The sequence below is a fragment of the Silene latifolia genome, chromosome Y (genome assembly GCF_048544455.1).
Source record: "Silene latifolia isolate original U9 population chromosome Y, ASM4854445v1, whole genome shotgun sequence".
Taxonomy (NCBI): domain Eukaryota; kingdom Viridiplantae; phylum Streptophyta; class Magnoliopsida; order Caryophyllales; family Caryophyllaceae; genus Silene; species Silene latifolia.
This window is the reverse complement of record NC_133538.1, coordinates 363,602,637-363,674,725: the sequence shown is the minus strand read 5'-3', so window position 1 is coordinate 363,674,725 and position 72,089 is coordinate 363,602,637. Positions and strand designations below refer to the sequence as shown.

Below are 72,089 nucleotides of genomic sequence, written 5' to 3'. Positions count from 1 at the left end.
GTTTATCAAGCTACCACCTCACATGGTCCACCCATGGAGGAGGTGGTTCAAGTTTCACCTTGTGAGCTATGTGGGGGGGAAATGGCCACACTTTTGACATGTGTGCCAACAACTACAATGGGGGGTATGAGGAGAATGTCCAAGCTGTCAATGCCTTTCAAAGCTATAACAACAATACAAGACCACCACGACCACCTTACAACAATCCCAATGTCTATAACCCAAACACCAACTTCTATCATCCGCGTTTGAAGAACCACCCCAACTTTAGCTACAAGAGTACCAATGTTCAAAACCCACAACATCTTCAACCCCAAGCCCCAAATAGTCCACCCGGATTTTCTCAACCAAGGGGTGGATACTCAAACTAAAGAAATAACCCCGGAAATCAAAACCAATGGCCCAAGAACTTTCAAAACCAAAACTTTGGGAACCAACCTCAAGGGTACCAAGATTTTGGGAGCAATCAAAACACCCAAGGGTTCTATCAAGGAAACCCAGTGAATCAAGTTAATCAAGGATTTGGGCAAGGATATGCTCAAGGGTTTCAAGATCAAGGTTAAGGACCAATCTTCAACAACAATGGCCCTAGAGGGAATTATCATGGGGGACAAGGTTCCAACACTCGGAATGACTATGGGTTTTCTTTACCCCTAGCCAACCAACCTTATCAATACCCCCAAGGTGACCCCTCTCAAAATGAACTTATGAGGTTGGTGAAGAACATGCAAATGCAACATAGCCAAGACATGGCTAATTTCATAAAGGCTACCCAACAAGAAAGTGCTAATCAACGACTTGCCCATCAAAAGTAAATGAGGGAATTGGAGGCACGATTGGCTTCTCATGCTCTTGCTAACCCTCATAAGCCACCCGGTGGTTTGTTAGCTCAAGGGCAAAGCTCCAAGGATGCCTCAACTAGCCACCAAGCACATGCGGTGGTTTTGAGAAGTGGGATAGAACTTAAAGATCCCTACAAGCATCTTGAGATAGAAGTCGATGCGGATCCCAAGAGAAAGCGGACGGACATGAATGGTGGAAGAGAAAGCCCACCAATGACACCATCGGCTCGGATGAGTGAAGCCAAGAAAGGGAAGAAGACATATGGAGAATCTTCAAGTAAGAAAACACAAGTGGAAAGGGATATTGATGGTTTGGTTGAGGATTTACCTTATGGAGAAGAAAGAGGTGAAGATGCTACCGAAGAGGTACTCCTACAACCCACTACTAAGGTAACAAAGAATGTAAATCCCCCAAAGGTATCTCCAAATTCTCAACTTGTTTCTCATATTCCATATCCCTCAAGAGCCATAAAGAGTAGGGAAAACTTCAAGTATGCCAAGTTTTGTGACATGCTTGAGAAACTTGAAGTAACCCTACCCTTTACGGAAGTGATTTTGAACATGCCAACTTACTCAAAATTTTTGAAAGATATCTTGACTAAGAAGAGGGTCTTGGGTGACCAAGAGATAGTGGCAATGGAAGAGGCATGTAGTGCTCATATCCTTAACAAGATGCCCACTAAACTTGGTGACCCGGGAAGCTTTTCAATCCCATGTATAGTTGGTGGTGTTCATATATCAAGAGCTCTTTGTGACTTGGGAGCAAGTGTGAGTGTCATTCCTTTAAAAGTTGTAAATAAAATTGGCATTCATAGTCTTTCTCCTACTACCATGACTCTCCAATTGGCGGATAGGTCCGTCAAGCGCCCTTTGGGGGTGCTTGAAGACGTACCCGTCAAAGTTGGAAAACTTTTAATCCCGGCCGATTTTGTTGTCCTTGATATCCCGGAGGATAGCCATACCCCCATTATCCTAGGTAGGCCGTTTTTTTGCTACCAAAGGAGTGCTTATTGATGTGAAGAATGGGCGGCTAACCTTCCGGATTGAGGGTAACAATGTCGAACTTAACTCCCACATTTTATGAAAGGACCCAAAGTTGAAAGGTTAAGCACTATTGAAGTGATTGATGAGGTAGTTCATGAAGTGACCCTAGAAGAGGCGGATATGGAAGAGGTTTTCCAAATCTCCCTATATGATGAAGCAATGAAAGAAGATCATGATGTGGACGATGAGCTTTTGAAGAAGGTGGAGGGCCTTCTCCCTCCAAAGGTACAACTCAAACCTTTACCCCCCTCACTCAAGTATGCTTTCCTTGGTGAGGGGGAGGCTTACCCCGTGATCATAATGTTAGATTCATTAATCTCATTAATTTACATATTCATATATGAGTTAATTTATTTAGTCATAAAATAAATCCTAGATCTTATGCATGCAAACTAAAACAAGATAAAAGAAGAAATCGTTAATCTTACATTGAGGTTTCGGATATTAGGGCATCAACAAGATCTTCTTCTTGTTAGTTCTTGAGCTTTCCTAATAATGGATGAACTAAAGGTCCAAAATAGAACCTCTCCCAAAAGTTATACCCAAGGAAACCTCTTAATAACTAATATTATTTTGTACTAGAAATAATAAAAGTCTTACTTAAAAATTGATACAAAAATAATTTGTATTGCTCTTAAATATTTCGGTCAAGAGGAATGATTTGTGAGGTTTTTATTTCTCTAAGTTTCTCCAAATTGTAGAGAGAATATTTTTCTTACACTAGAAAAATAGAATAACATGAATGAATAATGGAGGAACCTATTTGTTCCTCTTAGTGGGAAAAACCGGTGGGGGGAGGTCTAAGGGGAGCCAATGCATGGCCTTGTCCTTCTCAAGGTGAGACTAGGCATGCAAGGCTAGTCATTACGGTTAATTATCACGTTCCTATTTAAAATAAAAACACAATATTAATCCTAACCCCTTCCCTTATTTCGGTACACATAAGATAAAATGGGTAGTCCATTTTATTTTGTCATTTATCAATTGTGACATATGTGACATGTTACTTGACATGTGAATTTGTAATGTATTTTTAACATATTAAAAATCAACATACTCATAAAATATGTCATATACAAAATCTACTAGTAATTCGTAATTACTTGTACCAAAATGGTTTATATTATTATACAACACATCTACATGTGGTTATAATAAATTATTCATTCTATTTTAATTGTTTCATAAACAATAAATTAATTTAAGTAATAAAACAATTTGATTACTTAGACCGTATCTCATTTAATCGAATTACAATGAGAAACGTTAATTTTACTCACAAAATTATCCGTCAATTTTAAGCAATTTAATTAACTCGTATCGGCATACGATTAATTAAATAATCAATTAAGAGTATTTCCCTATAGGTAGGACCTAAGGGGATCAACTGATCACCAACGTCGCACGACAGTAATGTCAAACTCTAGTCAGCCAATCATTACCAATATGTGTGGACCAGTTGACTGTAAAATATTACATCTCACATGTATTCTTAAAATGAGATTTAAATATGTGATCATCATGATCGACAGTTGTGATCGCATTATTGTCGGAGGACACATATTCCAACAATCTCCCACTTGTCCTCGACAAGTGTGCGTCACCAATTCTCTTGTCCTATTACTATCTCCCACTCAATGCAAGGTGTCTTTCAGGTCGTACTTAGGGCTGTAAATGAACTGAGCCTGCTCGACAAACCCTCGGGATCGGCTCGGTCAAAGCTCGGCTCGAGATCGGTCAAACTGAGCTCGAGCTCGGGCTCGAACTAAGTTGAGCCCAAACCGAGCCGAGCTTGAGCACACTAAGGCTCGGCTCGAGAGCTCGTTTGAGCTCGTTATTTTTAAAATTACTTAATGTTTTTCAATATATTTACTTAAATTGTATCAATTTTAAAATAAATAAATTAAAATATTAGTTTATAAGATAAAATTACATAATAACTGTTATTATAAGCTAACAAAAATATAATATTCTCGTTTGAATTTGAATTTTTAATAAAAAATTACTTTATAATTAAAATAATGCTTGAAAAAATAGTACGCAAACAAAACTCGGGCTCGGGTTCGGGCTCGTAAAATATTATATGAGCCGATCCCGAGCCTTGATTTCAAGAGCTCGGGTCCGGGCCGGAACTCGACTTTTACAATATGAGCCGAGCTCGATCATAGGTAAGCTCGAGCTCGGCTCGTTTACACCCCTTTGTACTGGCAAGTGATCATATCGATAGTGGTTTCCTCGATCTGGAGAATAACTGATTGACCGGAATTATCTACCATAGATACCTTCCGGGCGTGGCCACGCATTTCCAGTTCATTACTCCTCGAGTGGCCCTGAGATATTGTTATAACCCTGACAAGGAGTGGACAATTCCTATCGCACTTATTCCCTTTGACTAGCCACATCCATCATAACCCAAAATATGCCCATTTGACCCCATTTACGAAGGTCGTAGTAACATAAATCAAAGTTAATCTGAAACTGTGCCACCTTAGGCGAACAGTCTTTAGTCAAAAGAATTGACTCATTAGAATACTATAGTAGCTATCACCACGATCAGGTTATATAAATTTGCCAGAACTCTTTAAGCGGTCATTAGCCCGATAAAGTGTTCTTAACAGTCTGCCTATGTGATCGACTAGTCATGTCACATGACTCCATGGCACTTGAACTTGCCATCAATCGCATCACACTCTAGTCACTTCGAGACGTCACCTCATGTAAGTGACTATGGGCGAATACAATGCTAATCCATGTTCACTTTAACGGGGTTCAATTGTCTCTACAATCCGTTTGGATGTAACAAAGTATAAGGTGAGTTAATAATAACTCAAACGACAAATGTGGACATCACATTCGGGTAGTAAATATCATATTACAACCTTGTGATGTATATTGTAAGTGTGTAAACACTAGTTACTCGCAACATGTGTTTAACACACCATGTGTCCATGTGTTCAACCCTTTTGAATTGCATTTTCCTTCATTTTCATGTTTGTCTCACATAGCATGAATCTCACCAAGTACATATCTAGTTTCCCAAATTAGTTTTAGGTTCTTTACTTTGAAAGAACTTTCTTGTTGTTTATCACATAACAACCTTATTATGGTGGACGACATAACTCACACTAGTCAAGTGTTCTTCCAACTCATAATGTACTAGGTATATGTTTTGTAGGATCTTGCAACAATTGTCTAGATGATTAGCCTAGCACTTCTCATAAGTCCTAGCAAATTTTGAAAATACTAGTTTTGAGTAACTTCTTACTATAACCAAGTATCTTTTCAAACCTCTTATTTCTCTTTTTAGCTTAAATAGCTTAGGATTTTCATAAATCCTTACGCGTTTTTGAACTTCAATATGTGCAACTTCTTGTCACATAAGCGAGTGTTTTGTCAAACACTAGAATAGCTCATTAGTTCTTCTTGAGAATTCATGACGATTCTTCTATGGCTTACTAATGACTCATCATGCTCTTAAGCATATGATTCATTATTGGACATGTGCATGATTATTCTAATGGCGGAAACATTAGTAATTTTAATCATGTAATCAACCATTCTTAGGTTCAATGAATGACCATGACTGCTTATCGTAATTCCATTTTCATCGATATGAATAATCTACGTTTCTCGCTGATTTGATGTGCATATCTCAATGCCTATCCAACATCCCATGATGTGATTGGATTCATCATAGTCCATTTTCATCCAGAATTGAAAAACTCAAATACTTCTTTGTGAAAGATAGTACTAGCTTGTCATTCTCAATGAGTAATGAGTTATAAATTTTACAAGATGATTGCTCCCACTAAATTTCATGTCTTCACATGAAAATTTCAAACTCCCACTCAATTCCACATGTTTCGTATTTGACTACTCAATAGAAACATTTCAAGAATTGAAATACATTTTGCTTTGCCAAGTTATTGAGATAAAACCATATATGTTCCCAACATATCTTTTCAAAATACCTATTTTGAAAAGGTTTCAATCTTAAACTTATGGAAAGAGATTTTAATCTCTAACTCATTCATTTTTATAATGATGCATAACAATGTTATTATTTAAAAGTGAAATCCTATTTAATACACGTCCTTCTCAAAATACCCTTTTCGGAAGGAGGTTTAACCATTTCATTTTCATAATGAGGTTGAGTAATGATACTAGCGTGGTTAACAATTAACTTAGCTTTTGTAGATATCGGCATATCTTCCTTTGCAACTTTTAATCATAAATCTCATTTATATTCAAGGATGCAATTTTGTTTCATTTAGGCTTTTAAGTAAATATCAATATAAAAACTCTTATTTATATGTAGGTCATAGACTAGCCAAATCTCTTGTTAAGACTTTTCTTTACTCATTTTCTATCTTCTTTAGTCATTTTCTATCAAAACTTTCTTTTGTTCTCCTCGTGTAGTTATCTTAAGAACATATTCTTTTGATTACTTCACTTGGTCTCTTTTGTCATGTAGATCTCATCTATTCGAGACCATAGATCTCATCTATTCGTTTATACTATCTATTTAGGTATACAAATCATTCTTTCTTTCGTAGATCTCATTTACTCAAGCATACAAATTATTCTTTGTATTCTTTGTGTCTTCATTTTTCTCCCACTCTATCTTTAGAATAAATACACTAGATATTCAAAGATAGCTTATGAGACAAAAATAATGATTTTGAAGTAGAATGAGGACTATCTCATAGATTGACTAATAGATTTTAGGTTTGATGAGTGTACTTGGTAATTGACATTCCTTTAGGAGAGTTCATCAACTCAACATCACTTTATAATTGATCATACACAAGCCGTAAGCTTGTGGACATATAATGAATCCCATCATTATAGTTGTCTATTGGATCACTTTAAGTAGATGATCATATATTTCTATGTGCAAGCATATAAAGACGAATTTTTTTAGAACAAACAAATACGATAAAAGGGGTGACTTGGGTTCCAAGCCAAGTCACCATGATCCAAAATACAACCATTGTTTAGAAAGGATCAACTATTTCCATGTCGAACACGGAAATCAAAATAGTTCTAAAATTCATAACATTAAAATAAAGACAATAATAAAAGCCAAGCTTCATTGGTAGCTACTCCTAGCTCCTTCATGATTTATCAAGCTTGCTTTTCTTTTCCCTTGTCTTTGCTTGGAGGAGGCCCTATTTATAATAAAAAGGGGATACATTATCACAACTTTGTATCAAAATACCATAGTTGAATTAGAAACATAAAAGAAAGGATAGTCAATTACCTACTGGAGTGATCTTTCCAGCTTTGATGTCACCAAGATACTTGGAACAATTCCTCTTCCAATGTTCAACACCATTACAATAATGGCATTTATCAAGAGGACCCTTCTTGGTCTTGTAAGTGCTAGCTTCAAAAGTCTTAGCCTTGGTGGACATGGGAGCTTGCCTCTTACCCTTTTTCCCATTCTTTTTGAACTTCTCCTTGCTCTTAGTGCTTATATTAAGCACATCCTTAGGTGGGTTAACATTTAACCCCATGTCTCTTTCGGCTTGCACAAGTAACTTGTGTAACTCTTCAAGAGACACGTCTTTGTCCTGCATATTGAAATTCACCCGGAATTGTACATATGCTTTGACTTTGGATAAGGAGTGAAGAATCCTATCAACAATGAGCTCCTTGGGGATTTCAACCTTTTGAATTTTTAATGTCTCGACAAGCTCCAACTATTTGAGCACGTGAGGGCTAACCTTTTTGCCCTCCTTGAAATCGAGATCAAAGAATGCTGAGGCCGCCTCATATTGGACGATCCTCGGTGCTTGTGAGAACATTGTCACAAGTTTGGAATAGATTTCATAAGCAGTTCCCATTTTAAAGGCTCTCCTTTGGAGATCCGCCTCCATAGCAAAAATCAACACATTTTTCATAGCGGCGGACTCTTTGTTGTAAGCCTCATATGCTTCCCTATTGGCGGCACTCGACCTAGCATTAGGTTCGGGTGGAGAGGCCTCAATGAGGTAACGAAGCTTGTCGTCACCTTGGGCGGCCAATTTGAGTTGGGCATCCCAATCGGAGAAATTTGACCCATTCTTTTCAAGTTTACAGCGATCCATGAAGGATCGGAGCCATGAAACATTAGTGAGAGTGGTGGCGTTGGTGTTTGGTGCGGCCATTTGTTATGAGAAATAAAAGTGGTCTACAAAACAAAATAGAAAGAATAAAACACTTGTCGTTTTTCAATAATAATAATAAAACTCGTAAATTTAATTTAAACAAGTTTTATAGCATTTATCTAGTGACCTCTACCCAACTTGATAAATAATTCCAAGATCCAAATTCATATTAACTTGGGCAAGGTAGGGCCGATTCATCTCTTATTAATATAACTCGGTGGATTAACCTTAATCGATTCTACTTTTAGAACTCTTGGTCGATAAAATTACATTAATATTTATCTTTAGCCCAAAACACATCCGGTAAAGGTCGAGAATACTTTTGTTGAGTTCAACCCAAATTTCGAATAAATGTGTCCATGATCCAAATCCACATCAACTTGGGCACGGTAAGGCCGATTCATCCCTTATCAACATGAATTCGGTGGATAGACATTTATCACCCACTTCCCCTACGTAACAAGGTTTGTACCCCGGTATGGCCGAACGCACTCCCTCATGAAATAGGTTTTCATGGTTTCTACTTTTTGGTAAGGCTAAGTCTCAATTGTTTATTTTAGCGAGAGGTCATGTCAATTTATTATCTATCACGTTTTAAGTGAACTAAAGCGGTGAACTACGATAATTGTAATTGACACGGTCGATAAACTCGATTTAAAAATGCATGTTTAGTTATGGCGATTTAGCGATGCATGCAACATATAAATAAAATGCAAAGCATAAAAATAAAATCCTAGTATGGCCTTCCTAAAATAGTAAATCTAATAAACTATTACAAATTCGGAAACCAACTCTTTTGGTCCCTTGAACTTCGGTCTTGGCACGCACTTCAAGGCAACACTTTCTTTGATGGATCGCCTTCTCGAATGGCACCGTCTTCAAGGAACTCCGGAATAATTAAATTACAAAAAATGAATTACATAATTTCTTATTATACATTTGTAATTAAAATAAAATAAATCTATTAAATTACAAAACGGTGATACGAGATCACAATAATTACAACCGAATCGATATTCCCATACATTTCGGGTAATACCAATTAAAACTAAGGCCATACTAAGTAAAATTACATAATTCAAAAATTAGATAAAATTAAAATATGACAATCATAAATAAAATGCAGCATTATAATATGTATGAACATGCTAGATTTTATGCTAAATCGCCTTTAAAGAGCCAATATCGTATATTTATCGGTTTCATGGATTTGCGTGATTATAACTTGTTAAAATCACAATAATTACATAAATTCATATTTATGTACAAGTTAATTACCCTAACCATCTTAGGACTCAAAAATTAGTCTCCACTAACATTTTGACAATAATTAAACTTGATTTCTTAATATTATTCATAAATGGACCTAAAAGTACAAAAGTATGCTATAAACTTCAAATTAAATTATAAAAAATTCAAATAATTTCGAAATTTGAAATTTAAACTCATGAAAATTCTGGAAAAATACGATTACACTCATAATGTTCAAAACTTAGGTTAAAAATTTCGAAAATTTATCGCGAAAAATAATGTTGCGGTTTATCGATTTTAACAATTATGACCATAAAAAATATGAGAAAAATTATATTCAGCAACTTTTCACTTTTAGATCTGAAATATATAATAAAATACAACATGTGACGTTTTTCCTTTAGTCATGAAGTATGTTTTAGCATTATTACTAATTATAGTCACTATTTATGTGATTTTTCATCAAAAAATCATAAATCATGCATAAAGACTTCATTATAGCCAAATATTTTACACACATCTTGTAAAATTTCATGTGACAACATAATAAATTTCCATGACCAGATTCGAAATATAACTCATATTAACCTATTTACCCATTTAAATACGATTTTAACTTGAAAAATCCATATTTCGAGCAAAACAACTCATTTTATCATGAAAATTTACAGGCCATCAGTAGATAATATATGTGAAAATATATCCAAAACCACTGAAAAATTCGAAGTTTAGCTATTTTTCGTCCAAAAATGATATTTTTATCATAAAAATCACATTTTAATGTCAATATTATATAAAATGAACAATAAAATCCATAAATAAACCAAAATGTCCTAAAAATCACTTAGGACCAGAACCTTTTAACATGCAAAGTTATTTTTAGGTTTATCTTCATAAATCCAAATTAATTAGTTTTGTATGTTAATCTTATAACTCGGAAAAACTATAACCGATTTGCATGCAAACAACCTAAGGCTCTTGATACCACTTGTTAGATTCATTAATCTCATTAATTTATATATTTATATATGAATTGATTTATTTAGTCATAAAATAAATTCTAGATCTTATGCATGCAAACTACAACAAGATAAAAGAAGAAATCGTCAATCTTACATTGAGGTTTCGGATATTAGGGCACCAACAAGATCTCCTTCTTGTTAGTTCTTGAGCTTTCCTAATAATGGATGAACAAAAGGTCCAAAATAGAACCTCTCCCAAAAGTGTATACCCAAGGAAACCTCTTAATAACTAATATTATTTTGTACTAGAAATAATAAAAGTCTTACTTAAAAATTGATACAAAAATAATTTGTATTTCTCTTGAATATTTCGGTCAAGAGGAATGATTTGTGAGGTTTTTATTTCTCTAAGTTTCTCCAAATTGTAGAGAGAATATTTTTCTTACACTAGAAAAATAGAATAACATGAATGAATAATGGAGGAACCCATTTGTTCCTCTTAGTTAGAAAAACGGTGGGGGGAGGTCTAAGGGGAGCCAATGCATGGCCTTGTCCTTCTCAAGGTGAGACTAGGCATGCAAGGCTAGTCATTAGGGTTAATTATCATGTTCCTATTTAAAATAAAAACACAATATTAATCCTAACCCCTTCCCTTATTTCGGTACACATAAGATAAAATGGGTAGTCCATTTTATTTTGTCATTTGTCAATTGTGACATATGTGACATGTTACTTGACATGTGAATTTGTAATGTATTTTTAACATATTAAAAATCAACATACTCATAAAATATGTCATATACAAAATCGACTAGTAATTCGTAATTATTTGTACCAAAATGGTTTATATTATTATACTACACATCTAGATGTGGTTATAATAAATTATTCATTCTATTTTAATTGTTTCATAAACAATAAATTAATTTAAGTAATAAAACAATTTGATTACTTAGACCGTATCTCATTTAATCGAATTACAATGAGACACGTTAATTTTACTCGCAAAATTATCCGTCAATTTTAAGCAATTTAATTAACTCGTATCGGCATACGATTAATTAAATAATCAATTAAGAGTATTTCCCTATAGGTATGACCTAAGGGGAACAATTGATCACCACGTCGCACGACAGTAATGTCAAACTCTAGTCAGCCAATCATTACCGATATGTGTGGACCAGTTGACTGTAAAATATTACATCCCACATGTATTCTTAAAATGAGATTTAAACATGTGATCATCATGATCGACAGTTGTGATGGCATTATTGTCGGAGGACACATATTCCAACACATAAATGCTAACCTTAGTGAGTCACAAGAAATGAAACTTTTAAAAATCTTGAGAACTCACAAGGGCTCACTCGGGTATAGCATTGATGACATAAAGGGGCTAAGTCCAAGCCTATGTATGCATAGAATCATTCTTGAGGAGGGGAGTAATCCCAAGGTAAATGGTCTAAAGCGGATAAACCCTAAAATGGCCGAGGTGGTAAAAAATGAAGTTTTGAAATTACTCAAGGCCGGGATTATCTACCAAATAAGGGATAGCAAATGGATGAGTCCGGTCCATGTGGTACCCAAGAAGGGAGGGGTTACCATGGTGGAGCAAGAGGACGGGACTCACCTACCCACTAGGCCGGTTACCGGGTGGCGAATGTGTATCGACTATAGGAAACTTAATGCCGCCACCCTTAAGAACCATTTCTCAATCCCCTTTATTGACCAAATGCTAGAGAGGCTAGCCGGGCATGCGTATTATTGCTTTCTCGATGGTTACTCCGGGTTTTTCCAAATACCAATTCACCCGGAGGACCAAGAGAAAACGACTTTCACATGTCCCATATTGTAGAATGCCATTCGGGTTGTGCAATGCACCCGGCACCTTTTAAAGGTGCATGATGGCCATCTTTTCGGATTTTCTTGAGAAAAGCATGGAAGTCTTCATGGACGACTTTAGTGTCCATGGAGACTCCTTTGATCATGGTCTAGTTAATTTGACTAATGTGTTGAAGAGATGTGAGGAGCACAACCTTGTCTTAAATTGGGAGAAATGTCATTTCATGGTAGAGGAGGGGGTTGTACTCGGTCACGTTATATCTAGAAGGGGTATTGAGGTCGATGGTGCTAAGGTTGCCGTGATAGAAAACTTGTCACCTCCTTCCAATGTGAAGGGGGTGAGGAGTTTTCTAGGCCACGCCGAATTCTATAGGCGTTTCATTAAGGACTTTTCAAAAATAGCAAAGCCATTGACTTCATTAATCCTTAAGGATGTGCCTTTTGTATTTGATGAACCTTGTCTTGAGTCTTTCAATAAGTTGTAGGAAGCATTGGTCACGGCTCCAATAATTCTGGCCCCGGATTGGAACCTCCCTTTTGAGATAATGTGCGACGCGTCAGATTTTGCGGTGGGCGCGGTATTAGGCCAAGTGGTTGACAAGAGACATCATGTCATCTACTACACTAGCAAGACCCTTGACCAAACGCAATGTAACTATTCAACGACCGAAAAGGAGATGTTGGCCATTGTGCATGCCATTGAAAAGTTCCGGCAATACTTAGTTGGCTCTAAGGTGGCGGTGTATACCGATCACACCGCCTCGAGACAATTAATGGTGAAAAAGGAAGCAAAACCGAGGCTCTTGAGGTGGATACTATTACTTCAAGAGTTCGATTTGGAGATCAAGAACAAGGCCGACTCGAAAAATGTTGTTGCCGACCACCTATCAAGATTGACCATTGAAGACCATGGAATTCAAGACAAGAGTGCACCGATTAATGAATGGCTAAGGGATGATAGCCTAATGAAAGTTAGCACCACGACTCCTTGGTTTGCGGATCTTGCAAATTATCTAGTGAATGGTTTCATACCGGATGAGATGGAATCGAGAGAAAGGCGGAAGTTGAGGCATGACGCCAAATGATATTTTTGGAATGATCCCCACTTGTTTCGCAAGTGTGGGGATGGAATGTTCCAGAGATGCATTTCTAAAGAGGAGGGCTTGGAGATTGTTGACCGAGTGCACAATTCTGCTTATGGAGGACACTTGGCCACCTCAAGGACAATTGCCAAGATCCTCCAAGGTGGATTTTATTGGCCCTCCATGTTCAAAGACATCCATTACTTAGTGAAATCGTTTGATGCATGCCAAAGGGTCGAGAATATTGGAAAAAGGAATGAGATGCCCCTCACAAACATATTGGAGATTGAGCTCTTTGATTGTTGGGGCATAGACTTTATGGGACCCTTTCCCAACTCTTGTGGAAATGAGTATATATTGGTGGCGGTGGACTACGTGTCCAAATGGATTGAAGCGGTAGCCTCTCCTACCAATAATAGCAAGGTTGTCATGAAACTTCTCAAGGGAACAATTTTTCCAAGGTTCGGAACCCCGAGAGTGGTTATAAGTGATGGTCGATCCCATTTCCGCAAGAGCACCCTCAAGGCATTACTAGAGTCACATGGAGTGCGGCATAAAACCGCACTTGCCTACCACCCTCAAACTAGTGGGCAAGTGGAGGTTTCTAACCGCCAAATCAAAGCTATCTTGGAGAAGGTGACTAGCAAGAGCCGGAAGGATTGGTCGCAAAAGCTCCCGGATGTGTTATGGGCATTGAGAACGGCATACAAGACACCTCTCGGTACCACGCCCTACAATCTTGTGTATGGCAAGGCATGTCATTTGCCCGTTGAGCTAGAACACAAGGCTTTTTGGGCCCTCAAAGAAATGAATTTTAACTTTTATGCCGCCGGAGAAGTGCGATTTTTCCAAATGAATAAGCTTGAAGAATTGAGGTTGGAGGCTTATGAGAGCTCCAAAATCTACAAGGACCAAACAAAGAAATGGCACGATGCCAAGATCATGAAGAAAGACGTAAGTGTGGGAGACCTTGTTCTCCTTTTCAATTCCAAAGTTAAGGTGTTCCCGGGCAAGCTTAGATCGAGGTGGTCGGGACCTTTCAAGGTGATGAGATATTTCCTTACGGTGCCTTTGAACTTTGGAGTGAGGAAGGTGGGACCTTCAGAGTCAATGGGCAACGAGTCAAGCGTTAGTATGAAGGAGATGACAAAGGTCCGGTTGAAGTGCTCTACCTCGGGGAACCCCTTCCTGAGGAGGAGTCAAGTTGAAATTTTTGAACAATGATTTGGTTTGGTAGAGTTCCACAAGAACCACCACTTGTATATAACATGCATGTAGTTAGAAAATGAGAGGATTTGAAAATATCATTCTTGGCACAAGTTGGATTGCAAAGCGGGGCCCTTCACTTTACCCAAAATCCCGATATGAGGCGTCGGTTTGAAAGTGGAAAACTCGAAAAAAGGGGCAAGTGAAGGAGTCGGGAATTAATTTTCTAAGTCAAAGAAAGAAAACAAGATGAAATTACTGAGAAATGACTCTCTGCCGGTGGACCAGCAATCGGTGCCCCCACCGACACCGAGTCAATTTAAATTTGAAGAGAAATTTGAGAATTGAAGTGAAGGAAGGCTCTCTGCCGGCAGCCGGCTCACCGGCAGAGAGACCCATTATTGCAAAAAACATGTGGAAAAAGTAGGGAGGAGTATCCTCTGCCGACAGGCCGGCAGCCGGTCCACCGGCAGAGGAACCCGTCACTAAGGAAAGACTAAGGAAAATGAGGAAAGAGGTGTCTCTGCCGGCAGGCCGACAGCCGGCCCACCGGAAGGGACATACATTTAAGGACAAAAGCCATGCAGGAGAGTACTCTTTGCCGGTGGACCGGCAGCCGGTGTCCCCACCGGCAGCGAGTCATTTTATTTCTGAAGAAAAATTGAATTTTTGGGAAATAGAGTATGGGTTCCCAGCCGGCAGACCGGCTGCCGGCACCCTTACCGACACAGACCCCAAATTCGCCTTAAATCAGCTCTTGTTCACCATTCATTCTTCATTCTTTTTCAGTTTTTTTTTTCACTCTTATCTCCCTCTTCCCTTTCCTACCCCAACAAAACACCAACAAACCTCCATCAAATTACAACCAATCCGCATTAAACCTTCACCATACCTCCATCCATCAACAACCCATCACTCCTCCTTCACTTTCCACCTTCAAATCAACCAAACAATGGCAAGCAAGAGGACTAAGGCGGATCTTGTGAGAGCTCAACAACAACTAGTTGAGGCGGCGGCTTCCGACACCAACCCGGATCCCGACTTCCCGGATGTTTTTGCGACACAAGCACAAAAAGGTAAATTTATCCTCTTCAAAAATCGCCCCCTCACCCTGTCTAGGTTTATTTGTCGCCCCGAAATGAGAAACCTAGGATTGGATATGGAGACCTTTGCTTTGTTTAAGGGTGTTGGTATGAAAGGGATGTATGACATTCATGAGGAGACATATCCCCATCTCACTTGGGAATTTCTTAGTAGTTTCCGTCTCGATAAACATCGTCAAACATCTTTGGTTGCCCAAATTCATTTCCGTCTCATGAACCGAGATCACACCTTATCCCTTGGCCGCCTTTGCCAAATTTTCGGATTGACAAATTGCCCCAACCATAAGGCGCCCGCGAATATGCATTTTTCCCGGGTATGGAAGGCCATTTCCGGGATGGAAGACAAAAATGGTGTGAAAAGGCCTGAATTTTTTTGTCACAATGCGCCAATGAGAATTTGGCACCGCTTCATGGGGTGCACGGTTTTTGATACGGATGAACCCTGGGTTTTTCGCATAATCGAGCTTGAAATTTTGGGCTCTTATCTACTCAAAACCCCAACTCCCTACGAAATTAATGTGGGTCATCACTTGGCCCTTCATTTGTCCAAATTGGCCAAGTCTCCGGGGCAAAAAGTTTCCCTCCATGTGGGTGGCCTCATCACCCGCACAGCCAAGCATTTAGACCGCCCGGTGGATTTATCCACCATGAATTGGGTTCGAGGGGACACATGGATCACAAAAGATTATATGACAAAGAAACTTGAATGGATAAAAACAAACCGCTTTGATGGCCTAGAGTATTGGCAAGTATAAAAACGAAATTCCGTCCCACTCCCCACCGCATCCAAATTCAAAATCAAACTCGGTGAAGAATCCTACCTCCTTGAAATAGAAGCGGAGGTGGACCCGTCCCAACCTCCCCAAGAGCATCCAATTACTTATGGGAGGGACAACCGGGTACAAACCGCATCTACCCTCCAATTCATGATGCCTACTCCTTTCGTCTTTCAATCCAACCCGTGGAATCCTCAATTTGGCGAAGGATCCTCTTCTCATCAACCTCCTCAACCAACCCCACTCCACTCCGACTTGGTGTCATTCATGAATGACATGAGGTTGGGCTTGCAAACGACCGCTAGTGAGAGGCGTGGTATAGAACAACGGTTGGATAAGATCTATTACGACCAAGCTACGGGGCAATTCCCTATCTTTGATGACTATCGGAGGAGGCGATACAAGCACCCTTCCGGTCTCGTACCCTCTTACTACCTTGAGCCGGATGGTGGGTACCCCGAGGACGGGAGATTTGCCTATGCCGACATGAACATTCGGCCGGATTACTTTAGCGCTCCCGTTTTCCCCATCCCGGCCCCTACTCAAGGAGAGGGGCATGATACTCAATGGTTTGGGGGAGCTCCATCCATTTTTGATGAGGCCGGATTTGCTAGTGTCTCGGGAGGAGGGACGGAGATGTTCATTGACACTACCACGGGCGTGAACACGGATGACTTCATCCGGGAGTCCGAGTTCGGTACCGGGGAAGAGGATGATGATGATGAGGACAACGAGTCCTAGGAGGCCTAGTGGTTGGCCTACTTTTGCTCCCTTTCAAATCCAAAACCGAGTATGACTCCTTCAAATCCAAACTCTCTCATTCATGTTTATTTTTGTATGCATTTAGAGTACTTGTATTATAATTAGATTAGTAACTCATTTAGTTGCATTCATTTAGGCTTGCATTAGCTTTAAATTTTGTAAAATATTGTCACATATAGGAATTGCATTCATTTAGTATACTTTGCATCGTAACTTCAATATTGCATATAGAATAATCCATGCATTGCATAACTATCTCAAAATAACAAAAAAATTGACAAAATCAAAAATCACAAAAATATGCACTTTACTTTCCGAACTTCCTCCACACACTATGTAAATAAATAAGTGTGGGGAGGAAATTCCATAAATCAAGAAAAGATCATGCAAAAACATGTTTTAAATTTTCAAAACCCAGCAAAACCCAAAAATATGTTGCTTTCATTTTCATAAACTTGCCTCCTACCCACACTTCCTCCGTCACCAGACTATGTAAATAACAAGTGTGGGGAAGAGGCCCAAAAAAAATCAAAAACATGTTATTTACTTTCGAAAAAAAACAAAAAAAAAATCTACCAAAAACACGTTCTTTATTTTGATTAAAATCACAAAAATATGTTGTTTATTTTCCCTATTCTCTTCCTATACCTTGTTCCATCGAGGACGATGTAAATCTTAAGTGTGAGGAGGGAAATATCCACCTTGTGAATATTGTTTATATTTGTGCATATACATGTATACTTGTAAATTTAAGAAAATTCGAGAAAATGCCTAAAAATCAAAAAATTCAAAATTTCCAAAAATATTGCATTGTATATATACATTTGTTTTTGGCTAACCTTTGGCATAGACATTGACCATTTGAGGCATAAAGGAGCTAGAAGACCCGCTTGGTAAACTCGTTCTAATCTCTTACTCCTTTAACGTTCTTTCTTTACATATCTTGCATATTTGAAGGAGGATGGGATTTTTGTGCGTTGGATGTTCCTTCTGGGAACTTTTGGTTGGTTGTGTTGGTGTTGATATGCTGCTAGGTTTAGTCAACTCGTTGCATGTTTATCTTATGTTCGTTTCAATTTCCGCATGCATTATAACATGTACATATGTGTTTGTCTTAGGTTAGAATCATTTGCATCGGTTTGTATATAAATGTGCACAAATGTGGTCAAGGTTGGGAAGTCTATACCCCAAGGATGAGACAAGTCCCAATTGTGCCTCGTTCCTCCCCAATGGCTTGCACTCGTGTCCATAGGTTAGTTGTGGAAAATTTAGGACCCGACTAACGAATCTAGGCCACCCTGTGAGACCATTGACCGTAGGCTAGACCTAAGTCTTGACCTAGCTACTCTTATGTGAGGATTAGAGCCTCCCAGGGTTGGTACATTCATGCCCAACCCTCATTTAGGATTGTGAGTAGGTTTCCTTGCGGGACGTGTTGTGTCTAGACGCATAAGTGTGTCATTCCGTCCTTAGACCATGAATTACATTTCATTTTTGTGCACAAGTTATGAAATAAAATCAGTTTTCACATGCATATGAACCTCACGTAACCAAATAGCCTTGTTTTGTCCCTTCCATTATCTCCCTTTTTTATTCACCCCCTTTGAGCTTTAGCCTTTCCATTTGGCAAACCCACTAAATTAACTACATTTCATATACACCTTTCCTTGATCAAGAATTGGTCGATTTTGTAGTAGTGTTTTAGGAGGTGATTTGGGTCATAGTGGTGGATAGTGTACATATCCACTTGAGTCGAAATTTGGCATATATTTGGTGTTGTATATAAATAAGAGGTCTTGATATTAAAATGAGAAAACAAAAGAGAAAATTAGAAAGGTTTTGAAAAATACAAAAAAAGGAGAAGTTGTTATTGTAAATATTTGTGTTAAGAAAAGAAAAGAGCAAGCAACACCCATACTCATCATTTAAAGGGGTATAAAAAGCCGTTGCTATAATAAGGGGCGATTTGATGTTTTTCCAAGGTGAGTCGGGTTTACACAATTTTTGCTTGATTTGGGAAACCGAACTCTTGTTAGGGTGTAGACGTTGCTCATTTGTTGAAATAAGAGGAGTAATTTTCAAAAAATTTCCAATTTGAGTTGGGTTTGTGCAATTTTTGCATAGTATTGGTAGTCAATTCTATGTTAGGGCATAGTCGTGTCTCATATGTTGCAATAAGAAGTGGGAAGTGATGTGTTGACAATTCTTGATCCGAACCTCACATGCCCAAACGGTGCTTGCACCCATCCCGTTTCACCCTACTCCCTAGCCCCGTTACAACCCTCATTTCATGTTTGTTGCATTGTTACATTTTGCATTTCATTTGGACAATAGGACGGTCTTACACACTAGATTGCGGGCACGTTCTCACGAGTCGCAGTAGGAGAGTGTTTTGGCTACTTTTTGTACAAAAACACCCGGAATTCAAATGAGAGACGAATGATAACCGTGAGGATGCCGTTGACTTAGGTCCCCCTAGTCATGGGTCATTTGGTTGAATCTTGTGCAAGTTTTGTAATTCTCGGAGGTCTAATCCCCTTTTTCCTTTTTCCCGCTCTAGAGTCCGTTTCTTGAGCTTTATTGGACACATTAGGGTTGCCTAGGCCACGCTTAGGAGGTTGGCACCTCCATTAAGACTCTGAGATGGTATTTCCCGACCGAGACCATGTTTTTTGCTGAAAATCCGGCCACTTAGATGAGAAAAGTGGACCAATTTTTTGTTAGATGCATTCTATTACTTGCTTTTGTGCTTTCATGTTGGATGCATTGCATTTTTCTCAAGCACCCACTTGCCTTACATCGAAATGCAAACCTCATTGTGTTTCGGTGTGAGTTGAAGGGACGGAGGAGGCCCGTTAATTGTCTACCATCGAATATTATTAGTCTAGATTAGCATTTAGTTGATTAAGGGTCGTGTTTTTGCTCACTTGCTTATTCGGGGACGAGTAATGCTTAAGTGTGGAGAGGTTTGATGATTGATTATTTTTGACCATTTCCCCTCCTTAATCTCATGGTTTTTGACCCCATTTGGCACGGTTTTGGCCCCGACTCGATTGTATTTTGCCCTTTTATTCCATGTGGTCGTATATTATGAATCCCCGTCTCCATTTGTAGGGAATATGCCTAAGAGAAGGCAAGACGGAAGAAGGAGCTAGCGCGGGCTAAAGTTCGAGTTAGCTTGAGAAGACGAGGATGGAAAATGCTGAGAAAGGTGTCTCTGCCAGCAGGCCGGCAGCCGGTCCACCGGCAGACACACCCCTCCCAACCCCTGAGAATGAACAATGAAATGAAGAACTGTTCTCTGCCGGCATGCCGGCAGCCGGTCCACCGGCAGAGAACACATGCCAACACTTAGCCAATTTTGAGGAAGATTTTGGAGCCAAAATTGCAATGACTCGCTGTCTTTAGGGATGCCGGCAGTCGGTCTACCGGCACACGCATCCTATATTGAAGAATGAAGAGAAAAATCAACAAAGGAGTACTCTATGCCGGCAGGCCGGCAACCGGTCTACCAGCAGAGAACAACCCCAGCTCAAATATTGCCTCAGGAAAGAAAAGACGCGCTGCCGGTAGGGATGCCGGCAGCCGGTGTGACAGCACAGGATCACAGGACGCATTTTGGGCTTCTTTTTCCTTCATTTGTGTTTAATTCAAAGGGGTAGTATAAATACCCCTTCCCTTAATCATTTGTACACACAACTCTAGATTTAAGAACTCCTCTTAGTTTATGCAATATTTATTAAGCCAAGTACTAATCTTTCCCTAATTAGACCTTAATCATTTACTTAATTAATATAGATCTACTTAATATCAATTGTTTACATTTGGTTATTGGGTTGTATTTTGGAGATATTGAAGAATTTCTTCCTTAATTCAATCAAAGTATCAATCTTTCTTTATTGTTCGTATAATTCTCTTCCTTATTTACTTTGTTTATTCAATAATTTACATTTCCTTTTGATAATCAGTGATTGTTCATCTTTTTATAATGTTTGTTGTCATGTTTGTTTGATTTTACTCATTTGTTTACATTTGCTTTGTAACCATGTGTGAGTAGTCTCCCACTAGGGTTTAGGGGGAACCTAAGTGAGGGTTTAGGTCAATCAAATGGGTTGTTAACATGTGTTTTTGGGTGAAAATATTATTGTTCATAATCATGCATTGAAGGTGTTTGTTGAATTGTGTGTATGAAAGTTCATACTTTTCTACAATTTTGCTTAGCTTCTTTATGAATGAGAGTTTGTATTGTTGCTTGATAGCATGTTTATGAAGAGATAGGATACTAAATGATGATTCTTGTGTCCATATTAAGATAAGGTTAAGAAATTAACTTGCTTTCTTCATTATTTTCTACCCGGAAACCTTTTGACACGTATTGGTTGACCAACCTTCCTTAAGTTAACCCAACTACCCTAGTTCTTTAAACCAATCGTTTACACATCTAGTTAATTGCTCGCTTTAGTTTAAATCTAGATGTTAGTCTTAATCAAATCCCCATTTTTACCAGGCTAAACTTAGACTTAATCAAATCATAGTGCTAGCCCCCGTCATCCTTGAGACCGACATCCCTTATTATACTACTTAATTTGGGATTATTATAAATTATTTTTGATAGTAGAAATGACGACCAAAACATCTACTCATCAGAGAGAGTATCTCACAACTAAAAAAATTAGATTTCGTATTATATATTTCACATGAAGTTCATAGGGAACAACCATTTTTCATGGTAGATAGTCAAAAACAATTTTTTATTGTTTAGAGATCTAACAAAAATCCTCCAAACAGGCTACATATATAATTGAGATAGATGTTTTGCGTACCACCATTCAACATTTACATTGTCGTATGTTTATAAAATGGAACATTGGTAGATGTTGTAAGTTAATCTAATTTATGACTCTTATAAAACCAGTCTCAGTTGTAACGTGTTCATTTTATGGAATTTAACCACATTTTTGGGAATGACGTTTTAAATTACTAAAATCGATGGTGCTTACAACAATAAAAATTGGTAATTACGTAATACAATTGTGTCTTCGGATGCTATACAACTGATATAACTAATACCAAAAAAAGTAGTTTTTATGTTAAAGGGACTGATGATCCATTAACAATCAACTAAATCAACCCAAAAGTTTTAGTGTGAGTCTCATGCATTCTATGTAATAGAATCACATATATTTTTGTACTATTGTTTAGAGACTATTAAATTTATTGGAATTCAGTATGAATTTGATTTTACGTGAAGTATATAAAGAGCAAAACACTCTCTTATTTGTAGAAAGTCAAGGTAAACTTATGCTATAGGAGATCTAACATTTTCTCTAAACAACTAAATATAAATAATTATGATACTTGTTGCTTTACGTAACAACATTTAGTTTTACGTAGTTGTTATATGTTAAAATAATTTACAAAACTCATAAAGGTCTGTCTCAGTTATTAAGGGCGGTTCATTTGGTGAGATGCACTATGTTTATGGAAATAACTATTGTATTTAATTAAAACCAGTGATAACTATAACAATAATGGAAAAACTAATTACATACTCATGTTACTTGATGTTCACAACTGAAATGATAACTACTAAATGACAAAACTTCTATGCTAAAAGCACTAATAGTTCATTGATGATCAACTACACCAACCACAAACTTTTGTTTATCAATGATTTAAACGTAATTGAACTTCTTTTATCAACTATAGAATATATTTATACAGATGATCCTAATAGGAGCCCCGTGCATCGAACGGGCTTTTCAACTAGTTAATTAATAATACGACAAAAGAACATAGTTTGGATTTGTGAGGTGTAATTTACGATTTGCTAAATATGGTATCTCCTATCTAAATCGTTTAGATAAACGTTTCAAGGGATTTGACCTGAATTTGTGAAATTTCGTAGTTATATATATTATGCGTTATTAGAATTTGAGGATGAGATTTAGATTCATTTTTCTATGAACAAAATTTATATTAGGTCTAGGGAAATAAAAAAATCCAACTCTCAATTCATCATGTTGAGCTCCGTTGGCATTCCTATTCATGAGTCACGACTCACAAGTAACACGGGAGTTATGAATCACTGGTTTGCGTTTGGTAATGTTAATTAATTACTCAGTACAATATTACATGAGCTAACTTTGATCAATGTTAGGTTTTTTCAATGAACAAGCGAACTAGCGATGTATTCCGTAATCGACTAATTCTCACACTTCGTAGCCTTTGAGAAAGTTGTGTTGGCTCACTCACACTGCCATGGGGATCGAAAGAAAAGATACTACGTAAATAGCCTCTTGAGAAATTACGATGCTCCATCGTATAGGAGGTGAAATTGAACATATACATACATTAAGAATTTGAAAGGCAATCCATGAAGGTACTAGTCTAGATAAAGAAGGTGAAATTAAGTAACCTGTAATTTGTACAGATAAGTACAATGGTTATCAACATCCAGTGCCAAGCAGAAGGCTATTATACACAAAGTAAACGAAAAATAAAATAATGCACAATTGCAGGGCGTTGTTTCAACAAGGTTGGAGCTATATAACATAAACAATTTAGCTTCACAAATTGAATTTCAACTCCAGATCGAAGGACTTCTGACGATAATTCTTCAACACAAGCCAGGCAACTGGGCAAGGGATGAATTACTCCTCACGCCAAAATCACAATCCTGAGCGTTAAGATTAGCCTTCTTCTCCGAACTCTTGTGTGAATCTCTCATGCACACCAAGGTCGGATTTGCTGACAGTTGGCCTCTGTCGTGCAAGTACCTTCTCAAAGTCGACTCTTGCAATCGGGGGTGGAACAATCTGTAAATAGCATGATTAGCCTTGAAGATGGAAAATGAAGGAAGATATCTACTGAAGCAATTAACCAAGTCACAAGTAGAGGCCTCACTAGCATATTAGCAACATGTAATTTTGAAGAATATAAAAAGCAGAAATGCAGGGATACGAGATCAGACGGTCAAAACCATTGCCAATTTGTCATAAGCAAATAGCCACATGTTTAAAATTCCACATTCAAATTTCAAGTAACATCATTACAAGCAACCCCAGACCTTGGTAACGTTTTCTTTGTGTCAATGAAGCCACAAGCATAGGTAAATCTTCTCTTGGATAAGGAGACGCCTTACCCCGGCCCTTCTTGACTCTCCAAGATCATGTGTATTTTGGAAAGGAGTACATAAAGCATGTGGACTCGCAGTCATTAGTTTAAACATGTCCATGGTTCAAATCCTGGGCTCCTCCAATTTTTGTTCCAACTTCCAAGCCCTTACCAGTTACCACCTGTAACAGACTTTCTGATATGAATGACACATCAGCAAGGAATAACAGACTGGCAAATAACAACTTTTGGCGCCAAGATTATCCCATAAATAGGAAGTTAGTTTACCAGAATTAGTTATCTCATTTTTGTAACAATTCTCTCAACAAACTCTCATAAACTCTCTGTAATTTCAATCATTCAACTGAATCTTTTAATCGAATCTTTTTCTTCAATTTAGGGATTCCTTTAATCGATTTGCTGTTTGTAATACATTCTCGGAATCAATTCCCTAAGTGTATTACAAGTGGTATCAGAGCCTTCGGTCCTGAATATCGTAACAAATCTGTTCCGCCATTACAATTAGGGTTCTAAGTTCGAATTTCTGGGTAATCGAGTTTCTGGGTAAAATTGCGTACCAGAATTTGGGGAAAACGCCGCAGAATTTGGGGAAAATCGGGAAAGTCGGCTCGTCTCACGCTTGCTCAATTATCTGCAAATATGGAGGAAAGAATGAAAACAATTGAGGATCAAATGACTACAATCTTGGAATTGCTTCGAAATAAGGAAAATACCCAAAACAATGATACTACTGTGCTAAACCCAGGTATGAACAATAACCGCAATTTAGGTTTTAATCCTAAGGTTGAATTTCCTGTGTTTGATGGTAAAAACCCTAGAATGTGGTTAAAGAAATGTGCTAGATACTTTGATTTGTGCAAAATTCCTGAACATCAGAAAATTGATTTAGTTTCTTTGTATATGACTGGAAAAGCCGAATTGTGGATGCATAGTTATCTAGCTGTAAGAAGAAATGTGGATTGGGATGATTTTAAAACCGATTTATGTGCTAGATTTAGGGAAGAAATTGATAGTAATGTGGTAGAAGAATTCAATAAACTTCACCAAACTGGAACACTTGATGAATACTTGGATAATTTTGAGCATTTGAGGGGATTAATGCTTCAAAGAAATCCATTGATATCTGATCAGTACTTGCTTGATAGTTTTATTGGGGGAATGAAGGCTGGAATTAAACCATTTGTAAAGGCTTTTCGACCTACGACCATAGCACAGGCAGTTGAATATGCTAGGTTGCAGGAAGAAGCCATGGCTGCCACCAAAAATTTCAATAAGCCAATTTTGGATAAACCACCACATAAATTTTTCTCTGCATCTGGCTATAATTACAGTAATAATCCACATAATATCAGCCAAAATACTAATTACGTAATTACACAAAAATTCTCGCCCTTTTACTCAAAATTTCCAAAATACAAGAAATACCCTTGAACAAAAACCAAAAAGACCACCTCTACCCATTGATGTAGAGGAGAGGAGGAGAAAGAACTGTGTTTTCACCTTTGTGATGAACAATACACCCCTGGTCATGTATGCAAGGGCAAATTGTACAAGATTCAGGTTGTCCCTATTGAGGACAGTGACGAAATAGAAGATGAAATGGATGAAGGAGAGGAAGATAACCATATTAATGAGGAAGGGGAAGGGGAGAATCAGGTAAAAGGGGATGAGCAACCTTTAATTTCATTAAATGCTATAGCAGGAAGTACCTCTTTTTCGGACCATGAGGGTCCTTTGGTAGGGTAAGAACCCAAGCAGTCCATATTCTGATTGACTCGGGGAGTACACATAACTTCTTGGATGAGAATGTGGCTAGGAGATTGGGGTGCAAGACCACTAACACTGTACCTCTACAAGTCTCTGTAGCTAATGGTGACACCATTGTTACCACCAAGACTTGTAAGGGTTTTAGGTGGCAGTTGTTGGGGCATGAGTTCACCACTGATGTGATGATTGTGCCATTGGGAGGATGTGAGATGGTATTGGGAATACATTGGCTAGCTTCATTAGGGCCTGTAAGTTGGGATTTTCAACAGTTAAGGATGGAATTCAAGTATAAAAACAAGAAAGTGGTTTTAAGGGGAATACAGAAAAGAGAATTACAGTGGGTAAATGGTAAAAAGCTGTTCAAAGACAGTAATAAAGGGCAGTTCTTTGCTATAAGTGTGAGTACACCTAATGTAGCAGGAAATCAAAAAGAAAGGCAGGAGATCCCCAAGGCCATTGAACTGGTCTTACAAGAATATGGAGATCTTTTCGAGGAACCTAAAACATTACCTCCACACAGAGATCATGACCACAAAATCCACCTCAATCCTGGTGTTACACCCATTAATGTCGTGCCATATAGATATCCTATTATCCAAAAGGATGCTATTGAACAAATAACCAAAGAGATGTTGGACAGTGGGGTGGTGCAAAGATAGTCGATCACCTTATTCTTCTCCGTGGTATTGGTCAAGAAAAAGATGGGACATGGAGGTTGTGTGTGGACTATAGGGAGCTGAACAAAAATACTGTTAAAGACAAGTTTCCAATTCCAGTTATTGATGAACTGTTGGACGAGTTACATGGGTCTGTTATTTTTTCAAAAATTGACCTGAGAGCAGGATATTGGCAAATCAGAATGGCAGATGAAGACATACAAAAGACTGCATTCAGAACCCATGAAGGCCACTATGAATTCATAGTAATGCCTTTTGGTCTTACTAATGCACCCTCAACCTTTCAAAGCTTGATGAACTCCATTTTTAAACCTTTTCTCAGGAAATTTATCTTGGTTTTTTTTGATGACATTTTGATCTATAGCCCTACACTTGAGGATCATGTGATTCATTTACAAACAGCCTTGAGAGTATTGAGAAAACACCAGCTGTTTGTAAAAATGAGCAAGTGTGCTTTTGGTGTCCCTAAACTGGAATATTTGGGGCATATTATTTCTGGAGAAGGGGTAGCAACTGACCCTAGTAAAATAAAGGGGGTTATGGAGTGGCCAGTCCCTAAAAATATCAAGGAGCTTAGAGGATTCTTGGGCTTAACAGGCTATTACAGGAAGTTTGTTAAAGGCTATGGCATCATTAGCAAACCTTTAACAAACTTATTGAGGAAAGATGGGTTTAAATGGTCGGAAGAGGCTACTGTAGCCTTTCAAAAGTTACAGATGGCTATGAGTCAATCTCCTGTGTTACGATTACCAGATTTTTCTCAAGAATTTATTGTAGAAACTGATGCCTCTGATCTTGGCATTGGGGCAGTATTAACACAAGGAGGCCATCCTATAGCATACCTCAGTAAAGCTCTATCCATGAAACACAAAGGCCTGTCAACCTATGAAAAGGAACTGTTAGCAGTGGTGTTGGCCGTAGAAAAATGGAGACCATATTTGGTAGGAAGGCATTTCATTATAAAGACAGATCATTTCAGCTTGAAATTTCTCTTGGAACAGAAGATTACAAGCTCTTTCCAAAGTAAATGCTTACCTAAGCTACTTGGAATGGACTATGAAGTGGTGTACAGGAAAGGTAAGGAGAATACAGTAGCGGATGCTCTTTCAAGAGTTACTGGAGCAGAACTTATGGCCACCATGGTTACTCGATTAGATCGGATCTGTTGGTAAAGGTCCAAGATTTGGAAAGACCCGAATGTCAAGCAAATTATTCAAGGCCTGGTTAACAACACAATGACCACCAATAAATACAAATGGTCTAATGAGCAACTCACCAAAAAGGGAAGGTTGGTCGTGGGGTCTGATGATGCACTAAGGCAGAGCCGCTTATATTAATGCATTCATCCCCTGTTGGAGGCCACTCTGGAACACAAGGAACATATAAAAGATTAAATTCTCTGTTCTATTGGAAACATATGAAGAAAGATATCAGAAATTTCATAAGAGGGTGTGGGGTATGCCAGCAGAACAAGCCCTTATTACAAGCTCCAGCGGGATTGCTCCAGCCATTACCCATTCCAGAAGCCATTTGGGTCAACATATCCATGGATTTTGTGGAGGGATTACCAAAGTCACAAGGCAAAGACACTGTTTTAGTGGTGGTAGATAGGCTGAGCAAATATGCTCACTTTGTGTTGCTATCTCACCCTTTTGATGCAGCTTCTGTGGCAAAGGCCTACTTTGAGCAAATATTCAAGTGCATGGGAATCCACAAACAATCGTTAGTGACAGAGACAAGATATTTTTAAGCAAATTTTGGCAAGAATTGTTCAAATTACAAAGATGTGGAATTACTTATGTCCACCGCTTACCACCCTCAAACCGACGGACAAACCGAGGTGGTAAACAAGTGCTTAGAAACCTATCTTAGATGCATGAGTGGTGAAAGACCTAAAGAATGGGCAAGTTGGATCCCTTTAGCTGAATGGTGGTACAACGGCAATTTCCATTCACCCACCGGTTTGACACCCTATGAAGTTGTGTATGGACAACCTCCTCATATACATATACCATATGTGAGTGGTGATAGCCTTGTGGCTGCTGTTGACAGGAGTCTAACAGCTAGAGAGGAGTGCATTTCCATGTTGAAATTTCATTTACAATGAGCTCAATCCGAATGAAGAGCCAAAGTGACAAACACAGATCGATAAGTGTTTTAATGTGGGGATCGGTATATGTGAAGCTACACCCTATAGGCAGCATTCAAAGTGGTGTATAGGTCATGTAATAAGCTTGCACCTCGATACTTTGGTCCTTTTATGATTAGTAAGAAAATTGGAGAAGTTGCTTACAAGTTGGAGTTACCTACCCAAGCAAAGATACACCAAAGTGTTCCATGTGTCCCAACTTAGGAAACATTTTGGGAATTCTCCAATTACAGTCACCCTACCTACCATGGATGATCAGGGCTTACTTAGAGTCGAACCAAAGAGTTGTTTTGGAGAGAAAGATGGTGAAGAAGAGTAATCAAGCTGTTGTGTACTTACTCATACAGTGGTCCAATGGTGGGAAAGAAGATGCTACATGGGAGCCTTATGAGGATATAGAGAAGAAATTCCCTGAATTTCAAATTGCGTAAACTTGAGGACAAGTTTAAATTGAAGGGGAGTGATTTGTAACAGACTTTCTGATATGAATGACACATCAGCAAGGAATAACAGACTGGCAAATAACAACTTTTGGCGCCAAGATTATCCCATAAATAGGAAGTTAGTTTACCAGAATTAGTTATCTCATTTTTGTAACAATTCTCTCAACAAACTCTCATAAACTCTCTGTAATTTCAATCATTCAACTGAATCTTTTAATCGAATCTTTTTCTTCAATTTAGGGATTCCTTTAATCGATTTGCTGTTTGTAATACATTCTCGGAATCAATTCCCTAAGTGTATTACACCACCCCTTAATGAATTTACCAGTAACCTAGTCCTGTTAGTTGTATTCAATTCTTATACAATACCATTAAGACTGCTGCTCTTATTTCTACCACCAATGTAGAGTTCCACCATTCATCCTCCCCCAAACTAGCAATTCAGCAGTGAATCACCCCAGAGATCCGTATAATTTTTGTTACATTTAAAGGGAGATGCCTGAACAATTATTTCATTGCCAAAGCCGCATAGGAGCAAAGGAACTTAGAAAGCGGCCCACACTTCTGTCAGATATGATCTCCTAAACTAGCGATTCAGTAATGAATCACCCATAGAAACATTGAGTATGATTTTTGTTGCCTTTTGAAGGGATATGAGTGCACGATTAGTTCCTTGCACAAAACCACAAAGAAGTGATGGGAGTTAGAAATCCGCACAAACTTCCGTGCCTGATATGTGATACACGGCCCTATATCCAAGACTAGATGGATAGTGAATGGGTATTATAGCACCCCGATCAAAACTGCTCATGGTTACCAAGGGAAAATCGACGATGAATGGGTACTAAATCAATAATTATCCAGACACTGCATACCTTGGCAGCAAGTCCTTTTTCCGCAAGATCTTGCATGGTCGTTTGCACAGCACCTGGCTGCCTTGCCCCACAAGGTATCCATATATCATCATCTTGGGTTTTACGAACAGGTTCAAAAAGTACATCCTTGACCTGTTGGCAGGTTTTACAACATAATTAACACAAATAATAAGAAATACTATAGCACGCTCATTTTTACAGAGTTCCATAGCGTGTGCAAAAGGGTGAAGAACCTATGATAACATTTCAACGAAACAGTAACATATTTGTAGCGTCACTTACACAAACTGATATATCTGAACCAGAGAACCCCTCTGTTTTACGGCCTAAGAATTCAAAGTCACTTTCAGTCAAGTCATGAGGAGTGTCTCCAAGATGAACCTGGATACAATAGAACAAAGGAAGTAGATGAGAACATATACCATTCAAATATGAGAGCAATCAAGGGAATACATAGAGAATGAACAACTAACATTACCCCAGTGCTACGACAACTCCTGCCAATGGCGAGGTAAGGGTGGGAATGGATGTAAACAACATTACGCCTGTGTTGGGTTCAACACATAGTCAATTTCCAGATGACCTATGATGAAAATCTTGTAGAAAATTGTATAGAATGATTGTTACTTCACGATAAGAAACGTGACTAGTTTAATGAGTCATTATTGCTTTATTCCATCACAATCCATAAGACGATAAGCAAATAATAGAACTGTAGCTAGAGAGACAACTACCCCCTCACCCGAATTCCTCAAGGGCTCCCGCAAATGGCGAGGTAGCAGGGGTAGAATGTATGCGGTCTTGTCCTTGTATTAAGGGCACAAAGAAACTGTTTCCGAATAACTTATAATGAAAACTATGTCGAGATGCATAGTGTGACTTTAATTTCACAATTAAAAAAAGAAATGCAGCACGTTTAGTGAGTCATTTTGCTCTATTTCATTCTAATTGATAACCACAGAACAATAACTCCTTGGCTCCATTATAATTGAGAACATAGGTAGAGAGGGGGGGACTTGTATATGCAAAAAACACAAACCTTGAACATATGCTGACGAGCCTTTTGGTCTGGTAGTGGAATATATATACGCTTGTCAAAACGCCGTCGGATAGCCTGCACATAACATATACTCGTATAAGTTTATCAACCAAAATATTATACAAAATGGGAAGAAATTGGTCCTTTTAATAAAAACTTACCTGATCAAGAGCGTATGGGGTGTTAGTTGCAGCAAGAACGAGAACTTTCTCATCATTGTGTCCTACACCCTAAAAAGGCAATAACATAAATAAATAAATAAATAAAAACTTCATTCAAATTATCCAAAAAATTGATCGCAATACAACTCATATTCATAAGATCTCCAGCTATTCAATGTTAGTTTGCTGGCTAGCAAATGGAATAGATTCAACAGAATGGAAAACAAAATATTGCTAATTCGTGAAAAGGTTTTTAGTCATCCTTATTGGGGCCAAAAATTCAGAATTCTAATACCACATTTGTTGGCACGTCAAAAACTTGAAGAAAGGGCATCAATATGATGGCTTTATATTGACATACAGTCATACAGACTAGTGTAGTAAACCAAAAAAATCAAAGGAGGCAAAACACTACAAGCATAACCAACAGGTGAATGTGCAATCAACCACAGCATACTTACAAGTGACTGACGCCAAAAGTGTTAGCGGGTGGGAAAGAGAGAGAATTTGATGGCACTAATATAAGAACAGACAATAAGCTACCTTTGAAACAACGCAAATCATAAATACAGCACACCAAAGAAAAACTTATATAGCAATCTATACAGTTATACAGCTCAGTTTATAGTAAATTCACCTGCATTTGCACTAGGAGCTCTGTCTTTATACGCCTGGAAGCTTCACTTTCATTCCCCTCTCCTCTCTGACCACATAATGAATCTATTTCATCAACGAAAATAATAGAGGGAGCACTCTCGCGAGCCATCTGAAAAAGGTTTGAGACTAACTTTTCACTTTCCCCCATCCACTTTGAGACCAAGTCTGAGGAAGAAACACTGAGACAGCAACAATGAAGAATTGAAGGTCACGAGAGATGTTGGTGATTTAAGTGTCATCGACCATTTAACTGTAATTGGATATCGTGGTAAAAATCGTACGGAAGCTCGTAATGTTATAATATGAATCGGGAGTGTGGAGTACACGTTCATATATAAACAAATTATGGAGCTAACGGGATGAACGGAAGAAAAGGAAAGGAAACATTAATCGATCGATTAATGTAGTCGACCAAAAACATCGATCGACTAAGTCATATTGATCGATCGAATAAATTGTTAGCCTGGGATTGTTCGATCGAGCAAAGGGGAATTGTCAAACTGTTCGATCGAGCAAGAAGTACTGTCAAGCTGTTCGATCGAGAAGAAATATTGGTCGATCGACCAACTTGGTCATTCGATCGAGAGAAATAATTCTGAAAACAGGAACGACGCTGTTGGAAATGAATGGGTATGTACCTATTCACTTTAATTCCGTTTCATGCATTCACACCAATGTCAAAGGGTGCATATTTTCCTATAAATAGGACATATGTGAAAGTTTTACACAAGAAAAATTTCAGATTTTACCTTTTACAAACCATTCAAAACAGTAAAGTTTCTTTGTTTTCTCGCCTAAGAATACAAAGGTCGGTGTAGTTTTATCCTAGGATCGATTTCGCGGTTACCCTAGGCTTGTAAGGGGCGAAATACTTTCTAAGGAAAGCAGTCCCTTGCGACTCTACATTAATCTAAGCACAATTTCCTTTTCATATTTATTTATCTTATCTTCATACACTATACAAACCCCTCATTTTCTAACAAGAGAATAACAAAATGTGAAGAAAGAGAGGGTTGCCAGGACAACAGGAGGAAAGAAATGGAGAAAAACAATCACCTAAAATATTAAGAATCTTTACTAGTACAGTTTAAATTTTTACAAGTATAACTGAGATCACTAGGATTGACTTTGAAAGAAAAATGCAAGGTCAGCATATATTTTAAATTTCAGGGGAAAGAAAATCAGAAAATCCCATGAATGGAACAATGATACGGACTGTTCTATTCGTGATTTCGTGCAAGTTAAGTTACACATTTCGACAATTTTAAACAGAAAGGAGTACTTAGTAGAGCCAGTAGAAAACTAAAAACGGCAGACACCAATTAGCGCAACCTTAGCAGCTAGAGAGAGTCAGAAGATTAATCATTATATTATTATATATATAAAAAAATCTTGTAATTTTGCTGATATGGCGCAACCATAATTCAGAAAAGCCCTCAAGAAGCCCTCTCCTTCACTCTCACAATCTGAGTTTTTCTCAGCCAATCAAAAGTAACCATATTGACATGTCAACCGTTTAAAATCAGCAGTCAATTTTCCCTAAAAAAACGTCCCATTCAAGCATAAAAACCGTGTTATTTATTGCCCCAATTTTCCATAAAAAACGCAGCTTTCAGATTTCAATTTACACATAAAAACCGTGTTATTTACTGGCCCAATTTACACATAAAAACCGTGTTATTTATTGCCCCAATTTTCCATTAAAAACGTCTCATTCAAGCAGCATATTAAACCGTGTAATTATTGCATTTTCAACCCAATTTTCCATAAAAAAAACCACTAATCACCATTCACATATTAAACCAGTAATTCTATTTTGCATTATTAGCCCAATTTTCAATAAAAAACGGCTGATTCAAGCAGATTTCAATTTTCCATAAGAAACCCAATCATCAACATACCCATTGCATACCCAATTAAAAAAAACCTACTAAAAAAACAGGCCATATAAATTACATTTAAAACAACAAACTACATAAAACCCTTAATCAACCCTATTAAAAAATCGGAAAAAAAGAACAACCGATATAAATTACATAAAAAACAACAAACAATATAAATTATACAATAAACCCTTAATATACCCTATTAAAAAACAGTCCATAATTCTTTATATTCTCCATAAACCTCTTTAATTCACATTCACTTCCTCTTCATACGTCCCACATCTTTCTCCATCTTTCTCCCTGTAAAAAAAAAAAAAAAAAAAAAAAAAAACAGTAAAACTATATTCAAATTATTTTTCTCAATTTCTCAAATGGCCATGACAAATGTTCTTACTATTAGTCAACTCAAGTATGGAGTTAGATTTACTCAAATGAATGTTAGGGTTGTTCACAAATGGTCCAGGCCAGAATTTAGCAACAAGAACAAGAAAGATGATAAGAAGAAACTCGATGCCATTGAACTATTATTTGTTGATTCACGGGTATGTCTTTTTTCTTTTCAAAGTATAGAGGTTTATGTATATAACCAAATTTCCCAACAATATAGATCTTATACCTTAAAAAGTTCGAATTTTGGTACTTCATTTTTTATAAGTGCATTCATTCATATCTTATGTTTCCTTCGTATGTTCTTTAATATTATATATAAATCAATATATAAATATGCATCACTTTCGGTTTTACTTTGTATGCTTAATGGCCTTCACTTGAGAAGCATTTTTCAAAAATTTGTGTTGATTTATATATAACATTAGCATACCCCTCCACCACTGCTGCCAAGCCAAAGTGAAAATAATAGAAGAGGAGAGGAAATTCTAAATTAGTACCGGCGTCGTGATTCTTTGCCCTTCTTTCATCACTTCTTTCATCACTGTTAGAGCTTGAATAGACAAACAGTCAGATAGTATATTAGTATGATTCTTCAGGGTCACAGAAATATGATCTGAAATATTAAGAAGGCAAGACCTGTAGTAACGATTTTGGAATGGAAGCTCTAAATTGGGTCTTTACTGCTTCTTCAACCTAAAATAAATGAAAATAAAGATGAATATGGCACTATTAATAACTAAAATGTCTTCCCAGATGAATATGGCTCTAAATTGGGTCTTTACTGCTGCCACAATATGGCAATATTAATAACTAAAATGTCTTCCCAGATGAATATGGCTCTAAATTGGGTCTTTACTGCTGCCACAATCTGAAAAGGGAACACAGTTATAATCCTCTTTCTAATCAATTATTTTTTTTTAATAGAATGATGTTATCCAAGCTACTATTCGGAAACAATTAATTTCCCATTTCGGATCACAACTGTGTGTTGGTGGGGTGTACATCATTCGCAACTTAACAGTAGATAACAACACCGGCTTAGACAAGGCAACCCCTCATCCATACCGTTTAAAGTTTGAGTATTCAACAAAAGTTCATTCCACAAATGATCCAGCAATTCCAATAAGTCTATATCGATTTGCAAGTTTCAACGACATCTTGGAGGGTAAAATTCCGAATACACATTATATAGGTATGTCTCTGGAAATTTAATATTTTTTTTTGGTATTTTTTTATTTTCGAACTACTATTTATTTTTTAAAAAAAATATTTCATTTTTGACCTTTGCAGATGTTATTGGAAAGTTGTATGAAATTGGTCCGATAACAGAAACTCCAAACAAATTTGCATGCCGTACAATTAAGCTTGAAGATATTCAGTAACCACATCTCTATTTTGGATCGAATTCAAAATATTTCACCTTCATAAATTTTATATATCTTAAACTAAAATTTTTTTCTTTAAAATTTTAGGGGAACAAAGCTTTCATGCACATTATGGGATCCTTTCACGATTCAAATACCCGATTTCATTTCCAAACTGCCCAATCCAGAACAGTCAAAGGTCATTGTCATCCAATGTGTTCAAACAAAAAAATATGAAGGTACTATAACTCATTCTTTATATCATCAAAATAATTTGAATGTTCATATAAGTCTCTAATATTCAACCTCTTATACATAATTTTTTAGGTAATTGGCGCGTCCAAACAACTTTCAATGCTACTGTTTTTCAAGTCCATCCCGACGTACCGGAAGTCAAAGATTTTGAGCAAAGGTATCACTCTTTTATATTTTTTTTCCACAACTTTAACTACCACACTGTTTTATGCAGTTACCTGAATTATATGGTTACTTTACGCTAACTTATTTTGTTCAGTCTTTCCACTCCGGCCGCAAGCAACTCTTTGCAAATTATTGAGGTGACCAACGACGACGAAAATGATGACATGACATTTGATAGTATAAAGTCAATCAATGACATAAAAGAAAATGAGAAGGTAGTTTATTGCCCATGTCTTTATTTAATCAAAATTGTGTCCTCAACTAGAATGTTTTTTTTTGTTATTTCATGTCTACCGAATACTATATTTAAATAACGTATTTTTCTCAAGATGGTTATTACTACACGTACGCAAAAATAATCGACCTTGACTGCACAGCTGGTTGGTACTACGACAGCTGCAAACTCTGTTGGACTAAGGCTACGAAAAATAACAAAGGGAGGTGGGTTTGTTCCCGACAGAGTTGTGACGGTTTTATAAATGGTTTTACATCTAGAGTGCCCAAGTTCAACTTCCATAATTTTTAGACTCCTCTTTAAATTTGTTTGTATTGTTTCAAAACTTCAAATCTGAGACTAATTTCAATTTTATTAACTGCAGATTCCAGATTAAATTTCAGGTTTCGGACCCCTCTGATGATTTGGTATATTTTGTTGTATTTGATAGTCAAGTTCATCAATTCGTCACTCAATCAACCACTGAGATGCTATCAAAAATTGAAAAGGTTAACCTTTTATACTTCATCGTTTTCTCTTTTCCCTCAAATTTCAATAACCGAGTTATTAAGTAAAAAAAAATGTTTCTATTTCTAATTTATATTCTATTTTTTCCATAGAGTGGTGGTGATCCACAAGACATACCTCGCGACCTAGAAGTGTTCCTTGACAAGTCATTTGTATTCAAGATTTATATACATCCTAAGTACAATGTGGATCAAGGTAGTACTAGCTATACCGTTGCCAGTACGACTGACATTGCGCATAAATGGCATCAAAGATATACTGAAATTTTCAAAGTATGCTACAATTTTCTTAAACCGAATTCTTATTTCCGTCAAAAATAAGATATTATATTAACCGTTTTACCTTTGACGTATTAATAGGCGGAGATGAATTATTTTAAGTTGAGGCCTACACCTTTGATTGTACCCTTATGATCAAATGACTGATATGTTCACAATCTAAGGCTAACTATTTCTTCTCTTTTATTTATTAGGTCATCAAGGAGTTGGTTGTTCATAGTGTTGACGTCGAGGTAAATATTTCATTTAATCGAATACTTAAATTACGTATACGTATTTAAGTAAATATATCTAACAAACTTACTATTTTGGATCAGGGGGAACCGTCCCAAACCGAAGAAAATAGCCCAAAGATAACTCCTCAGAAAAGGCCGTTCCCAGTTGCTACCCTTAAATCATTTGATGCAAGCTCTGCAACTAAGAAAATCGCTATTGTCAAGACGGAGAAGTGATTTGATAATGTTCGATTTAAACTTTAGAACTATTTTGGACGATTGTTGTTTTTTTGTAAGGCTACTTTTTGGTGAGATTGTGTTAACACCTGAACTTTGTGTTTTTCATTGATGGATTTAATCCGGTGTAATGTTTACATTCTCTTTGAATTTCTTTTGGAGGAACTTCTTTTGAATTATTTTGTGTTTGTCTTTTCATCACTAAACCTTTTGAATTTCGTTGGGAGCAATTTCATACCTAACATATCCTCTATGATATGCTACATTTAAACGTTTACTCTTAATTTAAGAGTCACTATTATAAAATTGCCATCACTGAACTTCGATTATAATGTCACTATTAAAAAACTTAAAACACTTCTTATTTATTAAAAGACTACTTTAAGAAATATTTAAAAAGAAAAAAATTGTTTACATGTACCATAAGCGAATAACCTACTCATATGTTATCTTATTTCACAAAACCCTAAAAAAATTTACGATCTCTTAGCAAATTTTATTAGACTTGAAATAATTACAAGTTTAAAATTGGATGTCGCCTTTCAGAGTTTAATAAAATTGTCTAATAAATTGAGATAATGTTATGATAAAGAAAAAAAAAATAGACGTGATTACTGATTTGAAGAAAAAATTACTGATTTCGAATAACCTGATTCTCAAAAGAAATAATAGACGTCTAAATTTTTCTCGAAATCTGTTCTCAAAAACATGTTAGATATTACTAAATTTTAATAGTCGTCAAAATCTGTTCAATATTCTCAACCAATAAAAAATAATAATGAATGTGTCACGTTATTCAATCCTAAACCCTAAATAACAGTGTCTCACATTCATTGTAATTTAGGTAATTGTGTATGTATTTGGAATGTTCTACAACCTGACTATTACAATTCTACAACTCCAAAGCCCTACAAGTACTCTGACTCCATTCAATATCACGTAATTGAACTTCTCACAAAAAAGAAAAATTAAAAATCATCTCCATCCATGGCAGGATCTAAATCTGAATAACAAACAGCAAAGAAGAGTAAAAGAAAAAGCATTGAAGGCGATAAAGGTTAGTTCATCTCTTTTATACTAATTTTACTTTTAATGAATCTCTAATCTAGAAACTGTTTGCAAATTTTTATTAATGAATTCATAAAGGCCATATATCATAAATAGGTAAACAATGTGAAAGTTTGATAAAAAAAATAATGGTGCAAATGCAAACTCATGACTGTCTTGCCGGATTAAAAACAGGAAAAAACAGAATTGGTGGTTGTTTAATTACATCATTCATGTTATATTGTTGGCATTATGAAATGAGTTTACTAGATATTATATCATCGTTGAATGAGATAAAAGGTAGTGGCATGCTCATGAGGTCGGCTATGCTTCTCACGGGTCTTACATCATTCATGTTACATTGGAAGTACCTATTAACCCAGTCTAGTAATTAAACGGGAAGGCAAGTATTCAGTATTCACAGAAGAGTGAGGGTCTGACGGTTGTGCTACGTTCAATAAAAAAAATGGTGCTCACAAATTTCTTGGTCATATCAATCCATTTTTTAAAACAGAAAGACATTCAAATAGATACGATTTGACTGCATTCTAATATTTCAGGTTGATGGTGAAATTCGTTCTTTGGTTTTTCCTTTTCCGATTTTTTTTATATCTTTTAGATAGTCCATTTTTAGAGCTTCGTGAAATAACAAACACTCATGGGCGAAGAGAAACAACTACACAACAAAGAAAGAGTAAAGCACCACTTTATGCACATACCTCAGGTATTTACTAACCTTTAATTAATTTTCTAAATGCAATTTCAGTTTAGATACCCTTTACGAATTCTTCATGTATTAGCTACATAGTAAATTTTTATTTTCACTATTTTTGCAGCTGACCTTGAGAATATTAGACCCACACAAAAAACGACGTCAATGTCCGGTAACACTCATTCACAGTTATCAATTGACCAATTTAATATAAACATGTTCAGTACTCCAATTTACCAAGGTATGTCATCTAAATTCACATTTGTTTTTCTTATATAACAAAGCGTATTACTATACTCAATTTCGTAATTTATTTTTAATTTTAAAATAATATAATGTACGTCTTTGTTACCACTACGTGACATAACAAACAGGACAAAGTCAAGCATCAATTCAACCAAAACCTGGTAAAGCACCAATGGTTCAACCTCATAATGGTACGTCTCTCATTTTAAAAAATTTTAGTTATTTATACAAAAAAATACTGTACTGTGTGAAAATGAGATGGATCATTGATTTTTATATAACAAAGTGAATTACCAATTTTTTTTTTTTGGGAAAATGTAAGCTTTTCATTAAAGAACATAAACCACCCATACAAATGTTTAGTTCTTACAATTATGCCTTATGCTCAGGCAAACTCAATACTACTCATCAACATGTATTACAAATTCTATTAAACCAAGCATTTGTTTTGGAAAACTTAGACAGCTGCCTGCAACTACTGAACCGCATCTGAATCTCCTTCTTACATCTTTCCATCACCACCTTAGGCAAGAGGAACCGAATCTTCCATTCGACACTTATTCCTACACCACCAAATGACATACACCGCCGCAAAGCAAGTACAAAGAGCAATAGCTTGCTTTTGTTGCAAGGACCTACACCTCGATGTACCCACCATGATAAAAATTCTTCTCGGGGAGTTTCACCGTAGCCATTTCGACAAAAGAGCCGGACATTGCTCACGAAAGAGCATTGAAAAACAAGTGTTCCAAGCTTTCTTCCTTATCACCACAAAGATAACAAAGAATGTGTGTAGAATCCCCATTCTAGCTAGTCTATCTTGTGTCAAAGAATCTTCTATGAGCGATTAACCAAATAATGAAGTCATGCTTAGGGATAATCGATTATTAGAAATCCAAGCATGCCAAGAAACATCCATCCCCTCATCAACTAGCCAATCAGTAACCAAGTTTAATAGTATAGTCAAGAAAAGTATTATTGAACATATCTTCGTTTAACTAGGTCTTTAACTTGACAAATTTTCCTCCATGCCCAACTACTTCCACGCCCGGTAAATACTCCTCCCAATCTTTGTCTTTCATATAAACTTCATGAATCCAGCGTACCTAAAGATGATCGGGTCTTTTGAGCAATCCACTGACGTATTTAGCTATCGCAGCCTATATTCCACCAATACTGATTCCTCAAACCTAAGCCACCTTTCTTTTTCGCTTAAAAATATGCTCCCAAGCAACCAAAGTCGGACTCTCCTTGATATCGTTGTCATGCCAAAGAAACTTCCCCGCACAATGATTCAATCTTTGCAAGAATAGTTTTTGGCAAAATGAATATTCGTGCCAAAGAATTATGGAGTGTACTAAGAACACTTTGATCATCACCATTCTACCAAAGATATGACGTTTTCTTGCCCCCAAACTTCGTATTTCGGTAGTTACTTTATCAATGAGACACTGACAGTCATTGACACCAAGTCTCTTAGGAGATATATTGACCCCCAAATACTTGAACGGGATTTTACCTCTGTGCATACCACAGAGCCTGATCAACATGGCCATAACATGCTCCTCAACCCCATTGCAATAAATCTCAGATTTCCCTTGATTCATTACCAAGCCAGAGGCTAAAGAGAAAGTTTTGAAAGCCCTCATCATTAACAAAACAGATGAAACATCTCCTCTGCAGAACATCACTAAGTCATCTGCAAAACACAAATGACTTAGTTGCACTCTTTTGCATAGGGGATGATACCTGAATTCACTCCTCCTCTGAACCCACATTAAGATCCTGCTAAGATAATCCAGACAAATAGTGAAGAGAAGGGGGGAAAGGGGGTCCCCTTGTCTAAGTCCTCGCTTCCCATGAAAATATCCAAAGACATTCCCATTTAAACTCATGGAAAAGGAGGGAGTACTGTGAATTACCAATTTATTTTGTAATTATTTATATTTAATTTAAATATAATGTAAGGTACTTCTTTGTTGCCGCTACGTGACATAACAAAAAAACAAGGACAAAGGCAATCATCAATTCAACCAAATCATGGTAAAGCACCAATGTTTCAATCTCAGAATGGTATGTCTGAGATTTAATGAATTTTAATTATTTTTATATAAATATTTCTTATATATACATTTGCAAAAAAGAAAACCATTTTCATAACCTTAATTATGTTACATGCTTACTTATATAATTTCCCACCACACATGATGTTATAGTGTTTGATTTCACGCAAGTATTTCAAACACCTCCACGTATTCAACGGCAAACATTAATTCAACAAAGTAAGGGTAAAGCACCGTTGTATAACACCGAAAATGGTATGTTTCTCAGTTGAAGTATTTCTATAAAAATAAGTACGTTGAATATCACTGTGATTTTTATGTTACTAACTTATTTATTTATTTTTTCTTCATTATCTTAAATTGACTAATTTTACTAAAGCACATCAACCACATCCAAATATTTAAAGTCAGTTGTCAATTCAGCCACATAAGGGTAAATCACCATTATATCAATCTCAAACTGGTATGTCTCACTTTGTGAATTTGTTTTTAAATAAAGTATAGCTTTGAACATGAAAATTTTTTTCTTTCTGTTATTTGAATAATGTAAGAATGCAATTTTTGTTGTTTTAAAAAAGCACCAGATAGGACGAAAAATAAACTCATGGCAGCCTCTATAAGCAACTTTTGGAATGGTAATCGACTTACTACCTCTTTCAGAAAAAATAGTGAAAATAACTATTTGATTTTTTAATAACCCAAATGTGTACCTTAATTTTGTCTCATAGATTATGAGTTTGAAAAAGGTACCTTAATTCAGCCTCATAACGGTAAATCACCATTGTATCAATCTCAAACTGGTATGTCTATCACTTTGTGAATTTGTTTTTAAATAAAGTATAGCTTTGAGCATGAAAAATTTTTCCTTTCCGTTATCTGAATAATGTAAACAATTTTTGTTGTTTTAAAAAAGCAGCAGATAGGACGAAAAATAAACTAATGGCAGCCTCTATAAGCAACTTTTGGAATGGTAATCTACTTGCTACCTCTTTCAGAAAAAATCAACTTATAACTATTTGATTTTTTTAAAACCCAAATGTGTACCTTAATTTTGTCTCATAGATTATGAGTTGGGAAAAGGTGTAAACGACTACCTATTTGCACAAACCTCAAAGAAACAACGGAAACAAAAATTGTCCTTGAAAAGATCCAATGCAAATGCAAATTTGTTAGTTTTTACGGGCCATAATACTTATTTAACCCAACAACAACGGGCAGCAAAGTTAGCGAGGGAAAAGAGGAAACTTATCTTATGTCAAAGAAGGATTGCTAAACATTCTTCCAGCTCAAGACGCACAACTCCGTTCAGCACCATCACATTTGGTAATTCTCATCAAAACCTTGCACTTTATTTAAATAAAGGAAAAAAATTAACATTTACAAAATTTATACATTTGTACAGATAATATTGAACAGCAACTTTCGGTCAATGAAAATGAGATCCCGGATAACACTTCACTACAGCGGCATTTTGAAAGACAAAACATGATCCGAGATATAGCAAGGGATCTTTCATCAGCATATGAATCTTATGAAGCTATTAATCGTTTTAAGAATGGAAGATGATGACCTTCAAGGTCATATTATTTTCATATTTCAAGCACAATTTTTATTCATTTTTCATTCTTTTCTATTGACATTTCTCTTTACTAATAGATCTTGAAGGATACGATGATATCGGGGACCCTATTTACCCTATTTACTAAAGGGATCGTATGGATACCAAGCCCGTGGTGCCCTCTTTTACTATGTGATGTAAAAATGGGATAGTAGAACTTCCGTTTATAAAAAAACCTCCAAAGTTGTTATGTGATCTCTTGATGCGAAAACACCCCATAAGTAAACATTTCATTGAGAACATACGTAGTTACAATAATATGTTTTCATTTACATCTATGGGTGGCAAAATAGATCATTCAGTGAACCGAGGTAGGGGTCCTTACACATTTAGAATAGGTGGGGAAAATACACATTTAATTGGAAGCTTATTACCTAATAATGACGCACCACCCAAATTGTCGACTTTATATTTACGACACTGAAGAGGAGTTGAAGCATAGGAAGAACACTCTAAGGTTAGCCTTTTTATTTTTCTATTTCAAAGTTCTCTAAAGCTTTAGTCAATTTTTCTTCAGTTTAATATTTTAATCTTTAACAATTATATATGCAGCTCTACTAATGGTATTGAGTTTGACGATGGTCTAATGAAGGATTTAAAAGAAATGGTTGATCGTTACAATGTTTTGGCAAAATCATTTAGAATGGCTAGAGATCGTCTACACCAAGGTGCTGATGGTGAGGTGAGGTTAAGGCTCATCAGTGCACGTAATACAGATGGGAGGACATATAATTTACCTACTGTCTGGCTGCCCTTATTGTGGGAGATATGGAAAACACAGTTGATAGTATGGACATTGTGGTTGAGGAACGCTCTGGTAGACTACAACGTATATCAGAGCTACATGCTTCTTATTTAACCTTACAGTACCCTATTCTCTTTCCGCGTGGAGAGGATGGTCATAGACTTGGTATCCCTCATAGTCAACATTCTATAGCATCTTAAAGTAGCAATGAGAACGCTAGGGATAAGTTAACCTTGAGGGAGTGGTTTGCTTTTCGCATTCAAGACAGATCGTCAGCCAAGGAATATCCAACTATTTTGATGGCAGGTATATTCTTTTGGACTTAATCAATTTTTTTGTCCTTATTAATTTTTTTCTTTTTTATTTTAATTTTCTATTATTTTAACCTTCAATTAACGTATTGTTTAACTATATGGCTTCTTTAAAAAAAAATGTTCTAACTTTATTTATTTGTCAGGCAAACTATTTCAGCAATTCGTTGCTGACGGTTGCACGATGATAGAATCTGACCGCTTAAAGTACATCCGTTTCAACCAACCAAAGTTGCGGTCCGAGAACTTCAAGAATCTAGAAAATGCAGCTGCTATAGGACAAACGAACCCGTCCTCCGCTGGTGTTCGTTTCATTGTCCCCTCAACTTTTAAAGGGAGTAAGGATTTCATGAGAGAAACATATCAAGATACAATGACCATTTGCAGGTGGAGTGGGTATCCTGATTTGTTTATTACCTTCACATGCAACCCAAAATGGCCTGAAATTACTAGGTTTGTTCAAAAAAGAGGACTGCGGCCAGAGGATAGACCTGATATACTTACTCGAGTATTTAAGTTGAAACTCGACGAGCTCATGCGGGACCTTAAAGAACTTCATATGTTTGGACGAACAAGAGCAGGTGAATTTATCATTTTATTTAGTTTACTTTTTAAACATATCTTTTATAATCTTTAGCTTCAATAATTTTGATAATTAACTCCATTCAATTAACTAATTTTTTATGTCGGATTTTTTTTTTCCAGTTGTTTACACTATTGAATTCCAAAAACGTGGCCTCCCTCATGCTCATATTTTGCTATTTTTACAAAGGAAAGACAAGTTCCCAGAAGCCGTCGATGTTGACCGTGTTATAAGTGCTGAAATTCCAGACCCCTTAGAAAACCCAGCCCTTTTATGCAGCAGTGAAAGATTGCATGATTCATGGTCCATGCGGAGAACTAAACCCAGATGCGCCATGCATGATTGATGGAATTTGCTCTAAAAAGTTTCCAAAGATATTTAATGAAAGAACTACTGTGGACGGTGATGGTTATCCAGTTTATAAGAGAAGGGAGAATGGAACAACAATTGAGAAAAATGGTAAAACCATTCATAACGGATATGTTGTTCCATACAATGCTGATTTATTGTTGAAATATCGTGCTCACATTAACGTTGAATGGTGCAACCAAGAAAGATCCATCAAGTACTTATTCAAGTACATTAATAAAGGATATGACCGTGTCACTGTTAGTGCGACTCGCTTCAATAATGGTACTCAATTTTTTTCATTTCTTTTCTATTTCATATTTTCGGTCATAAAAATCTACACTTAAATGTCTTATGATGCCTTTTTTTTATTTAAATAGGTAGTCAAGACCCAAATCAAATTGATCAAATACAAGAATACTACGACTGTCGTTACATTTCACCATGTGAAGCAATTTGGAATATTTTTGCCTTTCCTATTCACTATAGGACCCCCCTGTTTTAAGGTTGGATTATCATCTACCTAATGAGCAAAACGTTATTTTCCATGATGACGATCCAATTGACGAAGTGGTCGAAAGGTCTTCAGGAGGTAGGACAAAATTCACAGCTTGGATGGAATATAACAATTTGAAATCTGATGGTAGAGATCTAACCTATTACGAGTTTCCACAAAAATTTGTATGGAAAAAAAAGGAAAGGGTATGGAAACCGAGGGAAAAAAGATTTACTCTTGGCAGAATGTATCATATGTCTCCAAATGGTGGTGAGAGGTACTATTTGAGAACTCTTCTGAACTTTGTAAAAGGACCCAAATCATATAAAGATATTCGAACGGTAAATGGAGTCCCTCACACAACTTTCAAAGAGGCATGCTACGCTTTAGGCTTACTTGGTGATGATAAAGAGTACAATGATGCCATTGAGGAAGCGAGTTATTGGGGCACGGGGTTTTATCTTAGGAATCTTTTCTCCACCCTTTTGCTCACAAATAGCTTAGTGAACCCGGAATTAGTGTGGGAGAAGACGTGGAAGTTATTATCAGATGATATCTTACACAGAAGACGAACGGAACTACGTAACCCAGGTACTTGGATCCATAATTTACGTTATTCAATATTTTCATACACTATTGTTCTCTTCAATTAACCTAAATTTTTGTATTTTTCGTGATTACACATCTGCAACTCACATACGAGCAATTGCAGAATTACGCACGCACTATCCGAGATTGAATCTTGGTTGCAAAGAAATGGTAGTTCCCTGCGTAAGTTTGGCAACATGCCATATCCGGACGTTGATATTCTTGCTACGTGCTCCAATAGGCTCTTGGATGATGAGTTATCTTACGATAAAGATGTTTTGAAGAAGGAACATGAAGTGCTTACTTTTTCAATGACAAATGAACAGAAGTCAATTTATAGAAAAATTATGTTCTCCGTTGAAAATGGTCAAGGTGGTGTATACTTTGTTTATGGTTATGGTGGAACCGGTAAGACTTTCCTTTGGAAAACCTTATGCGCTGGAATAAGGTCGAAAGGTGAAATCGTTATAGCTGTCGCTTCAAGTGGCATTGCAGCTATCATATCCTTCTTCCCGCCCACGCCCGACTAAGCATACCTCTTAATGTCGATGAAAACTCCACGTGTCATGGAATACGACCAAGAACCGATTTGGTAGAGCTACTAATAAGGGCAAAGCTAATCATATGAGACGAGGCACCTATGGTTAATCGTTATTGTTTTGAAGCTCTTGATAGAAGCTTGAGAGATATCATGAGAACTTCTCCGGAAGGAGACCCTGAAAAACCATTTGGAGGAAAAGTTGTGGTCTTTGGCGGTGATTTTCGACAAATCTTGCCTATTATACCTAAAGGAAGCAGGCAAGATATTGTTGGTGCTGCTATCAATTCTTCTCCTTTATGGAGATATTGCAAGGTTAGAACATAATGTCTATTTCATTTTACCTAAAAAAATCTACTATAATGCTACGATAATTACATTTACTTAGTAATTCAATTCTGACCTTCTTATTTAATTATTAAATGGTAGGTTTTAAAGCTCACGAAAAATATGAGACTCCAAGTCGGAAGTGCAGAGTCAGACGTTAATGAAATCAGACAATTTTCAGAGTGGATTCTCGAAGTCGGTGATGGTTTAGCTAGTGGCCCAAATGATGGTGTAGCTAACATTGAATTACCCGAAGATATACTAATACAGCCTGGATTAGATCCAATAGCTACCATTGTAGAGAGCACGTACCCATCTTTAAAAGATCACCTAGGTGACCCTCGATACTTCACTGAAAGAGGTGTACTAGCACCTACTCATGATGTCGTCGAAGTGGTAAACGATTATGTCTTGGATCAAATTCAAAAGGAGGAGAAAGTTTACTTGAGCTCTGATGAAATCAGCAAGGAAGAGACCAATTCTGGGGTTCGAGAACTTTACTCTACTGAGTTTCTCAACTCTATCAGATGTTCTGGTTTACCCAATCACAGCTTAAAACTGAAAGTTGGAGCTATAGTCATGCTTCTTAGAAACATCGACCAAGCAAATGGATTGTACAATGGCACCCGAATGGAGGTAAATCATCTAGGAAATCGAGTGATAAGTGCAACTGTTATTTCTAGAAGTCATGTTGGTAGCAAAGTCTATATTCCCAGGATCACGTTGACACCTTCCGACACTACCATGTTCCCGGTTAAGTTCGAAAGGAGACAATTTCCTTTAGCGGATTGCTTTGCCATGACTATTAACAAAAGTCAAGGGCAATCTCTATCCTCGTGTTGGACTTTATCTTCCTAGACCAGTCTTCACCCATGGGCAAGTCTTCACCCATGGGCAATTGTACGTTGCCTTATCTAGGGTTACAAGTAAGAAAGGTCTAAAAGTCCTTCTTCTAGATGAAGACAAAGGAGTGACTAATAGAACATCTAATGTTGTTTACAAGGAGATTTTCGACAAACTATAAATTTGTCTTAGATTTTCCTAATTTGATACACTATTCTATTTTTGTTTGTATTAGAAACTTATTTAAAGTAATTTATCTTTTATTTTAATTAATTTGTTCTTTCATTTTCCTTTCTCATTCGTCTTATAAATCTAATAATTTGATGCAACTAATATAACCACAATATTCACTATAATGTTACTTTTCGAAAAGCTATACTAGCAATAAGGATATATTAAAAATCAATCACATAAATATGTAGACGCCTAAAAATCAAATCTTAACTATACCCAACCAAACAAAATACCAGAATAACACAATATATAAACAAAAAATAATACAAAACACATATGTCAAACAGGTGTACTCAGACTGTTCCTTTTGCTCTCCCTTTTCTAATACCACACACATTGACCCGTTTACCCAGTAATGTCTGTCATGTGATCATCAAAATATGCATATCAGAATCGTCAGGAAGCGTAGAAAGAAGAGAGAACAGCCAATTGAGAACATTGGAATTTATAAAACACAAAAGGCTTTACTTTAGAAAAATATCTGTTGGTCTTTTGTTGAATGAAGTATCCAGAATCCACAGTCTTTTGCAAACAAATATTAAAAGTCCAACATGAGGCATATAATCACACAGGTCTTTTATATGAATCTTTCGTAGAAACAATAGACTAAGCCACAGCGAATAAATCACAAAATGACTCACTTTTCATTTTATGCAATCCTTGAAAAATATCATAGCCTCATGGGTCATCCCAAAAATAACGTATGTGGGTGTTGTTAACAATGAGGGTAAGGTTGCTTACATTTAACCCTTTTCTCCATTTCTGGAAGCACTTAACTCTGGGATGATATTGTATAGAAAAAACTATCCCTGCTGCAGATCACCAGAAGAGAGAGTAAATTAAACCAGTGTAACTTTACATTACCTCAAGTTCTTGCTTCCGCTTTTCTTCCTTTTTAGCGTCAGATTTTGCACTAACCACTGCAGCTCCAGCAACCTGTATATAACTCATGATAATTAATTAAAGTTCAATTAAATGCACCCGAAGACCGAACATGGAAGATGTAGTACACCTTCAAGAGACCTGACTAATGACTACTTTGTGACATCTTTGCAAATTCGAGTAGGCATGATGGATTATTTTGTTTGTCAACCAAACAAGCTACTTATGATCATGATAGATTTGCAGAAGTCATTTAGCTGTTCCATTTGTGGTACGATTCTCTAGAGTTTACAAGATTAAACCTATTAAGAAATATTAATTCGTGAAACTATACCGAAATCATTGGTGAAAGTATCTCCAAGAAGGGTCATTTTGCCTTAACATAGCACATAACATAGTATGCGTCATTCAAAAGCAGTACTGCTTTACCGGAATTTTTTTTTTTAAAAAAAAAAAAAGGCAAAATTGTTAATCAGAAAAAACTAACCTTGATCTACAATAATAACCTTAATATCAACAGATATTTCGTCCATATATCACCCAAAATTACCTGTCAATAACGTCTTACCCTGTTAATAAAACAGTAATTATTTGTAAATTTTTATTTATTAGAAAATATGACAGCATCAAAGGACTACTACTCTTTTAGTCATTTGTAAGTTATTCCTTAAAAAGGTTAGTTCATCTCTTTTATACTAATTTTTCACCAGTTTTTCGTACCTTTCAAGACCCTCTATGATCCCTTCTGGAGTGACATCTTGATAAAAGGCATCCCAAGTGCACCATCCAAACCAGTCTAAATGTGCAGGCATCTGCCAGTACAAGACATTACATAAGTCAAAACTTCATCTCATTAAAAATGTACAGTAACATTAAATGACTTTGGCCAATTTTGACCTTCTTATTCTCCAAGTGATTAAATGTACCTTTATGAGCTGCCAATATCCTGAGACAGCAAGGATAAGATGCTTACAGTTAGAGCAACCTGTTTACATCTTAAAGAGATAGTATGCGCACAGAGGTGCCATTTTACGATCTATTACTTGGAGGAAACTCACACCTTATAGAATTCTTGATCAGCTCAAATGGATTTTCGCTTGAGTTGATAAATACTGACTCGGATACTTGGGTAGTCTGAACATCAAGATCTCCTGAATGATTTAAGAATAAAAGCTTTAAAAACTCATATTCTACCAGAGGTTTCAATGCATACTGCAAGAAGTAACAACTTGACGAATCAACTGACCACTTTCAACACAAAATTGGAGTTCATTTGATGAAGTTCCCTGAAAGCTCGGACGGAATGGAACTTCCAACACAGGTAATAATAAAACATAGGTGGTGGTCAGACCAGACGATGGTTCGACACCCTCATCAAGAATCACAGATTCCTCTTTAACTTCGAAAAGCAGCATTTGCGTCTCCACCGGCACTTCACTTCCTGATGTTCCAAATCCAGGAATCATCCACCATATCTTATATCTGAAGAGTGACACAAAATTGAATTCCCTGCAACAACATCCAATGTAATTCAGTAAGTACCATAGCATTACTATAGTAGACTCTATTGACAAAAGTATGGGTGAGACATTGAGGCTTAATCAACAGTTCAGCTCCCACATGTTCCTACACAACATACAAGTTTCCCTTCAGTTCTTCGACTACTTAACAAAGCTTCCGAATTCTTATGAACATTAGTCCATTAGCTCCTACATTACAGTGTGTCGTGTTTCGTTGCCGTGATAGTGATAGTCTTTACTACACCCAACCAAACAAAAAACCAGAATAAAACAATAAATAAACAAAAAATAAGACAAAACACAAGTATTTTGGAAAAATTGCAAATTATTACCTATAATAGTTAGGAACTAGTTTTCTTGCCCGTGCGTTGCACGGTTATTAAAATAATGTGTGATAAATTTCACCATAAAATGGAATATAGACATATAGTACATCGTTTATGTCTAAGTTTTTATGTATGCCGCATGACCAACAAATAATTCCCGTTAACATAATATTGACATAAGAATAAAATAATGTTTGATTAATAAAATACTTTTTTTTAGGAAAATAAAACCAATATGAAGTTTATATATATGATACTTGGACTGATAGTTTTTAGAATTTGTTCATTAATACCTGTTTGTTTTTCAATTGGTGAAGGAAAACAATAATATCCACTCTGCATAATCAACTCAATGATGCAACAAATCTCATTCTTTCGAATAACAACTATAATTTAATCATTGCTGGATCAAATTGTAATTATGTAAAAACATTTAGAGGTAGTTAGAATATTATATCTTCCGCTCAAACTATAGAAGTACGTTTAAATGTGAACCAAATTCCGACGCAATACTACATGGCTAGGGCTGCTTATCCCCCCCTATAGCAATAGTCTTGGCCCCCATCTTCTCATTTGAAACAAGATTTTTCACGCAGGCCCCTATTTTTCTCCCCTATTCACACACATGATCTAAAACAATCTCATCCCTTGAAAGATCGATCCTTGTCTCCGAAACTTATCTCAAATTTATCCAACCAAGTGAAAAACTAAACCCCTATTTCTAGAAAAATCCACCATCCAATGGAAACTAACTCTTGCTCTCGACAATGTTGTTTTTTAGGAAAATAAAACCAATATGAAGTTCATATATATGATTCTTGGGACTGCGAGTTTTTAGATATTGTTCATTAATACCTGTTTGTTTTTCAATTGGTCAAGGAAAACAATAATATCTACTTTGCATAATCAACTCAACGATGCAACAAATCTCCTTCTTTAGAATAACAACCATAATTTAGTCATTGTTGGGTTAAATGGTAGTTACGTAAAAACATTTACAGGTAGTTAAATGTTATATCTCCCTGTCAAACTATAGACGTACCTTTGAATGTGAACCAAATTTCAACGCAATACTACATGGCTGGGGCTGCTTATGACATCCCCCTATAACAATAGTCTTGACCCCATCTTCTCATTTGAAACAAAATCTTTCACGCAAACCCCTATTTTTCTTCCTTATTCACACAAATGATCTAAAACAATTTCATCCCTTGAAGATCGATCCTTGCCTTCGAAACTTCTCTCAAATTTATCCAACCAAGTGAAAAACTAAACCTCTACTTCTAGAAAAATCCACAATCCAATGAAAACTAACCCTTGCTCTCGACAATGTTGTTAGAATTACGATTTTACTTTAATTTGGGTTGATGGGGTCAAGATTAAGTTTATCAGTATGATCTTTTGAGGTTTCTCCTTATTATTCATGTTACCTATATGTTTTAATTCAAGCGACATTTTGCTGATAAATAACCTTATTTATTATCACTATCCTCGTTAAACTCATCACCCTCCACAAATGCACCCTCCCTCCACCCCACTAATTTACCCGCAAAATAAAACATCAGCCACTATGATTAGTTCTCACTACTTGAAACAACCTCTAATCCGCTATCACTATCACTACCTTTCTGCCACGTTTTACATCTAAGAAGTCATAAATCACATTCACCTCCATGAAACACCAATCTTTACTCCAGATGATATGGATCCTCGTCTCCCTTATCGAAGACAATTTATTTCTCCTTCAACAAAGAAAAGTTTAAGAAACAATCTTCCATCTTATCTCTCTCCCTTTCCCTTCCTAGTCTTTTTCTCGTCCCCTCCCTTACCTCCATTCCAGATACTCAAACAAAGTGTTTGGGTACTATGTTTGTAAACTGAACATGTTTGAATAATATATATATACACGAACTTTGCTATTTATTTCATTTTGCATAAATAAATCTTACTACCTCCATCTCATTTTTATTGTCCTTTTTTCTTAAAATTTTATTATCTCATAATTATTATCCCATTTCTAGATCTAGTAAGAAAAACTTTAGTCAATCAACTCGTCGTAATCAACCGCATTCCCACTCAAAACAACCTTTAGCCCACTACTTAATCCCTTCGGTTCACACATAAAACGGTCTAAAATGCAAAGCTTTCACATCTCTCTTGAAAATTCCATCTAACTAACAGAAAACTAACCGCTACTTTCTCAACTTCATCATTTTTACATCCCGTAAAGATTAAGTTGAACATGACAAAAAAAATGCAGAAACTTAGGTTTTGTTTGATAACGACAGATTGAACATTTTTTTAGCATTTTGAGAGTTTTTACACTATTTAAATAACAAATGTGCTATTTTGAGTGTTGATCATCGACATATTGAAATAGTAGACTGTGGTGTAATTTCCTGTTTTACATTATGACCTTTAATTAGTATATTATAAGAAAATAAAAATTGAGTTTTTTTTATCTCTGAAGAAATTAAAGATCAAACTTTATCTTTATCATATTTATAACTATTTTTCTTCACTTAAAATATATAAATTTAAGCAAGTTCAAATAAGTTAGCTAAAAGTTATAAATCACAAATTGTATGAAGCAGTATAATCATTTTTTTTATTAATATGAAATAAATGTCATAAACTTCATGAGAATATTAATGCGGTAGAGAACTATAGAAGAGTTGGCAAGTACGTGACCCCCTTTTAGGTTTAAATTTTTTCATTTATTTTTATATTTTTGCCTAAAGGTGGTTAAAGAATCGTATTATGCATGACGAATATGAACCCTTCCCCAATTCGTATCTCTCCCTAAATTATAGTGATGATGTGCTCAATTTACACAAAAAAAAAATATATAGCATCGACAATAATTAGTTTGCTCTATATAATTGAATAGTACCTTTTTTATGCATGTAAATTTGTCAAAAGAAAAGCTTGAGAGAGACGGTCTTCACTATGTTAGGGAAAGACTACTCTTATCCTTTTATGTGTTTTTCATGATTTTTTTTAATGTTGATCGTTGCTTGAATTGAATCTTAACCTTATACATATTTCTATAATAAGTGTATCTAATTTAACTTAAAGCCTCATTCAAATCTATTTTATTACTCGTGGTACCATTTTTACTTTAAATTGTAAAACAATCGCACAATAAAGTTTTTCAAAATATTTACTCATTTGTCATAATATGATATTTTGATTCGCAAATAGCACGAACTTTCTTTATCTTTTAATACTCCTTGAAAAATAGATATCAAACTTTGTACTTATCAATAATTTGTGAATATCTTATTTAAATTTTGATTAATATACTTTTATATAATGACAAATGAATGTAAATAATATAATAATAAATTATCAATAGAAGTTGAAGTGTTTTGTGAGGGAAATAACTTTAAAATTAGTAGGAGAAATACATATGACCTTTGAAAAATAAACTTCGTATTATGTATAATTAAATATGACATTAGCAATAACAAAAGACGTAGGGGCATATTTCCGCGATTATTTTACTCTTTACATGAGTAAATTCCATGTAGTACGTATTATGCATGCACATTTGTCACAGTCCAGTTCGCCCTAGGGCCTTTTAGCCTCATAATACCTTATTTTTTTAATCGAAAGTTGTTATAAAATTGGATATTATAAATATATCAAAGGTTTTTTTCCTTCCAATTTAATAAAAAGTGAACAAATACTAATGAATAATTTTTTAATATTAATAAATTGTAGATAATTAATTTATTTCCTGTTTCTAATAATAAAATTGTAAAATAATTAATTAATTCTAATTTCTAATAAGAAAATCATATTCCTAATTATAATAGAAAATTTTTAAATAATTATTATCTCCTAATTCTAATAGTATAATTAGGAAAAAAAGCCTTAATAAATTGTTAATTTATTTCCTATTTCTGATAGTAAAATGGTGAAATAATTAATTAATTCTCATTTTTAGTAGGAAAATCAATATTCCTAATTATAATAGAAAAAATGTAAATAATTAATTATCTCCTAATTCTAATGTTAATAGTATAATTAGAAAAAAAAAGCCTCCTTTAGTTATATATAAGAAAAATTATAAATAAGAAAAATTGTAAATAATTAATTATCTCCTAATTCTAATGTTAATAGTATAATTAGAAAAAAAAGCCTCCTTTAGTTATATATAAGAAAAATTATAAATAATTAATTATCTCCTAATTTTAATGTTAATAGTATAATTAGAAAAAAAAAGTCTCCTTTAGTTATATACTAGATTTAATGCCCGTGCAATGCACGGGCCTGTTGGTAGAATCTTATGTAGTATATTTAATTGAGTCTAATTTGTTAAGTGTTAAATGAACTCGATTACTATAAGGGGTTGTTTGGTTACCCACTAAACAATGCAGGAACTTAAATTCATGTGAATTGCAAAATGGGTATGCTGTTTGGTTACCCCAATTCACATGAATTGGAAGTTCCCATGAACTCCAATTCCTCCACAATGGAGGAAGTTGCTTACCTAGGCCCCCTAGGTAAGTTAGAATGCCTACATGAATTGCACTTCCTTCATAGCAACCAAACATTTTTTTGCAATTCACATAAATTCCAAATTCACGTGTTTTATAACTTCCTAGGCAATACAAATTTCTATATGCAACCAAACAACCCTTAAGAATTAAATGAACTCCGCCTTTACAATAAAATATAAATATAGTTTGCATATTTCATTATTGATAATAAATTATTATTCTGATAATTTTTCTATATTAGTTTGTCGCAATTACTTGATAAAAAGAATGCTGAGGAATGAAGTTATTTATCCAACTTTGTGTAATATAATTATTGTAGTAGTAATAAACTAATAATATTTCTTTTAAGTTCATATTTAGCTTAATTACAATGATAAATATGCACTAAGATATTTTCTTTTAAGTTCATATGGGTTATAGAATTTAATTATTATTTGTACATCAATGATGATAAAAATTGGTTATTGATTATATTCCACCTTTTAACATTATTTATTTGTGTAAAAGTTGGAGATTATAATATCGTTTGAAAGTTTTGCGTGGGCCATTTGGTAGGGTGTAAAATCATGTTATACCTTAAGTAGTTATACACCGTATGAAAATAGGTGAAAACGGGGATGATGAGTGTAAATTAATTTATAATTACATCTAAAGCATTGAAATTTAATTTTAATCTCCGCAATATAATACTATGTACGTACTCCGTATAAAATAACTCTTACTGATAATGAGTGTAAATTAATTTATATTACATCTAAAGCATTAAACTTTAATTTTAATCTCCGCAATATAATATTACGTACGTACTTCGTATAAAATAACTCTTACTTTATATGTTTTTGATTGACGGACTCTTAAGTCTTTATCTAATAGTAAAACTCTTGTACATTACTCCGTGAAACATTTTCAAATGTAAGAATAATACAAAATCAATAATCAACAATTAAATCTAAATGATCTCAATGTTTGTGTTTTGTTTTCAAATATCTTAAATATTATTAATATCTATCGAAGATATCTTAATCTAGTGGTTAAAATGAAAGTATTGTGGATAATAGGTCACAGGTTCTAATCCCCCTTCCCTTTATTGTAATGCAACTAAGCGCCGGCTCCGTTAATAGGTGAAAGAAAATTAATTAGAACCATAAATTAAGAATATTACAGAGAAGAATCCCTCCAATATGAAAAAACAAAGAATTAGGACGTAAAAAGTAATTCACACACAAATCTATACAATAAAAAAAATTACTAATCTTATTATTGAATATAGCCTGTGTAGTTGTTTACCTTTCCTTATAAGCTAGTTTTATATAAGCTCATTCATGGCCTAAGGATTATTGGAATTGAACAGTTGTATTAGAAAATTTATAATAGCTCTTTGTTGTAGTAAGTATTCTGTACTAACCACTATAATATCAGTTGTACCTACATGAATAAGATAAAAAAAAAAGTGTTAGAATACCTCGCTAATCAAACGGGTAGAACGTAACTAAGAATGCATGCATCATGGTGATAGGAAATCAAACGAAAACATATAACACAACTAATAAATAAAAATAAAAATAAAATATTATGCGTGGTGGAGGCGGTTGTGTGCATGAGCTCATTATCATATTTATATACAGATTTTGCTTTTAAATCTGTTTAGACTTTCAAATCTGTTTAAATTCTAATCAATCGGCTTGCATAAAAGGTACCAGTAATAGAATTCTATTAGCTTTACAGTTTCATCTATACGGTTGCTTATGATCATGTGATAAAATTTGTTCTTTTTGAATTATTAATTTATTAATTTACATCTTGATCATTATCTCTAAATTTATCTCTAAATTTAAAATTAATTTAGGTAGTTTCGAAAACTTGGGGTCTCTATAATCGTTCGAAAAAAACTTCCTTTATTAATATAGATATTGATGATTGATTGATTGATTTTCAAATTACTACATAATATATTTAATTATTCATAATACTACCTGTATAGTTACAACTCTTCTCAAATTGCTACCTAATAATCTAAATTAGGTCATAATTGAGGTTAAATCATCAAAAAATCAGAAACTAATGTAGTATTGCCAATTTTACCCATCTTTACACACTTAAACTCACCACCATCTTCTACACCTCTACTAACACCACCAAAAATCATCCACCACCATCACCACCACGATAAGTGAATATCACCTTAGTCTCACCACGACAAGTCAACATCACCTCTACTAACACCACCAAAAATTAATGTGGTATGTGATGTGAGGATGGTGACATGGAGTAGGATGGTGCCGGGTCTTAGAGTAGGTGGATGTTGGCGGTGGATGTTGGCGCGATGATGGGTGGATGTTGATAGTAGAGGTGGGTAGATGAACATGATGAAAAAGAAAGGATTGAAAGATAGGATAGGATTATTAATAAGGGTATAATGAGGTAAATTATTTAGAATTGAGTTAATAGAGGAGAAATTAATGAAGACCTAATGATTAATTAAGACCTAATTAAGGTTATTAGGTATCAATTTGAAAAGAGTTGTAACTATATATGTAGTACTTTGAAGAAAACAGTATAATATGTAGTATTTCGAAAAATTTTAATTATAATGGGTAGTAATATGCAAATCGGCCAAGTATTTTTATAGACAATTTGACATGCTAGCAGATTCATTGTCGTGATAGTGTTGTTAAATGGATGTTCAACCACAGTCATCGACACAGAACACCGACATCAGTTGTTACTCATCAAAGGATTAAATCAAACCAGTCAACTAAAGTTGTAATCTACCAGAGCGTGAAACTGATCATGAAATTGATTCAAATTTCTCAAAACTAAGATACACGAGGGAGAATACTTCTTCCGTGAGAATAATAACCAGTTTATCAAATTTCCCAGGTCACACGAGGGAGAATACTTCTCAAAAACTAAGATACACGAGGGAGCTTCAAATTTCCCAGATCACAATAAGTTTACTTCTTCCGTCCCAGTGAGAATACTTAAACAAAAAATGCGAAATTTCATACAACAAAAAGACAAAATTGTATATGATAGAAAAACTAACCTTGATCTACAATAATAACCGGTTTATCAACAGATCCATCATTTTAGAAGATCTGGAGTTCCTTTTCAACAACTCCCAACAACATGCAATAAAAAAAAAAAACAATTATAGTACAAATTAAAAATCAAATACTACTGCTGTACCGGAAATTAAAAAAAAAATAAAGGCAAAATTGTTAATCAGTAAAAACTAACCTTGATCTACAATAATAACCTTAATATCAACAAATCCATCATTTTAGAAGATGTGGAGTTCCTTTTCAACAACTTCCAACAACATGCAATTAAAAAAAAAAAACAATTACAGTAAAAAATTCAAAAACTTCGACTACTACTTTACAGGAATTTAAAAAAAAAAATTAAGACAAAAATTGATGATCATAAAAAACGAACCTTGATCTACAATAATGACCTTTATATAAAAGATCCACCATTTTAGAAGATCTGGGTTCCTTTGCAACAACATCCAACAACATGCAATAATAAAAAAACAATTATAGTACAAAATAAAAAACAACTACTACTTTACCGGAATTAAAAAAAAATTAGACAAAATTTTAGATCAGAAAAACCAACCTTGATCTTCAATAATAAATCAACCATTTTCATCATTTTTGAGAACGAAGGATAGAAGAATCTTGAATAATCTTCAATCGCAAAGTCACAGCAATCACTGACCGAGATGGATCGAGTTTGAGAACGAAAGATAGAAGAAGTTTGAATGATGGATTTGTTGATTTTGATGATGATTGAAGCGAAGGTTGAGGACGATTTCAGAAGGCGATGAAGACAATGTTATGTTTTGTCTTATTTTCATATTTTGTGATAATGAATGTGATAATGAATGTGTAATGAAACCTCCAAAAAGTTGGACGAAATGGGTTAACTGTTACTCTGTATTTGTTTGGGTTGTTTAAATTGGGCTCTAACCACGGCCCAATTTCAAATGAAATTGTTGCATACGTATTTCCGACCTCTAAACACGACACAGAAACGGTTATTTTTTTTTTTTTGTTCTTTCAAATAAAAATTCATTCTGAAAAGATTTTCTATATACTCTTTTAAAAACCCAAATTTACTTAAAGTACTTAAATTTTTAAGTTATAATTTCCTTTTTCAACTATGTCTTAATTGTTTTATTTTAATCCAGTCTTACAATTTTTACTCCTATTAACATTATCATGTGTTATTTTATTAGTTTACTTATCTCAAATTTCTCAAATTAAATTTGAATGCTATAATTTCTATATATATATATTATTAAATAGTACACATGTTCAGTAATTAAAATTGGTTATATAATTATTTTCAATTCGCCTTCGATTAATATTGTTTTTTACTTCTCCTTTTTTTTTAAGATTAAATTCATTGTCTCTTTAATTTTATCAAACTCGAAACCGATCGCCAACCCGTGAAATTATGGACTCGATTAAATTTATAACCCGATTATTATTAAGCTCAATATCGATCAATTTGAAAGCGAATTATTGGTTACTCCTATTAACATTATCATATGTTATCGTATTAATTAATTTACATATCTTAAAGTTATGAATTTTCAATGTTATAATTTCCATTTTTATATTTTAATATTTATAAGGATATTATATTTTTTATTTTTTATTTTTAAAAAGTACAAATGTTCAATAAATAGAATTGGTTATATAATAACTAAAATTTATAGTCATCTTTAGAAAAAAAACGTACACAACCCCGTGATTTTTCACGGGTGTCACACTAGTTAATTCCTAAATCTATAAGGATCATCTAGCTGCTTCTAACAATAACATTAAGACAAAAGAATGGTCTCTGCATCCCTGCATCCCCCGATCCAGAGATGACAAACCATGGCAACTGTATAGTGTATACTCTCATAATAATGTTGTATATTAGGCAACAGAAAACAAAATACATCCGAAGGCAGAAGCATACAACTGCAGTACTCGGAGTAAAATGAAGAGAGTGTATCTTATAAGTTGCCAAGCAGTGAAGCCCCTTTCCAAAGAGCCTTTGGTTATCAACTTTGACTGAACATCATAAAGATTTATGTGCCTAACAAACATTTTTGAGGTAAACAATTGATTCATACCCATATTTTCCAAACGATCATACAAGGCCTACAACATTAAAGCTACCAGCAAACACTCAAAATTGATGTTCAACTGGTAGCTATATTAGCCAACCATGATATCAATACCACTGCAGGTAAGTCAAATTCAGACAATCGCAACCAAATTTAGCACAAAAATGAACATAACAAAAGATAAGCGGCTTGTTTAGCTAAAATAATGCATTGATCTCAAGGAAACACTACATGCACCAGTAACCACCTAATTATCTAGCAGCGATAGTACTTATAAGTTATAACCAGTTAACCACATACACATGTTTACCTAAAGAATGTCGAGTCTGCTTCAGTTGCAACAGCCTTGGCCAAGTACGATTTTCCTGTTCCAGGTGGTCCACACAAAAGAAATGCTCTCCATGGTCGTCTCTTACCTGCACAAGAACAGACCCTGTTATGACTAAATTGCCGGCATCCAAATTATTCCTTTAAAAATCACGCGACCAAAGAAAAGCTGTATTCATCCAAGTCTGAAAGTCCTATGAGCCTATCACAAAAAGAGAATGAAACAAAAGACCTTTGGTGTTAAATTAAGTGTTACTTGGCCTCCATTGTAAGTTTATGAATAAGGGTGCATGTCCAGGTACAGCGCTAGGTCATTTCTCCAAGATAAGCGTCCAACCTAGATACTTCACCAAAAAATGCATGAAGTCTATCAAGATTAAATGTGAAGACTCTTAAGTGATATATTCATCATATAAAAGAAAAGTGATCACATATCCCTTGCCTGCATAAGACACATGCCAGGCAAATCCAAATAGCATGTTGGTAGAATACCTCCCCTACCCATCAAAACATACTAACATAGCACACACTATCCCTCTCTCATAGGCTCTCTCCTAAAGTTATAAGAGGAAACGAGTAGGAAACTAAAACTTAGTGAGGTCATCAATAAAGAGATCCATGTGGCCCAAAAGTACCCATGCCGAAGTAATTCATGGTCTAATGTTTAAACCATATCACATTTAGCATATGCTCCTCGATCCCATTAAAAAAAAACACAAGCATAAACTACTACTGCAGGCTCTGCAGCAACAAGTTCAATACAGCCAGTTGTATCCAACATCCAAATTAGCATGTTACGCTAAAACAAACATCAAAGCCTTGTCAAGTGAGCAAACCCAACTGAGCTATGATGCAACAACGAATAAGATCGATCACTCTAAGGAAAATATGCCTACACAAATTAACAACCTCATCTAGCGAAGAATATTAAGATGCTCAAATAAACACCACCATATATTATCACTATGCCACTAAACCACCCAATTGCAGCAAAGACATTCAACACATTCAAATACAACTACCAAAAGTCACCCTAACGGACACCTAATATCTACTTAAATACAACAAATCTATATCATATACAATAACTCAACAATGTTCATGTTACTCCCTCTGTCCCACTCAATTCTTTACGGATTCCACATATGCGTGACTGAGTTATTTCTTTACGTTTCCTTTTTAAGTAATATGTTTTTACCTTAATACAGTTCATTACCATATAGCCCTTATAAGACCATGTCCTTTTGTTTCATTCCTCGAATTCAACAAAAGAAACAACCAACAACCGCAAAGAATTCACCGGGACAGAGGGACTAGATCAAACCTCAGCTACATTATGCTCCCTATGACATATTTCACTTGAATTTCAGCTAAATTACTCAAAATTCAGCAAAATAAACAACTCATCCAAATTTCATAAAACACAAACCATAGACATTATACATACAATCATTCTCGTATAACAGAAGATGATTAAAACAATACCAGTGAAAAACTGTGGAAACTTAACGGGCAAGATAACAGCCTCCTGAAGCGCTTGCTTCGCGCTCTCCAACCCCGCCACATCATTCCACTTCACATTCGGCTTTTCCCTCACAATCGCCGAATGCCCAAATCCAATCCAGCTCGTAACTTCTCCTTCTCAGCATCATCTCCGCCACCGCCTTCTCCACCTCCATTCTGCTTCCCTTTAGGCCGAGCCTGAACCGCAGCATCACCCCCAGTCGGTCCATTACCCAACCCGCCACCCTCATCAGGTACCGCCCGAATCTCCTCGGCCCGACTGAGGTAATCCGTGAACTTGTGCGTGACCGCTTCGCGGATCTTCGGGGTTTTTTCATATTTTAGATGGGTTTTGAAGTATTCAAGCGCGTTCATGTAAAAAGGAAAAGCTTTAGCGTAATTTCCGGCATTGTCTTCGGTTACTGCTTGTTTTACGTACTCGATTGCTTGTTCTTTGAAGTTGCTGTACATTTCGAAGGAATTGATTTGAGGATTGGATTGATCAGGGTTAGGATTAGGGTTACATGTGAATTGGGGGAAAATTGGGGAAGATGATCGGGGAATATGGAGGACTTTTGATTGGAGGTGAGTGAGCTGGTGATTGGATTCGAAAACGAAACCTTCGTAGGAGAGGAAAGTTCCTCCTCTTTGCGGGCAAATTGAATAAATGTAGTCGTCAAGTACTCGTGCTAAATTATGTAATCGAGTCGATTTGGGCTCGAGATCACCATAGAATGTTGAGTTTGAGCTCAGATTTGGTTTGAAGCATGTCGGGTTTTAAAAAATTTAACGTTTAACTAGGTTCATAATAAAATTCAACTTTGAATGGAGCTCGGTTTAACGTTATATTTTTTATTTTTTATTTTCTCAAATTTGCATCGACTATATCTTGGGATCGGCCCAGATTTGGTCAAACTCGCCTCAAGCTTAGCGTTTAGCGAGCCAACTATGATAATTACAGACTTAAGCTGAACTAGGGCTGTCAATGATATGAGCCGGCTCGTTGAGCCCTCGGAATCGGCTCAGTCAAAGCTCGGCTCGTGCTCGGTCAAAACGAGCTCGAACTCGAGCTTGGCTAAATATGAGTCGAGCCCGAGCTCAGCAAAGCTCGGCTCAGAAACTCGTTTGGGCTCATTTTTAATTTTGTTTTTGTATAATCTTCATGTTGTAGTATTATGTTTATTTTAAATTATATGTTGTTTAGACATTTATATAAGTACTAGTTGGTTGCACCGCGCGCTTTTCCCAAGATATTTTAACCTTTAACGTTTTATTTCATTTGTATGCCAGCAAATCTTTATTTGGTTCGGCGTCTGCAAAATGTTGTACATATTGAGTGTCGAACACAATAAAACCTTTGTTGTTATATTGTTTTGATGGTCCAATCAATTGCAAACAAAATTACAACCATTCGTAAATAATTCGTATTTAACTTTGTTAAGAGTATGAATATCCGAATATAACCACGCCTTTTGCTTAGATGATTGTTTGGGTATTTTTTACCGAATTGGATGATTCGGGTCAATGTGGTCTTACTCGTTGGATATTCGATTAATTGTTTGTATGTCGATGCGTAAATAAAGAAATAAAGTACGAAATATAAATTGACACGTGAGATTTGGTGACGCGGAAAACCCAATGTGGGAACAACCGCGGGAGGGACGGTACCCTGCCAAATATTGCACTATACTTGAATAGGAGGATGATTACAATTGAGACGTAATGCTAATCTTGCTGACACGAGGCGTCGTATTAGCAGGATCTTGGATGAATGTATACGAGTGTATGTGAATATGTGATGTCTTGATGAGGATGTGTGTATGTATGAAGGTATGAATGTCCTCCTTTGATTGCTCCTTTGGGTATTTATAGGGTAAGAACCCTAGATATGTCCTACGTCGATTATGGAAAGGGAATATAACTTCCATAATAACTCTTTCCATGTTCGGTCATCTCCCTCAATTCTCCTTGATCTCCCTAACTTCTCCCTAAATTCCTCATGGCTCTTCTTTCCTTAATCCGGATGCCTCCTTCAATGGGCTTCAGTCTTCTCTTGCATGCATGCCGGCCCATTCTCTTCTTCGTGCTTTATTCCAACCGTGGACCCTCCTTCTTCTTACTAGATCTTTTATTCACCAAGTGGGTCTTCTCTTATTGTGCTATTTTTAGCCCAAACAGTTTGCCCCAAATTTCTTGTGAAGTACGCTACGAGGTGCCGAGTAAGGAATTTACGTAATCGAATGTTAAAACCCTAAGCCGTCATTTGCACTTCTTTTCATGCAGCTCCATCATTTCAGCCGCCACACTCCTCTTTTCTCGCACCCTACTCCCTCTCTCTTCTTTATAACCCCAACCTCCACCTTTCACTTTCATTAACTCCAAATCATTTCAAAAACTCCTCCTCTCTCTAAACCCTTAATCTTCTTCTTTCCTCACCTCACCGGTTCTGCTATCCCACCTTCCACCGTCTTTTCCACCAGGTATTCTCCCCTTTTTCTCCTTTAGTTTCCATTTTCTCTTTCTTCACCATGGGTAAAACCCGACAATCTTCATCAACCACCGCACCTGCTGACCGTAATCCTGACCCAATCTTCCCTTACCGGGGACTCTTCATTTACCCCCACGACTGTGACTCCACCTTGACTGCTGCTGACATTCCCACGATCAAGGGCATGCTTGGTCTTGGTGACGAGGTGGATATTGTCATCCCTGGACCAGGACAGAGAGCTGATGCCCTTCGTCCAGGATGGGTTTGCTTTTACCTGTACCCTTTTAAATATGGCCTCCGTTTTCCTTTTCCTAAACTTGTCCAAGACTTTATCTTTACCAATAATTTCGCCATGGCACAAATTTCTGCGACTGTCTGGAGGGTTCTTCTTTACTCTCTGGCCGCTGGTCAGAACACTGGCAACTCTCTCTCTCTCTGGGTGATCTAGCCCATATGTACAGCATAAAGTCCCTGGGTAGGGGCCAGTTCTCTCTCCGGGGGCGTGGAGAGGCTCCCTTCAGGCATGCGTCCAAATCCCGAGATGAGAAATGGCTTGAGGACTTCTTCTTCGTGAGGAAGGACTCCATTCAGCCGCCTGCTGATTACATCTTCGAGAAATGGGTCATAACTTCGAGTAAGTAGTCTCCCTGTCACCTAATTTGTTTATCTCGCTGCTTACTAGCTTACTTCATCGTCTTCGTGCAGGCCCCTGTGACCTGACTCGCATTGGTGCCAAGATCCCTGCCTGTAGCAAGCTGTTCTGTATCTCTGAATCCGAGATAAAGTTTCCTGACCTGCTCCCTGGTTTTTCACCTGCTTCTTCCTCCAACCCTCCTCAGTCAGATCACAGTATGTCTCCTGGTAAGTTTTCCACAGCCGTTTCAATTTGCATGCTGCATCTCCTGATGCTTTAGGTATCCTGACACCAGTGGTGATGCCTGTTTGCAGGTTCCAAGGTTGATCCTTTAGAAATCATCCTCCAAAGTGCCAAAAGAAAGAGGTCTTCTGCCAGTCATGACGTGGCATCCGCCTCTAAGAGGAATGCTCCAGCTACCTCTTTCCAGACCTCTCCTACGTACTCCAGTTCTGCTGGGCCTGAGCCCTTAGAAGTTGACCCGCTCTCTCGCCATCCGCCTACTCCTCCTACCAGCCCTCGTGCCTCAGCTAGCGGAGGCACTATTGCTCACTTCTCAGAAGGTTTCGAGAATGTGGACAAGGTACCATACTGGCCGGAGATCAACCAGCTGCTCTTCCCTCCTTTAAAGGAGACGTTCTCAGAGTTCTCCCCAGAGGAGATGGCTGAGAATGACGTGCATAACGCCTTTATGGTGAATGCTCTTCATCTTCTACATGTTTGTTTGTCTTCCTTTTTATTTAGATTCTACCCTTTAACTTCCTTGCTGACTTCTGATTTTTCGTGCCCCAGACCCTCCAGTCTGCACTCTATAATAGGAAGATGATCAACATAGTGCAGACCACCAGTCGTGCCACCAACGCCAAAAACCAGGAACTGAAGGGGACAATTGCCGACTTGGCGCAGCAGCGGTCTGATCTGAAAGAACGTGTGGTGGAGTTGAAGGGAGCGAGCTTCTTTGTCACTAAGAAGAAGTGAAGGAAGGGGGTGATCGGTGGCCCGCACTCAAGAGGTGTGCGGCACTTTCTCCGACTCCTCAAGCGCTCGACGAGAAGATCGGCCGATCTCCCGGCCACCAATGTTGTTGCCTATGCTACCCGGCGGAAAAAATCGGCGGGATGCGTCTTTGCTCTTGATGAGGCTCCCACCCGACAAGCTATAGAGGAGGAGGAGAAACAAAGTGGAGATTCTCTACCCTCCCAACCTTATCCGAGTGCCGATGCCGAAGTTGGGGAGGTGAATTCTCCTGCACCTTTGGCCGAGCAGTTTCCGGTGGAGACGCATTTGGAATGCCCCCGGGAAGCTGGCGATGGAGCTCGGGAAGTTATGGCAGCTAAGGGTGTGCAAGCTGGTGCGGTACCTGAAATAGAGGGTCAGCAGGCAGAGGAGGTGCCAGAAGTGGAGGTCATCAATGTGATCGATAATTAAGTTGTTTTTTTTTATCAATGAATGTTTTGGCAGTCTGGCTCAGAGGTGGCAGACTTTTAAGTTTTAAACTTTTTTCTGCCTGTTCCGCCAAGGTGGCAGTTTAAACTCAGGGGCCGTATTTTGGCCATATTTTGGAATATCCTTGCCGCAGTTTTGGCAAGGTTTGATTTATATCTTGTGCTTGTTTCTTAGATTTCCTTAGCTTAAGAAGTTGTCGTGTCAGTCCGCTGGCTGATTTAGGCGAGTCTTGTCATCCTGAAAAGGCTGCGTTCTGACTCAGCTAGCTGCCCTTTCAGCCTGATGGCTGATTTAGGCATATGGCGCAATGTAAGGAGGAGGATGTGTCGTCACCGAGAGGTGATTTAGACCATTCTTGTCACTGAAGAGGTGATCCGGACTAAGCTATTTGTTGTGTCCGATGGTGATTTAGGCGTATCGCGATTTTGATTACTTAACCTTGTTCATGACTCAAGGTGTGTTCATCACGTTTAAAGCCAACATGGCGTAATTTAGGCAAGTTTATCGTCATTCTAGGACCAATGGGACGTTGCAGGATTCTGGTAGCGCAGATATCCCTACGTTCCATGTTCGTGCATGCATGCTGGGGTCCTGATTAATTGCGATTAGTGCGAGCTACGTCCAAGGGGTGGTATCAGGGGTAGCTGGGTAAGCGTGTTTAGCTGTCAACTAGGCTCCCTTTTGTATGTTCCACAGTCTGCCTGGTGAGGGTGCTCCTTGTGGAGAAAATAGGTTAGGCATGTTGGAGTGCCATGTGCCTTGTCACCCCACGTTGGCAGTTGACAGTCCTGCTAAATATCCTTTCAACGTACCATAGACACTAGGATTCAGAGTGATTTACCTAGAGAAGCCTGAAAATAGGAAAATCTATTAAAATGATGTGAAGTACCTGCCGCCATCTCATGGGGTACCAGAGCAATTGTGGTCCCAGGACGCTGCCAGACCACACCATCTAATAGTAGTTTAAAATCTTAAAGTAGCTAGAGACACTAGAAATAAGAGTGAAATTGGCAGTATGCCTACTACCGGATTTTTATTTTAATTTTGAAAACGATTTGACTTTTCATAGTACATCATCTTGAAGGCTAAAATCTACTTATCATTAAAAGTAATATCTCTTCAGGTGAAGTATGTTCCATGGGCGTTGTATGATTTGACCGTCCATAGTCATTAGTCTGTATGCACCATGACCAACAACTCCTTCTACCTGGTATGGTCCTTCCCATTTGTAGGCGAATTTTCCTACTTTACGATTCTTGGTGTTTTGAAACATCTCTCGGAGGACCAGGTCTCCTACCTCCAGGAGCCTGACTTTCACATTTTTGTTGTAACTCCTGGCCACTGACTGCTTGTAGGCAGCCAGACTTATTTTTGCATTTGCTCGCAGCTCGTCTACTGTGTCCAAGCTTCTGACCATCTCTGCATTGTTCAGTTCTCCTGTCATACTTCCATACCTGTGGGTGGGAACTAGAACTTCTGATGGGATGATTGCTTCTGCGCCAAACACCAGGCTGAAGGGTGTTTGACCTGTTGCTACCTTTGGCGTCGTTTTGTCTGGCCATAATACTAGTGGCAATTTATCTGCCCACTTTCCTCCTAACTTCTGTAACCTCCTTCTCAGATTGTTCATGATGATTTTGTTGCTGGACTCAGCTTGTCCGTTGGAATTTGGAGTCCTGAGTGCTAACTTTTTTAGGGTGATGTTCCACCTAGCACAGTATCCCTTGGTATCGTTGGAAATGAATTGTGAGCCATTGTCACATATGATTTTTGATGGGATACCAAACCTGCAAATGATGTTTCATTTTATAAACGAAATGACTTGTTTGTCTTTTACTTCTGTGAATGCTTCTGCCTCTATCCACTTGGAGAAGTAATCTGTCATTGCAAGCATCCATGTTCTGTTTCCTGTGGCTCTTGGCAGAGGTCCTACTATGTCCATGCCCCATACCATGAATGGCCAGGGAGAAATGATAGGATGCAAGGTTTCTGCTGGATGATGGATCATTGGTGCTGAGCGCTGGCAAGCGTCACATTTGCGTGCGTACTCTGCTGCATCTGCCTTCATTGTAGGCCAGTAGTATCCCTGCCTGAGGGCTTTATTTGCTAGACTCCTGCCCCCTGCATGGTTTCCACATTCGCCACTATGGAGAGCATGTAACACAGTCTGCGCTTCTTCCTTGTCCAGGCACCGTAGGTAGAGGTCTGCCAGTGATTTAAATGTTGCCCCCGGAGTTGCTAAGGCATCTGCTTCCACATTCTGATCTCTGGGGATCTGCTTAAGCTTGCAAGTCCCGAATTTCTGTTTTAACTCCTTCGCTATTTTTAAGTATGCAATCATCTTCGAATCTCTGGCTATAAACTCATCATTCACATGATTGACTATCAGCAGAGAGTCACTGGATATGCGCAGGTGCCCGACTCCTAACTCCAGAGCTAGCTTCATTCCTAGTATCAAGGTCTCGTACTCTGTTTCATTGTTGGTTGCTTTGAATTCACATCTTACCGCTTGTGCTACTAGGTCTCCTTGTGGTGACCGCAGGATTAAACCTACACCTGCCCCCCTTTGATTGGAGGCTCCGTCAATATGCATCTGCCAGACCTCTGCCCCCTTGCTTCCCCCTAGGGTGAGGATTTCCTCATCTGCCTGATTTTGGATGGCTGGGCTGAAGTCTGACACAAAGTCGGCCAGTGCTTGCGATTTGATTGCTGTTCTGGGGTCATACTGGATATCATACCCACTGAGGTGTACAGACCATTTTGACATTCTGCCTGACAGTTCAGGCTTCCTCATGATAGATTTCAGCGGGTAGTTGGTCACGACATGTATAGTGTGAGACTCGAAATAGGGGCGCAGTTTGCGAGATGCTACTACCAGTGCTAATACTAAATTTTCAAGAGATGTGTACCTGGTCTCTGCCAGCAGCAGAGACTTGCTTACGTAGTACACTGACTTCTGCTCCTTTTCCTGCTCTCTGACCAGAACAGCGCTCACTGCCACCTCTGTGACGGCCAGGTATAGGAATAGCGGTTCTCCTTGTCCTGGCTTCGACAACAGTGGTGGGCTGCTGAGGTAGTGTTTCAGCTCTCTGAAGGCTTGCTCGTGATCCTCAGTCCATTCAAACTTCTGACTTTTTCTTAGTATGTCGTAAAACAGCCTACACTTATATGAAGATCTTGAAATGAACCTGCTTAAGGCTGCTACCTTTCCAGCTAGTCTTTGAATATCTTTAGGCTTCTCAGGTGACTCTAGTTGTAAGACGGCTTTGATCTGCTCGATGCTGGCCTCTATCCCTCTTTGAGTTACAATATAGCCTAAGAATTTGCCAGAAGATACTCCGAAGGTGCATTTAGATGGATTTAGCTTCATTTTGTATTCCCTCAGGGTGCTGAATGTTTCTGCCAGATGCCGCATGTGATCTTTGGCTTTTTTTGATTTCACCACCATGTCATCAATATATACCTCCATAGTTCTTCCTATCTGCTCTTTGAACATACGGTTAACTAGCCTTTGGTACGTAGAGCCGGCGTTCTTCAGGCCGAATGGCATAACGTTGTAGCAATATATTCCTCTCTCAGACATGAATGTCGTCTTCTCTTGATCCGCAGGATCCATCTTAATCTGATTGTATCCACTCCATGCGTCCAGGAATGTCAGCATCTCACGTCCAGCTGTCGCATCTACTATTGCATCGATATGAGGCAGCGGGAAGGGATCTTTAGGGCATGCCTTGTTGAGGTCGGTGAAGTCCACACATACTCTCCACTTCCCATTCTTCTTAGGCACCACCACTACGTTAGACAGCCATTCTGGATATTTTACTTCTCTTATTTTCTTTGTTTGCAGCAGACTATCTACCTCTTAGTTGATTACCTTGTTTCTTTCTGCTGCAAACTTTCTTCTTCTCTGCTGGATGGGTTTACACTTTGGGTCCACACTGAGCTTATGTGTTATGATGGACGGATCTATTCCTATCATGTCATCGTGTGACCATGCGAAACAATCCATGTTATCCTGTAGGAATTTGATTAGTTGCTGTCTCAAGCTTCCCGTGCATCCTGCTCCAATGAGCACAGTTCTTTCTGGGTGCAGCTTGTCCAGGTTGATTTGATCCAGCTCTTCTACTGGGGGCTCGATGTATTCGTCCTGGACAGTCGTCAGAATTGCTATGCGGGAGGGCGACAAGACACTTAAGTGCCTTCTTATAGCAGCCTCTAGCTTCCTCCTGATCTCCTCTTATTGTCTCTACTCCCCATGGTGTGGGGAACTTTATGCACTGGTGATATGTTGAGGGGACTGCTTTCATCTGGTGTAGCCACGACCTTCCCAGGATGACATTGTAGGTGAAGGGCCGTCTATAACCGGATACGACTTGCTTGTTGACTCCTCCCACATAGGTTGGGATGACTATTTCTCCCGATGAGTTAGTGTTTCCCCATCTTTGAAGCCTACTAGCGGAATAGTCTTCTTCTGCAGATCCTTCTCGCTGAATCCCATGTTCTCTATGGTTTTTAACATGATCAAGTTGACCGAGCTGCCTGTATCTACCAGGACTTTTATAACCGTGCAATTGGCTATTGATAAGGTGATAATAAGTGCGTCATGATGTTCTCGTTCGTCGTATGTATCTTCTTCATCAAACTGACAGCTGGTAAGTCGTTGTGAGAAATTCTGCAAGAATTTGCTGGCCTATCTCCTTTGGTCTCGGTAGCACATCTCTTAGCTGCTGAGTATGTCAACCCGCTTAGGTCTGAGCCGCCTGTTATCACGTTTATGATTTTGGTGCATGTGGGTGGGGTTGCAGGCTTGGTGGAGCCTACCTTATCCTGTTGCTTGCCCCCACGTGGTAATAGGTGGCTCAGCTTTCCTTGTTCATACAGGCGCTTGATCTCTCTCCGTAATGTGTAGCAATCCTCAGTGTTGTGCCCAATATCACGGTGGAACTCACACTTCTTTTTGCTATCCTTTCTCCATGCTTGCTCCCCTACTGGTGGGTTGGGCCACCTGACTCCATCTCCCATCTCCCTAAGTGCCTTCAGGATTCCTCCGATACCGTAGTGAATCCATATTTCGCGAGTAGGGAGTTCCGATTTTCCTCGATTCTGTTGACTCCCCTTCCATATGGTCTGTACCTCTCGTCTTTATTGCTGGTGGTTTGCTTTCTTCCT

The 72,089-nt window shown here is 37.0% G+C and overlaps 5 protein-coding genes, 1 long non-coding RNA gene and 1 pseudogene across 6 annotated transcripts; 3 read left to right on the top strand and 4 right to left on the bottom strand.

The window, feature by feature from the left end:
* Positions 1–23,426: 23,426 nt before the first annotated feature.
* Positions 23,427–30,155, bottom strand: LOC141627166 (uncharacterized). Its single transcript, XR_012536723.1, has 2 exons — positions 30,071–30,155; positions 23,427–23,840 (listed from the first exon to the last, which is right to left on the bottom strand). It is a non-coding gene; the product is annotated as an uncharacterized LOC141627166 (long non-coding RNA).
* Positions 30,156–30,316: 161 nt separating this feature from the next.
* LOC141631753 (protein SUPPRESSOR OF K(+) TRANSPORT GROWTH DEFECT 1-like) lies at positions 30,317–34,105 on the bottom strand. The gene is made up of 5 exons (XM_074444381.1): positions 34,087–34,105; positions 31,908–32,092; positions 31,271–31,339; positions 31,110–31,184; positions 30,317–30,451 (listed from the first exon to the last, which is right to left on the bottom strand). The coding sequence occupies exons 1-5, from the start codon at positions 34,103–34,105 to the stop codon at positions 30,317–30,319; spliced, it is 483 nt and encodes a 160-aa protein (XP_074300482.1).
* Positions 34,106–34,184: 79 nt separating this feature from the next.
* On the top strand, positions 34,185–37,459 carry LOC141631752 (uncharacterized). Its single transcript, XM_074444380.1, has 10 exons — positions 34,185–34,355; positions 35,128–35,395; positions 35,494–35,581; positions 35,676–35,806; positions 35,895–35,979; positions 36,082–36,202; positions 36,606–36,710; positions 36,822–37,001; positions 37,202–37,240; positions 37,325–37,459. The coding sequence occupies exons 1-10, from the start codon at positions 34,185–34,187 to the stop codon at positions 37,457–37,459; spliced, it is 1,323 nt and encodes a 440-aa protein (XP_074300481.1).
* A 6,066-nt stretch (positions 37,460–43,525) lies between these two features.
* LOC141631751 (uncharacterized) lies at positions 43,526–46,746 on the top strand. Its single transcript, XM_074444379.1, has 7 exons — positions 43,526–43,602; positions 43,698–43,822; positions 43,912–44,055; positions 44,348–44,782; positions 45,202–45,392; positions 45,622–46,166; positions 46,341–46,746. The coding sequence occupies exons 1-7, from the start codon at positions 43,526–43,528 to the stop codon at positions 46,744–46,746; spliced, it is 1,923 nt and encodes a 640-aa protein (XP_074300480.1).
* Positions 46,747–46,856: 110 nt separating this feature from the next.
* Positions 46,857–47,939, top strand: LOC141631750 (uncharacterized). The gene is made up of 2 exons (XM_074444378.1): positions 46,857–47,069; positions 47,184–47,939. Exons 1-2 carry the CDS (start codon positions 46,857–46,859, stop codon positions 47,937–47,939), a joined length of 969 nt encoding a protein of 322 aa, XP_074300479.1.
* A 1,588-nt stretch (positions 47,940–49,527) lies between these two features.
* LOC141627165 (putative galactinol--sucrose galactosyltransferase 2) lies at positions 49,528–50,668 on the bottom strand. Its single transcript, XM_074440593.1, has 6 exons — positions 50,630–50,668; positions 50,287–50,549; positions 50,101–50,191; positions 49,938–49,986; positions 49,761–49,852; positions 49,528–49,590 (listed from the first exon to the last, which is right to left on the bottom strand). Coding segments are annotated over exons 1-6 (501 nt in total). The 5' UTR covers positions 50,632–50,668; the 3' UTR covers positions 49,528–49,586.
* Positions 50,669–58,634: 7,966 nt separating this feature from the next.
* Positions 58,635–63,120, bottom strand: LOC141627164 (protein SUPPRESSOR OF K(+) TRANSPORT GROWTH DEFECT 1-like; annotated as a pseudogene).
* Between the last annotated feature and the right edge of the window lie 8,969 nt (positions 63,121–72,089).

Bases quoted from the DNA above. Each gene is read 5' to 3' on its own strand.
- LOC141631752 (XM_074444380.1), top strand. From the start codon at position 34,185: ATGGCCATGACAAATGTTCTTACTATTAGTCAACTCAAGTATGGAGTT. The intron at 35,396-35,493 runs GTATGTCTCTGG...TGACCTTTGCAG, and splicing joins TCCGAATACACATTATATAG to ATGTTATTGGAAAGTTGTAT. The intron at 36,711-36,821 runs GTTAACCTTTTA...TTTTTTCCATAG, and splicing joins TGCTATCAAAAATTGAAAAG to AGTGGTGGTGATCCACAAGA.
- LOC141631753 (XM_074444381.1), bottom strand. The intron at 31,340-31,907 runs GTGAATTTACTA...TTGCCTTTTTAG, and splicing joins AGCTCCTAGTGCAAATGCAG to GGTGTAGGACACAATGATGA. The intron at 31,185-31,270 runs GTAAGTTTTTAT...TGTTATGTGCAG, and splicing joins CCCCATACGCTCTTGATCAG to GCTATCCGACGGCGTTTTGA.
- LOC141631751 (XM_074444379.1), top strand. From the start codon at position 43,526: ATGACGCACCACCCAAATTGTCGACTTTATATTTACGACACTGAAGAG. The intron at 43,603-43,697 runs GTTAGCCTTTTT...TTATATATGCAG, and splicing joins CATAGGAAGAACACTCTAAG to CTCTACTAATGGTATTGAGT. The intron at 46,167-46,340 runs GTTATTATCAGA...GAGCAATTGCAG, and splicing joins GTGTGGGAGAAGACGTGGAA to AATTACGCACGCACTATCCG.
- LOC141631750 (XM_074444378.1), top strand. From the start codon at position 46,857: ATGGTTAATCGTTATTGTTTTGAAGCTCTTGATAGAAGCTTGAGAGAT. The intron at 47,070-47,183 runs GTTAGAACATAA...ATTAAATGGTAG, and splicing joins CTTTATGGAGATATTGCAAG to GTTTTAAAGCTCACGAAAAA.
- LOC141627165 (XM_074440593.1), bottom strand. The intron at 49,987-50,100 runs GTGTGAGTTTCC...TTGCTGTCTCAG, and splicing joins CTGATCAAGAATTCTATAAG to GATATTGGCAGCTCATAAAG. The intron at 49,853-49,937 runs GTCAAAATTGGC...TTGTACTGGCAG, and splicing joins ATCACTTGGAGAATAAGAAG to ATGCCTGCACATTTAGACTG.